At 49.6% G+C, this 52,283-nt stretch overlaps 1 protein-coding gene across 3 annotated transcripts; it reads left to right on the top strand.

Moving 5' to 3' along the window:
* Window positions 1–20,693: 20,693 nt before the first annotated feature.
* LOC126956801 (uncharacterized) lies at window positions 20,694–39,529 on the top strand. Of its 3 annotated transcripts, none has more exons than XM_050794045.1 (4): window positions 20,694–20,927; window positions 35,427–35,548; window positions 38,038–38,193; window positions 39,060–39,529. In XM_050794045.1, exons 2-4 carry the CDS (start codon window positions 35,461–35,463, stop codon window positions 39,218–39,220), a joined length of 405 nt encoding a protein of 134 aa, XP_050650002.1. In that variant the 5' UTR covers window positions 20,694–20,927; window positions 35,427–35,460; the 3' UTR covers window positions 39,221–39,529. The 3 variants fall into 3 exon arrangements, with proteins under 3 accessions (XP_050650002.1, XP_050650001.1, XP_050650000.1); XM_050794044.1 differs by lacking the exons at window positions 20,694–20,927; window positions 35,427–35,548 and adding exons at window positions 35,555–35,718; window positions 37,495–37,587; XM_050794043.1 differs by lacking the exons at window positions 20,694–20,927; window positions 35,427–35,548 and adding an exon at window positions 37,284–37,587.
* Window positions 39,530–52,283: the final 12,754 nt, after the last annotated feature.

Raw genomic sequence — 52,283 nt, 5'->3', positions numbered from 1 at the left:
GAGACACATCACATCACCCTTGATGGCCATAGCCAAGGCCTCTATCCTCATCCTCCTGACCCCTAGAAAACTCACAGGCTTAAATCTCCCCCTGGCCTCCCTGCAGAAGCTTATCTCTGTGGCCTGAACTCTTAGGAGGCAATGTTGAGAAGCTGCTTCCGGTGGAGGTTTAAATATCTGGCCTAGGATGTTCTGTAAGTTTCTGTGAGCTGTGACCTTCAAGGAATTAGCCTATGGACAATGAAGAGCCTTTGAGAGTTATTGAGGAAGGTTCATTCCATTCATTGCACAAATATATATTGAATATCTACTATGTGCCAGGCACTGGGGACATAGTGGTGAACAACTAAAACAGTTCTTGTGTCACCAGGCTGGAGTGCATGGCGGTACAATCTTGGCTCACTGCAACCTCCGCCTCCCGGGTTCAAGTGACTCTCATGCCTCAGCCTTCCGAGTAGCTGAGGTTACAGGCGTGCACCACCATGCCTGGCTAATTTTTGAATTTTTAGTACAGATAGCATTTCACCATGTTGACCAGGCTGGTCTTGAACTCCTGACATCAAGTGATCTACCCGCCTCAGCATCCCAAAGTGCTGGAATTAGACATGAGCCACTGTGCCTGGCCTATTCCCGAACTTATGTTCTAATGCAGGATGGGGCTCTAACAATATCAATATTTTAGGACAAGCCTACAGCTGAGGGGTTCTTGCTGGGCCCCTCTCCTCTCAGTCCTGTGCACCTCCTGCATGCATGGGGAACTGCTGGATCTTCTGGGAAGCCCATGACCTCAGCCCTCAGGGCATGTGGAGGAAGGTACAACGTCTCCAGAATGTGAAATCTTGCCAAATTTCCACTGGAAGGTCAGTTCTCATAAATATTGTGAGGAAAGAGGAAGAAATGGCTAGTGTGGAATCTGACCATTTCCAAAGTCTGGTTCCCAGGAAATAAGCCTCGGTAATTGCTCTAATGTGAGAAGGCAGCTTCAGGGTTTATGGCTGTGGGAGATGGAAGGCATCCAGCCAAGGACCCATGCAGATGCTGATGACAATTGCATGATGGTAACAGGGTTACCCCTGAAGCACTCTACAATTTGAAAAACACTTTTAGCCCAGGCGCCATGGCTTATGCCTGTCATTTCAACAGTTTGAGAGGCCGAGGCAGTAGAATTGCTTGAGGTCAGGAGTTCAAGACCAGTTCTGGCAACATAGCGAGATCCTTGTCTCTACAAAAAATAATTTAAAAATTAGCCAGACATGGTGGCATGCATCTGTAGTCCCAGCTACCCAGGAGGCTGAGAGGCAAGAGGATCACTTGATCCCCGTAGGTCAAGGCTGCAGTGAGCCGAGATCACACCACAGCACTCCAGCCTGGGTGACAAAGCATGATCCTGTCTCAAAAAAAAAAAAAAAAAAAAAAAACACTTGTATATCCATGACTTTATTTACTTCCTGGATCAACACATGAATGTAAATATTTCACAGAAGAAGCTGAGGCACAGGGAAAAGAAGTAACCTGTCTATAGCCATACAGTGAGGAGAAAAGGGACAGAGCTTGGGATGAAAGTTGAGCCCCTGAGGTCCCTTTAACCTCAGCTACCCTAACCTTTGCCCCAGCTTAGGGAAAGTGAATGAGCACTGGAACCAGCAGTGGTTAGAGGTGGGTGCCTGTCATTAGGCAGCAGACGCAGAGCACCAAAGGCTATCCAAGTTATTTCTACCATGATCAGCTATGCTTTATGGAGAAATCTACATTGGAGAAAAATGTGTCTGGTGAGAGGGCTCCATGCCAGAGGGATAAGTTTTCTGAGTCAGCTCTGGAGAGAATTCAGGGGTCAGGCTGACCCTGATCTTTCTCTCCCCAGCAGTGTGCTCTTAGAAAAACCTAGGATTGTTCAGCCCTTCAGTCTGGCCAACACATGGCTATGTTCATAAATTCTTGTCTTCCATATTGGGATTCCCTTGTATTTTATCCCATTATCTCAACCACAGAGCTAGCTCTGACCCTGGCATTCCAGAATTACCTACAAATCTTCTCATTTTTTAGTCAGTTTCTTAGACTCTCAAGTTCAACAGGACCATCAGGCTTCTCAATGATACTATCGTATGTGCTCCCCAGCCTTTTATTAGTTGTTTTAAATGTCTGTCTCCCTGCTTCTGCCATCTGCTGACTGCAAACTGGCTTTTTGCAAATATACAGAGCAAAACTGTTCCCTCTGCCCTAAGGCAAGCAGTATCAGTCAGTATAGGCCAAGTTGCACTGCAGTAACAAGCAACCCCCAAATCTAAGAGGCTCAGCCCAGCAGAAGTGTCCTTATCACCTATGCTACATAGCCTGTGCAGGCTCGCAGGGCATGCTGTGCTTATCAGAATCATGCAGGGACATGGCGATGGATGCTTCATCACAACATGCTTCCACAAGTGCCAAAACAGAGTCAGAGGTCTGTAGACAACAGATCTGCAGAGGTCAAAAATCAGGCTCTGGAGTCTCTGTTCCAGCCACATATTTCCTTTGAGCAAATTCATCTCCTTAACTGTCAGTTTCTCATCTATTAAATGAGGACAATGAAAAAGTACTGACTTCACAGGTTTGCTATGAGGCTGAGAGGATGGGTGTAAGCCCATAACATAAAGTCTGGTTCACAGGAAGAACTCAATAAATGTCAGCTGATAGGAAGTTGGCAGAATATTCTGTTCACTTAATTGTGGCTACCATCTCTAGAGAGAACAACCCTGGTTCTTTCCACTGTTCCTTGCTTTAACCAGTTTAATTTCTTTGAAGAGTTAAGGAATTGTCTATTCCTAATTGTCATTTTCGTATTATTTTTGACGCATTTTTATCCCATCAGAGAGATTCAAAGCTGAGGCAGAAAAAGGTAACCCCAAACTAGATTTATCCCGTTCAACTTTCATTACCAAGTCTTTCTGAGAAGTCCAAAGAAGGAAGATCAAATATGGAAAAGAATCTTTGCTTGATATAAAACTCAATGGCAGATAGACAGAGAAATCAAACTGGAACGTCAGAATTGGAGGGGACTTTTAGAACGAGACCCATCCTCTCCTCTCTTTTACAGATGGGAAAACAGAAGTCCAGAGAGGAAAATAGACCGATACAGTGTCACGCCGCAATTCAGTGTCAGAGTTGGGACCAGAATCTACTTCCTTTAATCCCAGCCATGGGGCTTTCCATGTACTACATAAGAGGACAACATTCTTCAGCACTGGGATGGGGGAGGAGGGGATCTCCTGGAATTATGGCTTGTCCTCATTTCACAGAGTTGTACTCCAGCAGAGCTGTAAAGTTAAGAGTCCTATAAACATTACCTTATTAAGGCTTCTTGGAAACCCAAGGTCACAACTCCTCTGGATCATGGGACATGAGCTGAGCATCCAGTGAACAAACAGATGGTAATGTTACATTTTTCACTTCGTTAATGCAACCTGGCTTCTAATTATAGGATTTGTTTAACGGTCCTGGGTGGTTTATGAAGGCTTGGAGTCAGCCCGCAGTCCTGAGGGTGGCTGAGGAGTATCAGACCAGGAGACGCACGCAGGGGTTGGGGCCTCAAGGCAGGGAGGGGAGACGAGGACAAACAGAGTCAACTTCAGCCAAGGCCTGGAAGAGGATATTTAAGTAATTTTCCCTAATCTAACCGAGCTGCTCCCAGTTGGAAATCATTTCTAATAACGTCTGTGGTGCCATAACCCTTTCATACATGGGTGGTGAATATGCATTTGTTCTATGGGAATTAGGTGAAATAATTATCATATTACTCTAGTCATCCATGTCAAATTGAATTCCCCTGCAATGGTGGTGACCAATGCAGTGACCCCCTCCCTGTCCCTGGGGAAAGATGGCTCAGGGGCCTGGCTCCATCTCTTTGTCTGTCACTATAGTTAAGCTCATGATCTAAGGAGGCAACAGGTGGAGACTGGTCGGGGGCAGAATGGGATCATTATGGAGATGAAAGGCTCCCAGCCTCATGCAGCCAATCTGGGATACAAGGGTCTTGTGAAGACTCTCCCACGCCCAGATGCTTAAGGTCCAGCCCAGCTACCACATAGTCACATCCCTCTCCTCTTTCAGGGCTCTGTTGCAAGCTCAGCCTGGGCCCCCACTGCTTAAGGAAACCCCCCCAAAACCCTCGTCATGTCCCAAGTTTTCCAAATCTCACAGAACCTCCATTCCTGAGTTAGTACACACACACACACACACACACACACACACACACACACACACACAGAAATCCACAAGGCCCTCTAAGTCCCTTCACCAACCCAGCTCCGTAAACGCTTAAAGCTAGGTAAGTGATTTCCAATGTAGGGTGTCATTTGAGGCTTAGGAAGACTATCAGGTCTTCTATTTTTACCTCTGTCTTTTCTCATTTCTAATTTTTATTTGTGTTAAAGAAACATATTAGTATAATAGCACCTTATAGAATTTATAAATAAAGATTCATTTTTAAAAATAACGTTAAATTAAAAAAATTTTAATAAACTGTTATTTATTGTTAGGCGTTTATGATAAAAAAGGATTGGGACCCCTGGACCAGGATTTTGTTTTTTTATGGGGAGTTTTTTCTTTGTGTTTTTTTGTTTTGTTCTTTCTTTGAGAGAGTCTGATTCTGTTGCCCAGGTTGGAACACAATGACGCTATCTCAGCTCACTGCAACCTCCACCTCCCGGGTTCAAGTGATTCTCCCACCTCAGCCTCCTGAGTAGCTGGGATTACAGGCACCTGCTATCATCCCCGGCTAATTTTTGTATTTTTATAGAGATGGGATTTCACCATGTTGGCCAGACTGGTCTTGAACTCCTGACCTCAGGTAATCTGCCCATCTTGGCCTCCCAGACTGCTGGGATTACAGTACAGGAGTGAGCCACTGCTCCCAGCGTTGGACCAGGATTTTGAACTCAAAGCCTCTTAACCCTGGGTGGGATGGTCCCAGCCTGTCGGGACTGGGAAGAGCAGGGAGAAAGACACCCAGGCTTAGAGGCACAGAGAACCTCGGCCACGGGGGTGTCACCAAGTGACTGTCTGCCCCAGGCAAAGTTTCTATCCTTTAACACCAAGATAAAATGGCTTCACCTCCCAACCCACACCATCAGAGAGTGCAGGGAATTCTTCCCAATTTTAGAGTTTTAGGGGGCTTAAGTTTCTGCTAAAGTAGTCCTTGGCACAGCCTGCTGTTTCACGGTGCTGGCTCCCGATTGGGGCTCCTGTCTCCGAGGCTACTACCCATTCCGCCACCCACTGGGCCCCCTAAGCACCTCTCCTTCATCTCCCAAGTGTCATTCCTGGGAATGCAATGCTGAAAGCATGTCAGGCCCATCACTGAGCTGTCAGTGGAGGAGGGCGACCGACCGGCGTGCAGTGGAGGAGGGCGACCGGCCGGCGTGCAGTGGAGGAGGGCGACCGGCCGGCGTGCAGTGGAGGAGGGCGACCGGCCGGCGTGCAGTGGAGGAGGGCGACCGGCCGGCGTGCAGTGGAGGAGGGCGACTGGCCGGTGTGCAGTGTGCAGTGGAGGAGGGCGACTGGCCGGTGTGCAGTGTGCAGTGGAGGAGGGCGACTGGCCGGTGTGCAGTGTGCAGTGGAGGAGGGCGACTGGCCGGTGTGCAGTGTGCAGTGGAGGAGGGCGACTGGCCGGTGTGCAGTGTGCAGTGGAGGAGGGCGACTGGCTGGTGTGCAGTGAAGGAGAGTGACTGACCGGTGTGCACGACTTCACCATTGACTATAAGCTCTGCAAGCCTAAAGGTCACTGTCATGACCCCAGGAACTTCTCATCGGCCTTGTCTCACATTAGTCCCCAGCCTCCTACAGTTCCCAGGCCTCCTCCTTCAAAGGATGTCCTCCTTTCTCCCCATACCCTGCCCTCTTTCCCAGCTTCTCATCCCCTTGCTGTCTCTCCAAGGCTGCCTGGAGAAACTCAAAATTTCTGTGACACAGGCCTCTTGTACATTGCAGGTGGGAGTACACAATGGTTACAACCTACATGAGGGAGGTGGGTAACGGGATAGAGCAATATCTATGAGAATCACAAATGCGCAAGGAATTTGACCCAACAGTCAGTCTTCTATGCCTTTGTCCAACAGAGGCAGCCCCATGTGGAAATGACACGAAGACCAGTACAGGCTTTGCGCGTTGTTTGTAATCGCAAAGGACTTTTACGTCTATCTTTTCTAATTTCTATCTTTTATTTGTGTTAAAGGAATCTATTAGCACAATAGCATCCTCAAAGTGCTCATCCTTATAGGAAGCGTTGCATGACTTATGGCACATCCATGCCGTGGAACCCTATCCAACCACTCAGAGAATGAGGCAGCCCTCAGTAGAATGATACACTCCAATAGCCAATAGCTGTTAGTAAGCAAATGAATAAGGTGCATAAGAATGTGAATAGTACACCCCAATCTGTACCCCAAAAATGCAGGGACTGTACATACGTATACTTGTAAGTGTATGTGCTTGTATTTGCATAGACTCTCTGGAAGTCTATATAAAAAGTTCAGAGTGATTTTCTCTGGGGAGGGGAATTAGGTTGATAAGGGGGTGGGGTTAGGAGGGAAGTTACTCTTCACAGAACACCCTGTGTACCTCTGTGATGGTGACAATGTATAGATATTGTCTATTCAAACAATAAATACTATTTGTAAATGAAAACATAAATTGCTGCTACCATATGCTGTGGATCACTTCATTTTCTCTCTTTCTCTCCCTCTGGAGGCTGGGCCCAAGAGGCCTTACCTTTGAGTCAATAAGGTCACCTAGAAGTGAGTCATGTCTTACCCCTCTAAGGCTCAAACAGCCACAGTCTCTGCATCTGCGTACGTGTGTGTGTGCGTGTGTGTCTGTGTGTATGAGGGAGGGATTGTTTTCCCCTTTCCTTCCTCAGCAGCAAGTTACCTAACCCCTTTATTGTACAAATAGAAAAACTGAGGTCCAATCGTCCACCCAATGTCACCCAGTAAGTCATCCTCTGAGTGGCTCTGAATCAGCCTCTGGGCTTTGACTTAGGCTGTTCCCTTTGCTTCAGTGTCCTTCTCTGCCATTTTTACTCTTCAGGTCTCAGTGCATGGCTTCCAAGAAGCTTCCCAGATCCCCCAGTAGAAAATGAGATTTCAGCGTGCCCTATGCATCCCTGTGGCTCCGTACAAGTTAGCAATTGGCTCTTTACCAACCTGCCTTGCCCAACAGAGGGTGGACGTTCCCTGAAAGCAAGGACTTGGTCTTTGTCTCTGGAGCCCCAGGCCTAGTTCAGTGTGAAGCCTAGAACTTCAGTGTTTAAGACCTGAATAAATAAATGAATAAATGCATGAGTGCATTAATTCCTCCATCTTCCGAAACCCTCTTGTTTCACTGAACCCTCTCATATCACTTAACATTGTCTTCCTTATAATGTAATTATTTCTGGGCATACTGCAGTGGACACCTTCTTCCTACCTCCCTCCCTTTCTTCCTCTCTTCCTCCCTTCCTTCCTTCTTTCCTTCCTTCCTCCAGAATGTATTCTCAGACAGACAGAGATTCTGAGAACATTATTTGAGCCCCTGGGTCCAGCCATACCTAAAGCTGAACTACCCATGGACTTTTCAGTCACATGAGCCAAAGAGCTCCACTTTGTTTTGAAGCCACTAAGAGTTGAGTTTCCATTCTTCTCTGAAAAAGAGTGTTGAGGAATGTAGTGAATTGGGAACTGATCATAATCCTACAAGACACAATGCCAAACACAATAACTCTGAATGTTGAAATCCTGAAAAATCAAAATCCTGAAAATAGAATTCTGAAAAAATCATTTAAAAATGCGTTAAAAGATATTTATTTATAGATTTAAAGGGAATTTAATTGAGAAACATATCAAAACATGTCAGGACACTTTACAGACCACTTTACACAGTAAGATAGGCAATAAAGACATACACATTTTTGCAAGATAAACACTCAGGTACACTAAAAACAGTCGCGCGAGTCTCACAGTTTTGCGCAGATGAACTGTGTTCATGAAGAAATAGGTCAAAAAGAGAAATGTACAAATGCATATCACTATGGTTGTTAATTGTGTGTGCCCAACTTTCTAACTGTGGCCATCTGAAATACCATGACAAACAATCTAAGTTTTTTGACAAGATCAATAAAAAAACTGCAATGGGTCACCACTGCAAATACAGTCACCCAAAGAACCGAGATCTTGAGAAATTTTATCTTTCACAAATGCACATGTACAAAAAGGACTTCTCTTCATTTATTGAGGAAGTTTCAATGCCTCTACATACACGCATTACGCTTACAAAGTCCACGTTGTGATAATGCACTTTTGTGGAGTCAGATTTGCAAAAACACATGAAACTAATTAGGATTCTCTAAAAGTCTTTGCAGAATTCCAGTATTGGAAATGATGTGAAGATGATATGAAAACTGTATTACAGGGATAGATTGTGGACAATTACACAGAGATAGTCCATAAGAGCTGGCCAACTTTCACAATCATTCACTATATTTTGAAGTCTTGCATGAAGATGAAAAGCTGTTTTGTTCTTTTAGCGTATGGCTCTGCTTGGAGAATACGTCACACTCATTTTCTACGTGGCGCTGCTCTTTCTGAAACTCCTCTGTGATTCTATATGCATAGCCATGAGCCTTCCCTATTAAATGTTCCCATCTTTTTTTTAACTTTTGTTTTAGGTTCAGGGGTACAGGTGCAAGTTTGTTATATAGGTAAATTTAGCATCACAGGGACTTTGTGTACAGATTATTTCATCACCCAAGTAACAAGCATAATATCTGATAGATACATTTTTTTATCCTCTCCCTCCTCCTACCCTTCACCCTCAGGCAAGCCCCAGTGTTTGTTGTTCCCTTCTTTGTTTCCATGTGTTCTCAGTGTTTAGCTTCCACTTATAAGTGAGAACATGTGGTATTTGATTTTCTGTTCCTGCATTAGTTCTCTTAAGATAATGACCTCCAGCTCCATCCATGTCGCTGCAAAGGACATGATCTCTTTTTTTTAATGGCTGCATAGTATTCCATGGTGTATATGGGCTACATTTCCTTTATCCAGTCTGCCATTGATGGGCATTTAGGTTGACACCATGTCTTTGCTACTGTGAGTAATGCTGCAGTGACACTGCAATGATGCATGTGTCTTTATAGAACTATTTATATTCCAAATTTTCCCATCTTCTGCACCATGTTTTTATGGTGTTTTTGGCTCACAGAAATTCATTCCACATCCACTCATATACAGACCACAGATGTGGTGGAAATAATGCTGGTGATTGAACAACAACACCATTATGTAAGTGTCTTCTTATCCTACTGTGCACATAATTACTTCTGAACCAGTCAGTGATTTCACTGGCTTCTTCAGGCAAATGCGACTTTAATTCATTAAACGCTCCTTAAATGTTATCAACTGGAAGGAATGCCAATGCAGTCAAATGACGCATTTTTATTTTTTAATTACTTTTTATTTTTATTCTTTTGAGAAGGAGTCTCGCTCTGTTGCCCAGGCTGGAGTGCAATGGTGCAATCTCAGCTCACTGCAACCTCTACCTCCCAGGTTGAAGCAATTCTCATACCTCAGCCTCCTGCATAGCTGGGACTACAGGTATGTGCTACCATGCCCAGCTAATTTTTGTATTTTTATTACAGATGGGGTTTCACCATGTTGGCCAGGCTGGTCTTGAACTCCTGGCCTCAAGTGATCCATCTGCCTCGGCTTCCCAAAGCGCTGGCATTACAAGTACTGGGATTACTGGGCCACCACACCCGGCCCGCAGTTTTAAACTGAAGTTGTTGTTGTTGCCGTATCTTGTGGCCAATCCACTCATCTGAATTTTCTGCCAAATGCAGTGGGCTGAATGAAAAAACTAAACTGTATTGCTAAGACCTTGAAATTCACTTTTAGAAGCTTGATCACACCTAATTCCAAATCTGTCAGTATGGTTTGAGGATTCAGTTGAAACCCATTTTCTTTTGCAAAGTTCACAAAATCTTCAAATCAGTGTTGATAAAGTGCTTCACTTTTTCCAGTCATTAATATACACAGAAGCAGATACATTCCAGAAATTTCAGATCTAACAGGGACATGAATTGTATATAGTTGATCTTTTAAGAAAAAAAAAAAAAAAAAAAAAAAAAAAACAGGACATTTTGAAAGTGCCATTCATTGGCCAAAGTGAAGCATGTGCTAGTTTTTCTGTTAGATTTATAGTTAATATAAAAAGTCTATCTTCGTTAACAGTCAAACCCCTTATCGAGAATAGTTTGGCTGGGTGCAGTGGCTCTGTTATTTCAGCACTTCAGGAGGCTGAGGCAGGTAGAACGCTTGAGTCCAGGAGTTTGAGACCAGCCTGGGCAACATGGAGAAATCCCATCTCTACAAAAAATACAAAAAATGTAGCCAGGCTCAGTGGTGTATGCTTGTAGTTCCAGAAGGCAGAGGTGGGAGGATCACCTGAGCCTGGGAAGTTGAGGCTGCAGTGAGCCATGATCGCACCATTACACTCCAGCCTGGGTGACAGAGCGAAACCCTGACTCAAAAAAAATAAAAAGAAAAGAAAGAATAGTTCACCATGTAATGTGCTTTGTAACACTGGAGGAAAAACACCTCGATATCAGCAAATGCCTTTGGTTCAGAAGGTCGCTGAACTGGTCGAACTCTTCTCATTCTCTGACGAAGGGCGTTTTTTTAAGGCAAGCATGGCGCTATATGGGAAGGGGAGAAGTTGTACCCAATTGAATAATTTGGCAGGAGAGCGTTCTTGTATTTTTCACCTGTGTCTTCACTTCTTTGATATTTGAAATACTCGCCGCACTTGTACTTGGAGAGTGGTTGTGGTCTACACATTCTGCAAGTGTATGTTGTCCATTTGAGTGGTTATTGCTCAGCCATTGCAATTAAGTGATATTCTGGCTTTTGCAGCACCAATAATAACTCATTTTTAATCTTTTTTTTTTTTTTTGAGATGGAGTTTTGCTTTCACCCAGGCTGGAGTACAGTGGTGTGATCTCTGCTCACTGCAACCTCCACTCCTTGGGTTCAAGCAATTCTCCCACCTCAGCCACCTGAGTAGCTGGGATTATAGGTGCCCGCCACCAGGCCTGGCTAATTTTTGTATTTTTAGTAGAGACAGGGTTTCGCCATGTTGGTCAGGCTGGTGTCAAACTTCTGACCTCAGGTGGTCCACCCGCCTTGGCCTCCCAAAGTGCTAGGATTACAGGCATGAGCCACCGCAGCTGGCCCATTTTTAAACTTTTATTTTTTACCTTAAGTAGCCTTGTACACTTCACTATCACAGCCTTTTTGTGAGGGAACAATTTCACAGATCTCTTTCATTGTGTTGTAAGAAATATGAATGAACATAATGAAAAGAAATGCTATTCTGTTTCCCTAGTACCAAATCTGTATTAGTCAGGGTTCTCTAGAGAGATAGAACCCATTGGATGTGCATGTAGATGTATGAGAGATTTATTAGGGGGATCGACTCACATGATTACAGTGGCTGAGAAGTCTCGCAACAGGCCGTCTACAAGCTGGAGATCCTGGGAGGCTGGTAGCATGACTCAGGCGGAAAGCCCCAGGACCCAGGGGCCACTGGTGTAAGTCCTAGAGTCCAAAGGCTGGCAAAGCTGGAGTTCTGATGCTCAAGGCAGCAGAAATGTCTGTCCCAGCTCTCAGAGAGAGACCAATTGCCTTCTGTATTTGTTTTCTCCTGGCCCCCTGCCTATTAGATGATGCCCACCAACACTGAGGGCAGATCTTCCCCACCTATTTCACTCAGACCCACACACAGATCTCCTCTAGAAACATCCTCACACACACCCAAAATAATGCCGTATTAGGTTTCTAGATAGCCCTTCATCCAGTCAAGTCGATACCTAAAATTAAGTCCATAAGTCCACCCCTTGTCAAGTCGGCCCCAAGACACACCTCCAGAAACCATACCCAGTTTCCAAATAAAGACAACAACAAGGTAATAGCTCTGCCTAACATGATGAAACCATCCCGTGATTGTGATTTTAGGGATTTTAGATATTAGGGATTTAGACTTTAGGGATTTTAATCTTTTGGGACTTTAACATTCAGGATTATCATGTTTGAGATTATATCTTTCAAGATGATGATCCAAACTCCAGTGAACTAACACTTCCCCTTAACTGTATCGGAAAGGGTCTGATTTCCCTTCCTAGCTACCTGGGTGCTGAGCACAGCACTCTGTACATAATAAACACTCATATGTTTTTGAGAAAAGAGAGCAGCAGACTCAGGCACAGCCCTTACAGAGCTAGTGATAGAGGAGGGCAGACCCAGGCAGAACAATTCTTTACTGTATTAGTCCGTTTTCTCGCTGCTGATAAAGACATACGCCAGACTGGGCAATTTACAAAACAAAGAGGTTATTGGGGCTGGGCCCAGTGGCTCACGCCTGTAATCCCAGTACTTTGGGAGGTTGAGGTGGGCAGATCATCTGAGGTCAGGAGTTCGAGACCAGCCTGGCCAACATGGAGAAACCCCATCTCTACTAAAAATACAAAAATTAGCCGGGCATGGTGGCAGGCACCTGTAATCCCAGCTACTCAGGAGGCTGAGGCAGGAGAATCACTTGAACCTGGGAGGCAGACTTTGCAGCCAAGATGTCGCCACTGTATTCCAGCCTGGGTGACAGAGCGAGACTCAATCTCAAAAAAAAAAAAAAAGAAGAAGTTATTGGACTCACAGTTCCACGTGGCTGGGGAGGCCTCACAATCATGGCAGAAGGTGGAAGGCACTTCTTACGTGGCAGCAAGAGAGAAGAGAGCTTGTGCAGGGAAACTCCCCTTTTTAAAACTATCAGATCTCGTGAGACTCATTCGCTATCATGAGAACAGCATGGGAAAGACCTGGCCCCATGATTCAATTATCTCCCACCGGGTCCTTCCCACAACACATGGGAACTATGGGAGCTACAAGACAAGATTTGAGTGGGGACAGAGCCAAGTCATATCACTCCCTTAACATTCTCCAGGGCCCTGCCCGGGTGCTGTCAGGTGGGCAGAGAGTAGCAACCCTGTTCACAGCTGGGGCATCAGGGATCTCAGCCACACAGCAAGTTAGTGGCACAACTGGGCCAAAGGCTTGGCCTCCTGATTCAGTTCCCTTCTAAATCCTTTACCTATCATCCAAGAATAATGCTGGGTTTGGACTGCACATGCACACAATTGCACACAATACTCTGGACATAAACAAGAAAAATGGTAGTGGTGGGAAGTTGGTCATGGTTGGGAGAAGACAATTACCTTTTTTTTTTTTTTTTTTAATCTCAGTAAGAAATAACAAAGAAACAAATTTGAGTGGGTGGGACAGCCTTGTGGAACAAATTTGCGAAGTTAGTTCCCAGCATGTGGCACAAGGTTCCTAACTGTGTTGACTGTGAGCACTACCATGTTTGTTGAGTGAATTGTGGACGGTGGGGTTTTGTGTTAGGTGGATTTGATTAGCTGTGGCTGTCACCCTATAGTTAATAATAGGGTCGGGGCTCCTCCAGTCCTCACCTCCTGGTTTCTGAGGACAGTGCTGTTTCTAATACCCCAGAGGCATGTGCTCAGTGGCAGGAATTTTTGCCAGCTGCAAAATGACCAGGGCAGGGTGGCAGACAGAGGATGTTGGATTTAGGTCAGGGATTTGGTGGATTGATGCTGCATCCATTCCAACCTTCGTTACTGCAGAGCCTTGTAAGCTAAAAGCTACATTTCCCAGATTTCCTAGGGTTCTGGAGGGAGGTTACCTTCCTGTTTCTTCACAGTGGCTACTGGCAAGCACCCCATATGAGTTTGTCCACATCAGTGGTCCCTTACCCATGTTAAGCATTGAACTACGTCCCCCATCCCCAAATTTCTATGTTTAAGTCCTAATCCCCAACACCTCAGAATTTGACATTATTTGGAAACGGGGTTGCCGCAGATGTAATTAGTTAATATGAGCTCAGACTGGAGTAGGGTGGGCCCCTAATCCAATATGACTTATAAAAAGAGGACCTTTGGAAACAGCACATGCAGGGAAAACACCACGTGAAGATGAAGGCAGAGATCAGGGTGATACATCTACAAGCCAAGAAATACCAAAGATTGCCAGCAAGCCACTAGAATCCAGGAGGCTTGGAACAGATTCTCTCTCACAGCCTTAGAAGGAGCCAGTTCTGCTGACACTTATCTCGGACTTCTAGCCTCCAGAACTGTGAGATAAATTCCCATCGTTTAAGCCACCCTGTCTGGAGTACTTCGTTATAGCAGCCCTGCCTGACTGACACAATCGGTCGCTGACTTTGTGGGTGTGGCAGAGGCAGAAGTGGCCTCCTAACCCTGGACACAGCTGCAGCGGTGTGTTCTTCACATGACAGTGGAGCTCCCCCTCCAGAGTCCACTGTAGTCAGAGTTATCCAGATAAACAGAGCCAACAGAATATACAGACACATAGAAGAGGAGAGTTATCTCGGAAACTGGCTCACATGATTACAAAGGCCGGCAAGTCCCATATTTTGCCATTTGCAAGCTGGAGGACCAGGAAAGCTGCTGGTATGACTCAGTCCAGGTTCAAAGGCCTGGAGCCAGGGGTGCCACTGGTATAAGTCCCAGCGTCCCACGGAGCAAGAACCAGGAGCTCTGATGTCTGGAGATAGGAGAAGATGAATGTCCCAGCTCAAGAAGAGAGAATTCACCCTTCCTCCACCCTTTTGTTCTAGTCAGGCTCTCGATGGACTAGATGTTGCCCCTCTGCATTGGCAAAAAGCGATCTGCATTGAAAAGCCAATCTCTTCCAGAAACACCCCAACAGACACATCCAGGAGCAATGCCTTACCAGCTATCTGGGCATCCCATAGCCCAATCAAACTGATACATAAAATTGACCATCACATCACTTCTGATGGCAGCAGAGGTAGCAACGGCCCCGACAGAATAATTATGCGTTTTTCAAAGTCATTTCCAAGGGTCCTTTCTAGGGCCTGCTTCTCTAATTTTCCTAATTGCGTAAGCTTTCAATTCCCTGTAGTAAATCCCTTTCTGCTCAAATGAGCAGGAATAGTCACTTTCCTACACATGGACCCTGACTGGTAAGACTTGATTAGACAATGGATACTGAATTAAATTTTCAATTTTGCACAGTTGCCATACATAAATTCTAAAACAAAGTAAGCTATCAAGGTCTTGTTGTATGCCTTTTTTAAATTGATAATTGGACTGGGTGTGGTGGCTCACGCCTGTAATCCCAGCACTTTGGGAGGCTGAGGCGGGTGGATCACCTGAGGTCAGGAGTTCCAGACCAGCCTGGCCAACAGGGTGAAACCCCATCGCTACTAACAATACAAAATGAGCCGGGTATGGTGGCATGTCTCTACTAACAATATAAAATTAGCCAGGTGTGGTAGCATGTGCCTGTAATTCCAGCAACTTAGGGGGCTGAGGGAGGCTGAGGGAGGAGAATCGCTTGAACCCAGGAGGCAGAAGTTTCAGTGAGCCGAGATTGCACCACTGCACTCCAGCCTGGGTGACAGAAGAAGAAACCTTCTCAAATAAATAAATAAATGTGATAATTGTCTTTTCTTCTAATCGCTAAAAACAAGAAATGCTCAATGAAAATCAAGACAAAAATCAAATACAGAAAACTATACTGAAGTAAGCCCAAATCACCCCAGATTCCCACCACCCGGAGATAACTTCTGTTCTTATTTCACTGAACATTCTTTCACACATCGCACAGTGCATTCTACATGCACAGTCACATGTGTTCCCCTGCACGGTTCAGGGTGCAATTAGTGTGGCCTGGTTTTCCTCGAAACTTCAAGTGTTCAAGCCCCATGTGCTGGTGATAGCAGGAAGTCCAACATGCAGCCCAGCTGCTCTCTACAGGGTTCTCACTGCCTCCCGCTTACACACAGAGGGTTCCCATACAGGCGTCTTGGAAGGAGGTGTCCAGTCCCACGTGGTCCTGTATCAATGCACTGACCATGGTGGAAGGACATGAATAACCGAGCAGAAGCTAATCCTGGTGAGTAATATTGGAGCTGTCAGTGAGGTTCACTACTCCCAAAGCAGATACAGTGGTGGAAGCCAGTGCTCCCCCTAGACCAGAGAAGGGCTCCAAGCCAACCACCCAGGGCCCTTCAATGCAAGCCTTTCCCACAAAGATTTGGGAGGACTGGGCTACACCATTGTGCCCCTTGCCATAACCATTCTTCCCTGGCGATCAACACAAAAGGTGTATTACATCCTTCTCCCAGGACAATGAGTCAATTCACCCTCCCCTGCCATTCCCAGAGATACTACCTTTGGGCACTCCACAGTGACTTCCTGTCCTGGCCTGGCTATGCAGTAGATAAGGGAAGAGACAACACACAAATTCAACCTCCAGCAGGGCGCCTTGCTACTCTCACACTTACCCTCTCCTGACACACACACATACGTACACATCATTTGACTTAAAAGGGATTATACAATTTATCTTCTTCAATACCATGCTTTTAAAAATAAAAAATAAAAAAAACTTGGGCCGGGCACAGTGGCTCACACCTGTAATCCCAACACTTTGGGAGGCCGAGGCAGGCAGATCATAAGGTCAGGAGATCAAGACCATCCTGGCTAACACGGTGAAACCCCGTCTCTACTAAAAATACAAAAAATTAGCTGGGCATGATGGCGGGCGCCTGTAGTCCCAGCTACTCGGGAGGCTGAGTCAGGAGAATCGCTTGAACCTGGGAGGCAAAGGTTGCAGTGAGCCAAGATCGCACCATTGCACTTCAGCCTGGGCTACTCAGTGAGACTCCATCTCAAAAAAACAAACAAAAAAAAAAAAAAAAAAAAGAAAGAAAACTCAATAGCAAGTTGTAGACAGTTTTTTGTTTGTTTTGTTTTGTTTTGCTATGTTTTGTTTTGTTTTGTTTTGAGACAAGGTCTCGTTCTATAGCCCAGACTGGAGTGCAGTCATGCAATCTCGGCTTACTGTAGCCTCTGCCTCACAGGCTCAAGTGATCCTCCCCCTTCAGCCTCCCAGGGAGCTGGGATTACAGGCACACTCCACCAGGCCCAGCTAATTGTTTGTATTTTTTGTAGAGACGGGGTTTCACCATGTTGCCCAGGATGGTCTCAAACTCCTGGGCTCAAGAGATCCTCTTGCCTCAGCCTCCCGAAGTGCTGGGATTCCAGGTGCGAGCCACCGCGCCTAGCCATGTGGACAGCTTTCCATGGTATGATGTTCTGAGAAAATGGTTGGATTGCAAGGCAAATAATTATAGGCATTTCATCACTAATTGTCCATGTTCCCATCTCGCATATAACAACTCTACCAACAACAACAACAAAAAAGTTTTATGTTCATCGAAGAGAATATATGGAGCTTGATTTTTAACCCAGGGGTTATGGGCCTTTTCAATGTAAAATTATTTCCCAACCGGCCACCTCCGAACTGAGCCTTCTGGGTAGAATTAGTGTGAATTCAGGGTTGCAGATTAGGGACAGGTTGGGCAGTGAGAACAGAAAGGGTGAAGTAAAGTCCATAGGATCTCAGGGCTGGAAGGGACTTGCCAAGTTGTCCAGCCTCTGCTTGCATTCCCTTAGTAACAGGGAGCTCACCACGTTACCAAGACAGCTTGTTAGCCCACTTCATCCTTGGTTAGTTCCACTGGCTTAAAAAGTATTTCCCACGTGGATCTAGATTCCATCTTCCTAAAGGTTCCAACTAAAGGTACCAATTCAAGGTTTCCCTTGGTCACTCTGTAGAGAAGTAGAGCCGGCTCTCCCAGGGCCCATGAGTCCTCTGTTCTCCTGGACAGCATCCCCCTCCCCCTGACTAAACACACCCTCTGAAAACACAGGACTCACCGATGCAAACTCACTCTCATAGTCAGCTCCTAACAGGAACCTCCCTTCACCTCCCAAGAAGCCTTACTCACACATACCAAGCCACAGTCTGTCGACCGGTTTTCTCAAGGAATGGAGGGATTTCAAGGCTGCCACTCCCCGTCTGGAAAGAAAAGCCACTTCACACAGTGAGTGGTTCATAATGTAAAGTGTTCATAACTCCCAAGAGATAGTATGGGCAGGAAATAGAAACAGCTTCCAAATATTTGAGACAGATTTATGGACACTGAGTCACAAATGGCTGCCATATACTTCTCCTTTTGAGCTAGTTTGGTGCCAGACTACCTCTCTTCTGATGTTCAAGGACCTGTCTCCAGGTCGCTTCAGTTCCTTGTCTTGACCTCCCGCAATGGGCTTTCTGCTGACCAAGCCCGTTGACTCACAGACGTAGCCGACCAAAGCACTCAGCCAGGTGCAGATTTTGGGCATTGAAATGGTGGAGCTCTCTCCACAGCTTGCACTGCTAGTTTTTCTCTTTGTTCTGGATGACGAATTCTCTACTGTTTATACAGTAGCAGAACTCACAGAAGCATAACTTACATTTCACAGCCTCCAGAGTGGACTTTACATAAACACGATGTTTCTGTTAGGCCGGCTTTATCTTCCCCCTAGAATCTGTCGGTGGTGCTTTGGAGTATTCAACTGGGCCACGGTGCAGGGGTAGGGAGTGGTGTCACAAGCCTTCCCTAACCCACCATCTCTGACCTGCACCCCAGGGCATGCACATGAAAGGAATACATCTTCTTGGTTTGGAAAAGAAGGGGATGACATTAGTGGCGAAACCTCTGTGTCGGGGTCTTGCACCGCAACTCTGAGTCATAGCTTACATCCATCAAGCCCTCACTCTGAAGAGGCTCGGGGCTAAACCTTCACAACCATTGTCTCAGTCATGTTACTCACCCTGTGCTACAGAGGAGACAGTGATCTTCACAGAAGTTAGTTCGTGGAGGGCTTTTCCCAGCCCCACCGTTGGGAGAAGAGGGGCAGGGCTGAGCCAAGTCTGACTGGAGTCCTGCTCACCTTCCCCCAGGACTGCACGGGCCACCTCGCCCAGCCCTCATGGCAATGCTGAAGGCAGGTGTGATTCTCACCATTTTATTACCCAGGGGGAAAGGGAGGCACCAGTGGGAAAGGGAGGCTGGGAGCAGCAGTTTAATAACCTGTCCAGACCTCACAGCTAGGAAGTGGCCAAGGCAGGAAGAAGCCCACCAGCCTCTCAACACCAACAGAATTCTTTCCTCAGAAGGAATGAGGGAGGGTAGAGGGGTAAGCACATGGCATTTTTAATCCTCCTGTTGGACTGGGAGCCTCTTAAGGTCAGGGACAGTGTCTGATTCAGCACCCCACCCCTCAACTGGCCCCACTCAGGATGTCACAAGGCCCTGTGTGCTACTGGAGGGGGTCCTGGGGTCGGTGACAGGCAGACCACAGCCTCTGGCCTAGAACGAGCAGAGAGGGGTTGGCAGGCCCATCCAGGCTGGGGGTCTGAGGAACTGTGAACGAGGCTGTGAACAGAGACTGCTGGGGTCCAGCAGGCCTGGCCACAGAAGGGAAGCTCTGCACAGTGGAAGGCAGGACCGGGTGGCAGCCCCGGGAGCAGGCCCTGCTGGCCCCTGGGAGGAGCCCTCCATGGGCCTCAGCACGACACTCCTAGGCTGGTAGCTGAGGCCTGGTTCCCGTGATCCCTTGATTTGTCTTTTCTGACCTTTCTTCACAGAGACCCTAGGAAGCCTGGGGACCCAGAGCCTGCCAGGGGAAGTCATACTCTCATGAAAGAGCTAGCCAGCAAGAAACTAGAACTGTGGACATGTAAGATAGGCACACAAGTGGCGAGTCCTAAGACGGAAGCAAGCAGAGGGTGTGACAGAATACTGAGGGGACCAGGGAATGGCTCTTCCAGAGGGGACTTCTCAGTCGGAGACAGGAGCAGGGGAAGGAGCGGCCATGGGAAGCTCTGGCAAGAAGGCATTTTTGGTGGCGAGCAATGCAAGCGCAAAAGCCCTGAGGTGTGAAAAACATTAAAGAATCTGTAGGAGGCCAAGGCGGCCAAGCAAAAGGAGAAAGAGGGACTCCGGCAAGAGATGGGCATTTCTCAGGACTGCAATGGCAGGAGAAAGAGATCCCCCTGAAGGACGTTCTAGATTCAAGCCCCTGCCCTGTGGCGACCCTGCCAAGTGGCTGGGTCAGGATCTTCCCTGTCAGGCCCAGGCCTCGTTTGCATGATGATGGGGGTAGCTTCTCAGGGTCCGGGCTCTCCTTCCCCATGTTCTCCTGTTCCCCCCATTCCCATCACCCAGATTCCGGGAGCCAGGACTGGTGTCTCCCCCACTGGAGGTTCCCAGGAGGTCTCAGGACTCCCACTGCAGTCCCAGGACGCAGGGGCTGGGCGAGAGGAAGGAAATTCTCACACAGCTTTCTCCCAGGGAGTTTGCTCTTGTTCCCAGGCTGACAACTGGCAACCCTCAGAACTCTGTTCCCCACCCCCTTCCTCCTCCTCCTCCTCCTCCTCCACCTCCTCCTCCTCCTCCTCTTTTCCCTGCCTCCCTCTCTCCCCTGCCCCCCTTCTCAGGCTTAATGACTTCCACATGGGCCTCTGGCGGCTGGAGCCAAGCCTCCCAGCATTGTCTGAAATCTCCAAATTTAGAAGAAATATGAAAATTGTCAACCACTCCTTCCTTAGGGGGTAAAAGCAACATTCTGCACCGGGGGCAGGTCAAGGCGAGGTAGTCACGTGGGGGGCGCCTGGGCCAATGGGGGGCCCTGGGAGGGCTCAGCACCCGCCTCGCCCCAACGCGGGGCTCGCCTCTTCAGCTCATATAAGGTAAAAGGCAGAGTGGCCTCTGTGGCCAGGGAGCCTCAGGCAAGGGACTAAGGGGGGGGGGGCTCAGTGCCAGCTGCTTAAAAATGCCCCTGTGGCAGCAAGGGGCACCAGAGGCTGGGTCTAATTAGTTGAGAAGCAGTGACAACCCCAACCACTCACCAAACAGGCTGGTTCCCATCTCCAGGCCCCAAGGAGCCACACCTGGACCAGATCCCAGGAAAGGTAAGCACCAGCAGGAGACCTGGGATCCGTGGATGGGGGCCTCTGGGACATTTCCCCAGCGGGATGCTGCATCTGGGGGTCTTGCTCTCTTGCTAACTGGCTCTGTCCTTTTCTGGACACAGATTCTCTGGGTCTCAATTTCCCCATCTGCACAGGTGCTGGAGTCAATGATCTCTAAGCATCCATCCAGCTCATCGGCTCTAATTCTGTGGTCCTGTTGGCTTCTAGGATTCCTTGTTGTTGTAGTCAACTGGGGGAAGAAGGGGCAGAGGGAGCGAACAGAGTTAACATCCTATCAGCCCGAGCTTCACCACGGCGCCCGAGTCTGGGGCAGTCTCCCCGGCTTCTACATAGGCAGTGCTTCTTCCTCATTCTATGGGGCTTTGATTTTGCAATTCCGAGAGCCTGGGGGTCCCAGCAAGGAAAACGGTTTTCAAATAATGGTTTCGAGAAACAAAGCTGGGGAAAAGGCAATGTAAGCTCAGGGTCTGGCAGGCAGGCAGAGATCCTGGGAAGGCTGGGTGCTGACTGCACATGGAGCAGTGGGAAGGGATGCTGGCGAGAGAAGACGGGGGCACTTAGGCTCCGGCCCCAGCTCTGCTCTCAGTGCCTGGCTGTGTGGTATTGGGCTGGCCCCTTCCCCTCTCTGGGCCATAGTTTCCCCATCTGTATAGTAAGGCCATTGGACAAAATGATTCCTCTGCAGATGTGGCTTCTGAGTTGTTTGTGCCTGAGGGACAGCCAGTGTTGGGAAGTTCCCCCAGGAGATCCCTGAGCCGAGTCTGCCCTTTGACCACAAGCTTGGAGTCCAAGCAGATGAAGCCCTGTGGGAGCTTTTGGAATTTGAGCCTGAGTGAGGGAGAGTAGCTGAAGGTTCTGTGACTGAAGGCTTGGCCAGAGGGGTGCCCCGAGCCCTCCAGATGAACTTGACTGCAACCAGCCTCTGGTGGGGAAAGGACTGATCTCTGGATTCGACCACACAGGAGTGCAGGACGTGGAAGTAGGAAAGGATGGAGAAGACAGCAGAGGGCTTCAGAGGATGAAGTGGTGGGACCAGGAGATTCAGAGAAACGCAGGAGGCTTGTGATGGGAGGCAGAGCTGGATAGAGGCAGAGGCTTAGGTTTGGAACTTGAAGATGTACAGACGACGTGGAGTCGGGCTCCTCTGAACACACTCTGCCCACGTCCGGAGCCTAGAACAGAACACAGTCCTCTAGCACCGTCCTCTGTCAGGTACCCTCACCTTCCTGCTGCTTGTCACACAAGGCCCAAGGCCAACATGGTTCAGAAGGAGGCTCTGAATTCAACTGCCTGGGTCCAATTATGACTTGTTTACTTAGTGGACAGGTGACTCTGGGCAAGTTGCTTGCTGTGTGAGCCTCAGCTTCCTCCTCTGTAAAATGGGTACAGTTCTGAGATTGCATGGTCATCATGAGGAGTGAAGGATGAAGGCACATAGAGCAGGATGAATGGGGCTGATGTGACATCGCAGTCTGAGCCCACGCCGCCTGCGGGCAAGATACCCTGAGCTATGTTGAGGGACAAGTGGGAATGGAACCCAGCCAGGGAATGCCCAGAGTTGCTGAAGGGCTCTGGAACAGGCTCTGGAAAGAGGCAGGAGGAATTGAAAGTCAGAGGCTGTGGGACACAGGAAGCTGATCAGCTTGAGATGCCTGAAGGACTGGGGGGGTCTCCTCTCCTGCCTTTCTAGGGTATTGTGTGAGCAATGTATCTGAACCACTGTGCACTCACCTGCTGACAGGGGACCCCGGGCAGGGCCTAGGAATCTGCATTACGAGCTCCCTATGAATTCCCATGCACATGGAAGTTTGGGAAATGCCAGGCTATAGGGCAGCCTAGGACTCTCACAAACAGCCGAGGCCACGGAAGCCACAGAGAGAAAGCATTGCTTTAGGTTCTTTAGCGAGCTGATGGCAGAGCTGGAACAGAACCTGCCTCTCTGCCCAGCCAGGGATTCCATAAGGTGGTGCAAATCAGGAGAAATCGATTACACTATTTGTGGAGTTCTTGTGAGCTCCAGGCATTACCTAAGATCTTCACATGAACTAATTCATTTACTCCTCACAAGAACCACTGAGGAAGGAGCAATTATTATCCCCACTCCACAGATGAGGTACCTGAGGTAAAGAGAGGTTAGGTGGCTTACCTGAGGTCACACAGCTCATGAGTTGTTAAGTCGTGTGTGCCAGCCGCCCCTGGGGGTGCTAACTCCCCCAGAAGTCTCCTACCTCCTGCCCTGCCTCTTAGCTACCTCAAAACTTCCTGGGGACCCTCCAGCAGACCTCATGGAAGGGGGCAGAATATGTATGGGAGACTTCTGGGAGTCAGACACTGTGCTAAACAGCTTGCATTACCATTTAATCCGCCCAGGATTCCTGTGAGGCAGAAATCAGCATCGTTCCCTTGCCCTCACTTTCTAGAGAAGGAAGCCACTGCAGCTCACCCAATGTCACGCAACTAAAAAGCAGCCAACGGGATTTGAACCCAGTCTATGCATCTGTAGAGCACACACTCTTGGGCTGCCCACCCCAACACCTCTGAGGGCAGTAACGAGGAATCCCACCTCGCAGAGGAGATGGAGGCCAGGAGGGAGGAGGCTCTGCCGGACCTGAGCCCAAGCCTTCTAGCTCTGAGGCCACTGTTCTTCCCTTCAACCCTGCTGCTTCCCACAACAGAAAGTTTATCACTGGTCCCTCCCAGCCCTTTGGGCAAAATCAGCCCCTTCCCAGCCTGGCCATTTCTAGGGGAAAATGACACCCAACACCTATCCTTTTTTTTTTTCCTTTTCTGAAATGAGGTCTCGCTCTGTAAACCAGGCTGGAGCGCAGTGACACTTCTCAGCTGACTGCAACCTCTGCCTTCCAGGCTCGAGCGATCCTTCCACCTCAGCCTCCCAAGTAGCTGGGATTACAGACGTGTGCCACCACACCTAGCTAATTTTTTGTATTTTTTATAGAGACAAGGTTTCGTCATTTATCCAGGCTGGCCTCAAACTCCTGGGCTCAAGCGATTTCCCCAACCTCAGCCTCCCAAAGTGCTAGGATTACAGGCGTGGGCCACCGCACCCAGCCAACACCTATCCTTGAGGAATAGAAAGATCCAGGCTCCACACCACACACCATCACTGACTCAAGTGACTGTGTCTGATTCCTGGGTGAGCCTGAGGGTTTCGGGGAGGTGATCTCTGAGGTCCTCACTGCTGGGCTTTTCCTGCAATTTTCCAACTAAACTCTCCCAGGGGCTCAGCACCATGGGGTGGTTCAAAGAACCATGATGAAGGCTGGTTTGAATTGTCGTGATGACCATTTTTGTCCACATCTCTTGGTACCCATAAGCCAGACTTTCTCTGGAGCCTATACCTAGAAGGGGTTCTGGGTCCTGGGGTGCAGGCCTGTCAGCTTTACAGGAGAGCACAGGATTGCTTTCCAAAGTGGCTGAACCAGGTAATGCTCCCATCAGCAGTGTATGAGCGTCCCCATCTCCTTGACCACACTTGAAGTCATCTGATTCCTTGAAGCATATAGGTTGCACACTTCATTTTGCATGTATCAAATTTGTGTAATAAAAAATGTAAGGAAGCCATGGAAATAAAAACATAGGTATGCCTTCTGCAGGCTGCTATGCTCCTGTGCACAAAGGTGTCTAGAACTTTGCCCTCCACGCACAAGTTGCAGAGCACCCTCATCAGGACATTTACGAAGGCCCTGGGGTGGGATGGGAACTGCCTTTGTGGTCCTTCCCCAGCCCAGCAGTATGCAGTGGCCGGGGTCCAATCAAAGGTCACCTGGGAGGGTGAGTTGCAGGAATTTGGGGGAAAGAGCCCAAGGTGGCTGCCGCCTGCTAACAGCTTGTCTAGACAGGTCCCATGGGGCTTCACCGCACATTGCGAGAGCCCTGGCCAGCCCCCTGCCCACTTGCAAAAGAGGCTGTTGGCAACAACACTTCACCACCAGAAACCTTTACTCCAGTTCGAAACACGCCTTAATGCACAGCGTGAATGACCCACTCTCATGGCCCGCAGAGGTCCGCTCATTCAGGCCCCCGTTTGTTCAGATGAGGAAACTGAGGTGGACTCCGAAGCCTGGGGGCTTTCCGAAGTGGAGTGAGTCTCTGTGCCCAGGTGATAAGGGGACCAGGCAGGTCTGGAGCAGGGCTGGGTGGGGCTCAGATATAACAGGCTGGCAGTTAGAGGTGCCAGATGTGAGCCAGGCTGCTGGGTTTGAATCCTGCATCTGCCTCACAGCAGCAGTAGGACCTCAGGCGACTTACATAGGTACGCTGTGCCTCAGGCACCTCATCTGTAGTATAGAGATGATTTAAGAGTACCTGTCTCATCGGTCTATTGAGTTGTCTGGATTAACTCACTAAATGAGCTAAAACTCATGAAGCCCTTGGAACAGTGACTGACACATAGTAAGTACTCAATAAAAAATAACTGCTAAGACCAGGCATGGTGGCTCACACCTGTAATTTGAGCATTCTGGGAGGCCAAGGTGGAAGGATCCCTTGAGCCCAGTATTTCGAGACCAGCCTGAAGGTCAACATAGGGAGACTCTGTCTCTACTATAAATGTTTAAATTAAATTTTTATAATAATAACTGCTAAAATATTATTACTAAAGACAGCTTCTTCACAGTACAAAGAGATGCTCTTCTGGGCACCAACTCTTTGGACTTTGGGGGATAAACTGCCCTTATTCCCTCAAAAATATCACCTGCCATCTATCAAGTCCTTTCAAGTACCTGGACCTTTACCCAGCACTCTGAGATAAATACCATTATCCCTCTGGGCACACAAAGGCTCAGAAAGGTTTAATCATTTGCCCAAAGTCACACAGCCTGTACGAGGCCAAGTTGGGACTCAAACTCAGTTCTGACTGATTCTAAAATCATGTGTTTAGCTGCTGCACTCTAGGACCACCCGCAATGGGTCTGTGAACCAGAACTAGCTCTGGTTCTGACCTGCCTAGTAGGGCCTTTGGCATTTGGGGGAGGAGGCCATTGGAAGTCCAAAGCCTCCTTCCAGATTAGGCATGATTGCAGTAAGAGAAGAGACAGACCCTTCGACCCCCCACCGCTGCTCAGGCTCAAAAATGTAGACCCTGGCAAAACAGTCCTTTCCACCCAGAAGCACCCCATAGGGTGGGCTGAGTAACCTTGGGGGCCTCGTCAGTCTTGGGCTGCCCCATGCCCTGCACAGCCCACTTGAGTTCTGAGGAAGGGGCAGTTGGCTAGGTCCAGACTGGAGAAAGCCATCCCACCATGGCTCCTCTGCAAGAACCCCCGGCCAGCCACAAGCCTAAGCCCCCTCCTTAAAGTCTCCTCCTCTGACCTTAGCTGTGCTTCAAGGGAGATAAGAAAGCTGCAGGCCAGGCGCGGTGGCTCACATCTGCAATCCCAGCACTTTGGGAGGCCAAGGCTGGCAGATCATGCGGTCAGGAGTTCAAGACCAGCCTGGCCAGCAAGGCGAAATTCCATCTCTACTAAAATTACAAAAATTAGCTGGGCATGGTGCCGCGTGCCTGTAGTCTCAGCTACTCTGGAGGCTGAGGCAGGAGAATTGTTTGAACCCAGGAGGCAGAGGTTGCAGTGAGCCGAGATCACGCCACTGCACTCCAGCCTGGGTGACAGAGCAAGACTGTCTCAAAAAGAAAAAAAAAAAAAAAAGCTCCAAACTGCTCTGCTGCCATATACTCTACTCCTCCACTCCCTCCAGGGAGGCAGGATGGGGGTGGAGTGTCTGGAGGGAGGCTGCCTGCTAGCCTGGGGATGGCATCCACAGAGGCTATGACACCACCCCTGGCTGGGCTGCTGGGCTCAGAGGCCCCCGTTCAGCCTGCCCAGAGCCTGCCAGCCACCAGGCATGTGACTCAACAACCCCAATGAGTCTGACAGCATCTACCCGGATGAACTGAGCAAGGCGGGGTGAAGGAGAAAGAGGCTGGCTAGGACCAGGCCTTCGCTCTGCAGCCAGCACACCTGGGTAAGTGCCCTACTCCTCTGGGGCCTCAGGCCGTGATGTTCCCTGGTTTGGGACAGAGGGGACAATTGAGGTCATTCCATGTGTGACAGTAGACACCTGGATTCTCAGAGAGGGAACATCTGAGGAGCTGGGGACACGCCCTGGATAGACAGAGAAGAAGACGGCATTCCAGGTGGAGAGCTCTGTGTACAAAGGTATGGAGGCAGGGCTGCAGAGGCATTTTCGGAGAACAGTAGAGAAGCCCGGTTGGCTGGAACCGAGAGTTGGTCTGAAGCTCAGAGAGGTTGGAGACACAGGAAAGGCCTAGAGTGTGCGGTAGCTTTGGCAACAGAAACCAAAGCCTCAGAGCTTGGGGAAAGTTCTCCTTGGTATCTGTCTGTCCCTGGGAGGGAGTGCCTTTCTTTAGCCTATTTGTCCCTCTCCCCAAAATACCATCAGCCAAGAACCCCAGTGCAGGGCAGAGACCTAGGAATTTGGATAACAGGCAACTCTGAGATGTCAGGCAATGGGGAAAGGAGAGCTCAGGTGGGACTAGGAGGGGTAGGAAGCCCAAGGGCTGCAGTCACCATCTTCAAACCACTCCAGAGCTTCCTGGGGAGCAGGGACTTGTTCTGTGCAGCCCCAGAGGACATGGCAGATGGCAGCAGAATACTAGGAAGACACCTCCAATAGTCTGTCCAAAGAGGGTGAGGGGATTAGGAAGTACAGATATATCCTGAGTTACAATTTTATCTTTTAAAATGCTATGAAAGCTATATGCATTTGGTACCCTCCTCAACTTACAATGCAGTTGTGATGGGGTTATAAGGTTACTTCAGATAAACCAATTTTATATTGAAAATATCGCAAGTCAAAAATACACATTCGGGCCAAGTGCGGTGGCTCACACCTGTCCTCCTAGCACTTTGGGAGGCCAAGGCGAGCAGATCAGGAGTTGAGGAGTTCAGGAGTTCGAGACCAGCCTGGCCAACGTGGCAAAAACCCATCTCTACAAAAGCAAAAAAAACAAAAAAAATCAAAAATTGGCCGGGTGTGGTGACACGTGCCTGTAATCCCAGCTACTTGGGAGACTGAGACATGAAAATTGCTTGAACCTGGGAAGTGGAGGTTGCAGTAAACCGAGATTGCACCACTGCACCCCAGCCTGGGCAACAGGGCAAAACTCTGTCTCAAAAAATAAACAGAAAAAACACGTTCAACTTACAATACTTTCCATTGACGATGGATTTATCAGGAAGTAGTCCCATCATAAGTTAAGGAACATCTGTAGTGAGCTCCTCATCACCAGAGGTATGCAAGCTTAGTAGGGACACCATAGAGAGAAGTCAAACATCAGAAGAGGTTGGGCATCATAGCCTTTCCTACCACCAGCCTCGGATCTCACATGCCAGCTCTAGCTGCTTTGGGAAAATCATGAGCTGAGCCTTCCTGCAGCCTGGATGTCAGATTCCCAGCCAGACATGACATCAGTTCTGCCCTAACTTTGCACAAGGGCCTCTTGGACCTCCTACGTCCTACCTCCCACTTCCTTTCCACTGCTGCCTCCTGCCTTCCCAGGGGACACCAGGCCTGACCAAAGAGACTTGGAGCCTGGTTGTGAGATGGAGGTCCCCGAGGAACATTCAGCTGATGGCCTTCCGCCCGGCAGGAATGAGACAAAGGGGGCCAGGGTCCCTGGGATCCCTGTTCACACGCTCCAGAGAGTCTGCGTGGAAATTCCAGGAGGGTCACAGGAAAGCTTCAAATTTAGAACCACGATGCTTTCTTTTTTTCCCCCTTTCTCTTCTGTTCCATCCTTTCCCTCAGTGGTCGGAGGGGGTGTCATAGGAGGCTGGGAAAGGAAAGCAAGAATCCTCTTGGGCTGAGTCACAGAAAAAGCATGGAGAGACGGAGGGTGTGGAGTAGATTGGGAGGCCCACCAGACAGGGCTTGGGGAAGTGGACAGCAGCATGGGAGAGGATGGAGAGGACCTAGAAGTCAAGGGCATGGCCAAGCACCTGTGAGGGTCCTGGAGCAGTGGGCAACTACATCGCCCGGGCCAGCAGCCCTCCCTAGATACTCAAGACCAGAGCTGCCAGAACCTGGGATCAAGTTGGGTTCAAGTTGGGTTCAGAGAGTCAGCCCAGGGGTTTCTAGAATAGAGACAGAAGGATCTTGGGAATGCGGCTTCCAGGAATCTCAGGCAATGTGCCCCCACCTCACACTGACTGCAGAGCTCAGAGTCATACAACGTCCATCACGCTCGGAGTCATACAACATCCATCACATTCACTCTGGCGCCCCTGGTAGATGCTTAAATATTCCTGGTGTTCAATCCCATACTCATTGCATCATAGTTCTTTTAGAGCTGAGGGACCTTAAAGAGGATCAGGGCCTATCTCCTTGTGTTATAGATGCAGAAACTGAGGCCCAGTGACAAGAAAAGACATGCCCAAAATCATGCTGCCAGACTGACCACATCCTTTGCTTCTTCTCTGCCTTCTAGCCAAAGATGGAGACTATGGTACACTCTTCACAGTCAAGGGCAGGGGACAGAGGAGAGGCGGTGCCCAGGCAGGATGCAACTATCTCCAAGAGATAGTTAGAGGATGGCAGCCTATCTTGAGTTCTGGCTGCTCTGCCCAGGAGGTCCCTTTGAATGGCCAGAGATGGTCCCCAATGCTGTTGGCCTCCTGCAGAGGAAAGAGCCCAAGGCTAGGAATGGAAATTCTTGGTTCTATTCCTGGCTGTGCCCTAACTCTTCATATGACCTTCAATGTGACCTTGAGCATGCAGCTTCCTCTGGCCTCAGTGTGTCCAGTGAGAGGCTAGACCCAGCCAGGCATGGTGACTCACTCCTATAATCTGAGCACTTTAGGAGGCTGAGGCAGGCAGATCATGAGGTCAGGAGTTTGAGATCAGCCTGACCAACATGGTGAAACCTGTCTCTACTAAAAATACAACAAATTAGCCAGGTGTGGTGGTGGGTGCCTGTAATCCCAGCTACTCAGGAGGCTATCGCAGGAGAATCACTTGAACCCGGGAGGTGGAGGTTGCAGTGAGCCAATATCACGCCACTGTACTCCAGCCTGGGCGACAGAGCAAGACTGTCTCAAAAAAAAAAAAAAAAAAGAGGCTAGACCCAACTAGCTGGGCAGTGGGGTATTCCAGCCATGATCTGCCTCCTGTCTCCTGCAAGGACTCCTCTCCATCGGTCTCAGTCCATCCCAGATTTTACCTGCCCGGCTCAGCACAGGAAGTGAGTGAGGCACAGAAAGAAAATAGCAGCTCGTGGATTCCCTTTCACCTCATAACAGCATCTTCTACGCCCAGGCTCTGCTTTTTAGCTGTGAAATTCCCAGAGAGACAAAAAGCTAAGAAAACCCTTAAGATCACCCCAGTGAGGAAAGCTGAGACCAGAGAGAGTTCACAGATGGCTCAAGGTCACACAGCAAACTGGGAATGGGCTTTGGGTTTCCTGACTCCTAACGGTGCTCTTGCCACTGACCACACTGCTCTCCAGAATAACAGGCACATAAGCTGTCCTTGTTTGGACCCCAGCAGCAATTTAGCTTGGTGGCTTAAACCCCCACACAGGGAGCTACGATCTCTTCCCCTGGCTGGGACTCAGTTTCTGCTTCTATAAAACAGAGACGGCCAGGTGCGGTGGCTCATGCTTGTAATCCCAGCACTTTGGGAGGCCAAGGCTGGCAGATCACCTGAGGTTAGGAGTTCAAGACCAGCCTGACCAACGTGGTGAAACCCTGCCTGTACTAAAAATACAAAAATTAGCCAGGCGTGATGGCAGGCGCCTGTAATCCCAATTACTCGGGAGGCTGAGGCAAGAGAATTGCTTGAACCTGGGAAGCTGAGGTTGCAGTGAGCTGAGATGGCGCCACTGCACTCTAGCCTGGGGGACAGAGTGAGACTCCGTCTCAAAAAAAAACAAAAAACAAACAAACAAAAAAAAAAACAGAGACACAGGGTGGACCAGATGTCTCTAGAAGACTTTCTGCCATAACACTAAGGATCTACCAGGACCCCAGTGCTTTCCTGGGAGGCCCCTGCCAACACCTACCTCAGCCCTATCTTCCCCAAGGATAGGGCCATCCAGGCCAGGAAATCCCACCAAGTCTTCCCCCCAATTCAGCCCTGTCCCACCCCAGACCCTGGGGCTGGACTTCATCCAGAATTACAGGCCCCAGCCCAGCTCCCGCTCTGAGGATCTGGACTTTTTCTTACCATAAAAGGGCAAGCGTGCCTCTCTTGGTCCCTGCTGCCAACCCTGCTGGGGGAAAGACTGAGCTATTTTTAGAAAACTCAAGGGCTTGCTCCTGAACTCGAGATGGGGCGTCTCTACGCCTGCACCCTGAGAGCACCCTCCCCATCTTTCTTCCTCCTCCTTCTCCCATCGCTCTCTCCCTTCCCTTTCTCTTCCTCTCTGTCTTGCTCTCAGTCTCACTCCATCCATCTCTCTTCCCTTTTTGCTCCCTCTCCTCCCATCCCGCATCACTGTTCGGTCTTCCTTCCCCCTCACTTCTTCCTTCTCCCAAAATCTTTTCATAGTCAGCTTCCCTCCCCCACTTCTCTCCCTCAGATCTCCTTTCTGGTGGTGGAAGAAAGTAACACATCTGCACTCCCACCCCTTCTTAAACACTATTTACAACATAAATTCCAAACATCCGCCATCTGGTTCTAGGAAGGGCCAAAAGATATTTGGAGAAGGAAGTCATGATTATTCCATCTTCAAAGCAAAAGGAACTTAAAGGCTCTCTTCTCTCCACCTTCCTCCCGAGGCCCCTTTGTTTAATATCTGGCCGATCAGGATCCCCCAGTGAGCAGAAGAGGTCAGGACATTTGCTGGAGTCCCAGTTGAACCTGTGACTGGCTGAATCACTTTGAGTTCCTTGCTTCTCCTCTCCATGCCTCAGTTGCCTCATCTGAACAATGGGTGCAAGACTAGGGTGCTTCCAGCACTGATGTTCCAAGACTTCAAGTCCTGGTGCAGAAAATCCACCTGGTCCAGATCACTGGGGCCTACTTTGGGGCTGAGCAGTAAAGGGTAGGATGGGGGCAAGGGAGTGGGAGGCATTAAGGGAGTGCCATCCTCATCCCCAGATGCACCAGTTTCTCTCTCGCTCCATGGAGATCTATGCCGGCCGTTCACCTGCATTCACACCCACACTCACACCAGGGAATGGGGTGGGGTCAGACCATCCCTCTGTATCTGATCTAGGACTTGGGACACTCTAGAGTCCAGTCCTATCCCCACCACATCATGTAGATGCGGGCCCTTGAGGCTCAGAGAGGGGAATACCCTTGTCCACAATCACATAGCATAGCTACAGAAAACCTGTTACCTAGCCTGCAACTCCTCCCACCCAACACATTCCAGAAGAAACCAACATCTGTATTATCTAGAAAGCATTACCCAGTCCCAGCGAAGCCCCTGGAACCCTGGAGGTCCGTGCTGTTTGCAAAGCTTATAGGACAGAGGGAGAACCAGTGCCTCTTTTTTTTTTTTTTTTTGAGACAGAGTCTAATTCTATCACCCAGGCTGTAGTGCAGTGGTGTGATCTCGGCTTACTGCAACTTTTGCCTCCTGGGGAGTTCAAGCAATTCTCCTGCCTCAGCCTCCCGAGTAGCTGGGATTACAGGTATGTGCTACTGTGCCCAGCTAATTTTTGTATGTTTAGTAGAGATAGGGTTTCACCATGTTGCCCAGGCTGGTCTCGAACTTCTGACCTCAGGTGATCCACCCGCCTTGACCTCCCAAAGTGCTGGGATTACAGGCGAGAGCCACTGCGCCCCGCCGAGAACCAATGCCTTCAACATGATGTGAATTTCTTTTAACAAACAGCACAGAGGGGAGAAACGCCATGGGAAAGAGGCAGAACACCACCACCAAAAGGAGAAGCCCCCTTGCTTCTGGAGACGGATGGTTTTCAGGGCTCAGATGGTCTTACTTATACTGACAATGCTTTCTCTGTTCACAAAAGCCTCTCCAGAAAGACCAACGTACAATACACCGAAGTATTGCCAAGAGATATTGACTCTGGTTATCACTCTGTAAAAATGGTATGATGAGTAGTTGGTCTTACAAAGGAGCTGTGAGAATGTATGTAGGGCTGCCTGGAGCCAATCTTTACTAACTGTGTAACCAGGAGGGAGTGCTGTGACCTCTGGAGCCTCAGTAAAGCGGAGATAAGAATGGTACCTAATTCTTTAAAGCAAGGATCTCTGAGTAAAGAAACAAAAAATTAAAAGAATGGTACCTAATTCAGCCAGGCACAGTGGCTCATGCCTCTAATCCCAGTGCTTCAGGAGGGCAAGGCAGGAGGATCACTTGAAGCCAGGAGTTCGAGACCAGCCTGGGCAACATAGCAAGACCCCATCTCTACAAAAAATTAAAAAATAAAAACTTAGCCGGGCATGGTGGCATGTGACTGTGGTCCCAGCTACTCAGGAGGCTGAGGCAGGAGGATCGCTTGAGCCAGGAGTTCAAGGTTACAGTGAACTGGCTGTGCCACTGCACTCCAGCCTGGGCAGCAGGTGTTGCCCTGGAAAGCAAGATCCTGGAGAGCAAGACCCTGTCGCTTTAAAAAAAAAAAAAAGAAAAGAAAAGAAAAGAAAGAAAAGAAAATTATTGGTACTTAACTCATAAGTCACTTTGAGGATCAGATGAGAAAAGCTGTGTAAAAAAAAGCACTTAGCAAGTGTGGGGTGCATCAGAAGCACCCAATGACATGTTAGCTGTCATTATGATTACAGCATGTCCCAACGTGCCTAGTACACAGTCAGCCGGACAGGTGATGGCTCTTACCTTTGTCACTCTTTTCTCAGTTTCTGCCCTCACCGAAGGGCCAAGTGACAGGAACTCACAGGGATCCTGGTGTCTATGCCCCACCCGTCCCCAGGGCCTGAGCTGCTCGAGGCAAGGCTTGGGATTCTAGGCTGGGCAGGTCTTTTTTTTCCCCCTCTCTTCCCTTTTCCCTGCAATGCTCTTGTTTCAGCCTCAAACTGCGTTCCCAGGGCTTGCTCAAAACTCCCCGAAGCAACGCTCCCTGGGGAGGAAGTGCGGAGCGTGTGAGGCTGGTGAACTCGGCTGGGGTGTCAAGGGGGTGGGAGGGCACTCTGGGAACAGAGGCCCAGGGAAGCTGTGCGACAAAGGGGACATGGAAAGGGACACGCAGGGGCTCCCACAGCTTCCCCAGATGCCTCTTCAGACCTTTGCTCTCTTCCTGCTTCTGCTCTTCCTCCCATGACTGGGCTTTGCTACGGCTCCAGCCCCATGCTAATAATAGAAATGGCAGCCATTTATCCTGGGCTTATGATGTGCCTGGAAATATGCTCGCACTTGACATCTGCCTCATTTGACTTTCACAAACAAGACCGTGAGGTCGGAAACAGGCTCAGAGAGGTGAAGACACCAGCTTTAGATCACACAGCTAGGAAGTGCTAGAGGCGAGATTCAAACGCGGGTCTGCATGACTCAAAGCCTGTGTCTTTTCTTTCCAGACATGTGGTGGAAACCTAGGGCCCTGGAGCCCAAGGAGAGCAAGGGCTGTACCAAGTGCACAGGCGTGAGTGAGCTGAGGAAGGGGAACTGTGAGCAAAGAGATCCCTCCAGAAAGAGCTGGGTGTAAGCATGAGTTCATGAGCTTGCCCGGAGCCCTGGCCTCAGCCCTCTCCTCACTGAGGTGCCATCTGGCTCACAGATGCGGCCCATTCCCAGCCCCTCATGTTTCTTGGAAATGAGCAAGGCAGGAAAGGGCACAGGGGCTTCTGCGATGACCATGGCGATGATAACTTTGACTTGTGGTCATCCAGCCAGCTACTGCCCACGTCCAAGAGAAAGCTGGATTGAGCATCAGGAACCTGGGTTCAAGTCTGCCGCTCATGCTGTCCCACAGGTGACCCTGGGCAAATCGCACAGGCTCCTGGAACTTCAGAAAGGGGAAGAATTATTCCTACCTCTGGCGACATCCGTGAATGTGCCTTGAGTTATGGGAGTGTTTTGCAGGCTGAAAGCTTTGTGTACATGGGAAGCATCAAAGACAGCCACAAGCCTGTCCTTTTGGTCTTGGTCATCATGTTAACCCCAGGTTTTGATTAAACCCTACATGCTCCTTTCTTATGTGTGAGGCTGAGGTGGGGGCATTGGTCAGAGGAGCCTCTGGGAAATTTCCTTTCAGGACAGTTCTTTTGTTAAGGGGCCTGGGTGTGCTGAGAAGGGAAGGTGGCTCCTCCTGCTCTTGGAGCTTGGAGTTTCTCAGAAACTCTCCCTTAAAAGCCAGGCAGGCCAAGAAGGGATAATGGTTGCTCAGGGCCCAAGGGGCAGGATCTCTGAGGCCCGGAAGATCTCAGTAGGTTCAGCCCGAGAGTACCCAGAAGTGGCCCAGGCCCATCCTCCATCCCTCAGAGCCTGGCAACCTGGTCAGGACCCTCAAAGGCCACGACCGTACCCAAAGGGCACCCTGGTGTCCTTCTGACAGGTGAGATCTTTGTTTCTTTCAGGCAACGGCGCTGACTGGTGGGAGCCACCCCTGCCATGCTAATGTTGGAGAAGCAAGAACTCTGGAGAAGCAGCCTCCTGGGACCAGAAGAGGGCCAGCAGCGGGCAGCTCAGAGACAGAACTGTGAGCCCACCGCCCCTCCACCCCTCCGGCACCCACATCCACTCCCCACCCCAGCCCACCTGCAGGCGGCTCCTGGAATAACCTGGGTCCCTCAGGATAAACTCCCCACCCCAACCTCAGAATGACCAAGAAACCGGGCCTCAGGATGACGAGAAGCAGAATGGGCGTTGGTAAAGGAAGGCTCCCCACTGATTGGTGGCAGTGTGGGCAATTCAGGGCTGTCAGAGTCTGGGTTGTAGGTAAAAAGAAATAGAACCCAAGAAGGGAAATCCAACTAGGAGCCAAGAATCCAGTCTACCCCATTCTCCTTACAAAATAGCAATGCAAAGCCTGTGTGATTTGGACATAAAGCCTCTGTTATTCAACTTGATTTGGTGAATAACAGACTTGAGAGAAATGTGGGAAAATAATAGTAATCTTCCCCAGAAAGTGAGCTCCTAAAGCAGGAAGACCTGGGGCTGTGTGATCTTGGATGAGTCACTCAACCTCTCTGAGGCTAGTGATAAAGAGCCAGCTCATAGGACTTTGAGAGGGTTTGTGAGGTTGGGCTGGTGTCCCCAGCCACGGCCCTTGGCACATGGTGAAACTCAAGAACACAGAGCAGTTTTTACCATTCATCACATTATTTCCCACACTTGCCAATTTTTAAATTTCATGTTCATGGTGGAACAGGTAGGGCGAGGTGCCGGCTCCATAAGACAAGTGGAGAAACTGAGGCCTGTGGAAGTGAAAGCATTCGCTCAGAGTTGCATGTAGGGTCGGTTGCAAAGGGGAACTCTGGCACCAGTTCTCATGTGGATGGAAAAAGTGCAGGAAGATTTGGAGGTGAGCAGAGGAGAAGGGAGGAGGAGGCAGGGTTCCAGGAAAGGAGCTGACGCTCAGGGATGTGGGACAAGTCGCAGGCCTGTCTTACATAACATGGTCCACCTGTTCACCTCTGCATGCCCCACAAATGTGTGCAAACGTGCACCCCAGCACAGCGCACACCCAGGCCTCCCTCACTAGCAAATAAGCCACAGAGACTGGGTTTAAACAAATTGGATTAGGAGGGCTGCAGGCGCCTCCTCCCGCCGACTGTCCGGCTCCGACACTAAACAGGCCTGCAGAACTGCCAGCTGTGGTCTCTCGGACACACTGACAGTCGGTCCTTTGCTCCCTCACCCCACCCGTGGGCCTCAGGAAGGGGGCTGGGGTCCGAGAAGATGCCACAATGATGGATGGGGTGAGGGATGTTCCAGGGCTAGCTCAACAGCACACAGGATGTTAGTGCTTTTGCGAGGCACATTTCCGAACAGTTCCCAGACGCACCCCCTCTTCCCCCCTCACCCTCCCCTCCGGCAGCCTCTCCCATGGCCACTGCTGCTGTCTGGGACTTGGGCCCAGCCTGAGGCTTCAACCAGAGCCCTGTCCTTGAGCAGACTCACCTCATCTTTCAGTCCTGCAGCTGGGCTGAGCGGGGAGTGGTCAGCTCAGAAGACACTGGCCTGGGGATGAGATACGAGGAATGCTTTAGAGAGAAGAAAGAGCTTGTGAACAGGCAATGCTGGTCTTAAAGGTGGCATCTTGGTGCTTTCTCATGCCTTGTTTTCTTTCATCCTCATAATATGGCTGAGGGTGAGGGGACGGGTGTGACTGCCAAAACTTCCTTTCTTGGTGATTCCACAACACCCCTTTCTGATCCCTGAGCCTGTGCCATGCCCGGTGTGATGTGCCGGGGACACCAGGGTGTTCCCCCTTCCTTCACGGAACAGCCTCCTTTAGGCTGGGTCACTGGGCACTGGGGCCTCCCTGGTCTTCCAGGATTGCAACTTCACAGAATCCCTTTTCCATAAGGCACATGGAAGGGACTGTCACCCGCAACGGGAGCCTTGACAACCAGCCAAATCAGAACACAGACCTTGATGTCGGACGGCCCGGAGTTCAAATCCTGCCTTGCTCTCTTTCAGCTGGAAAGCTGTGGTCAAATTACTTAGCCTCTCCAAGCTGGTTTTCCCTTCTGCAAAATGAGGATGTACAAGCTGCCACCTCACAGAATGACTGTGAGAATTAATTCTTATTTTCCACACCCTCATTTGCGAGGGGGAGAAACAGAAGCCCAGAGAGGGAAAGGGCTTGGTTAGGATCACACCACGAGTTGGGGGTTAAGTCAGTATGGGGTAGGTCCCCTCCTTCTCTGGGTGTTCCTCTCTCCCATCCCTTATCTCAACATAAATCCTCCCCAATTGCTCAGGTTGTCCAGGCAATTCCTGGCACATGACCTGGGGCCTGCCCTCCACCTTCAGCCCTGCTCTGGCCTCTGCAACAGCAGAGTCCTGGGTGACCAGCAATGACCCCCGGCCCTCTGAGTGCTGGTAGAGGGTGGGGGAGCTCTGCGGCAAGCTCCCAGCCCAGAGCAGCCTGGCCATATAAGGGAAGGAGCCCAGGGAGGCCTCCTGGCTCAGGCCTGGCGAGAAAACCCAGACAGCCACTGTTTATTTTCTCCTCCCCAGCTCACCCACGCCTCCCCAAGCCTCCCGACAGAAGACAGAGGTCCCCCACAGCCCAGAGACATTTCCTGAAGACATGGGGAGCACAGAGGTGGAAACAGCCCATCCACCCAGGAGCGGCCCCCAATGCTGCCGGCAGCCAGCACCCAGAGCCATCAGGTAAAACTGAGGCCACCTGGCTCAACATTGCTTTTCACAGAAGGGGAAACAGCCACAGAGAGAAGGGCCTGGTAAGAAGTGCAACCTGGGACCCCCAAGTGGTGGCTCTCATCCTGACCGGGGATCCAGAGTAGGAGGGAGACTTTGGTGGGGTAAGTGGAATGGGGGAGGGGTAGCCATAGACCCCTCTTCTCAGTGAGGCCCTCAGGAGAAGGAGGCAGGGGTTGGGACGAGTGCTAAGTGTGCAAGACTCCAGGGAAGAGCTGCTGGAGCCAGGAGAAGCCCCTCCCTCCCGGCCCCTCTGCCCCTCCTCTCAGCCCAGCTGCACTGACTCCTCCTCTGGGAAGCCTTCTCAGCTTCCCCAGGGGTGGGAACCTTTTTTGTCCTCTGAGTGTGCTTGGCTGTCCTTTCTAGGGCACGCTCTCTCTCTTTCTCTCTTTCTGTCTCTCTCTCTCTCATCCCACTTGAGTCTGTCCCCTGTTCACCTTGTGAGGGGCAGTTTCCTTCTACTCAATCTGACTGAGATCCTCCAAGTCGAGGATGGTGTGTCTCTCAGTCCCACTTCCCCTTGGCCCATAGAAGAGGCAGTGTGCTGAATGGAGAGGTGAAATGATTAGACCCTGCCCCCGAACCTAAGGTCTGGCCAATTGGTCAGGGCATGAGACATTCAGTGTAGAGGTTAAAATGAGGGCCCTGGGTTAGGAACCCCAGTTCAGTTCCCAGCTCTGTACCCTTGGAAAAATCCATTCCCAGGGAGCTTTGTGGATGCACAGGGACTTGCGTAATGAAAACATTCAATATCCAGGACTATAAAATTCCACAAATGACCATGCTTATTACATTCATAATCATGATGATTATTCCAGACACAAAGGAACAGAATGAGGCACCAACAGCCAGGGGTGGGCAGATTCAAGGCCCACAGAGGAAATGGAGGCAAACACCTTCCCCTGGTCAGAGTCTGTGCCTCAGCCCTTCTCCCTGCATCAGTTTCTCCTTCAGAAGCGTGGGACTACCTCCCATCTAGTTCCTGTTTCTAAACCCAGGGGAGATGCTATCTTTGCTGCAATAATCTTAGCCTACATCTTGGAATGGAAATGGCCTTGGTGGAAATGGTCTTCAACTCCCCTGGTCCAAGCTCAGGCCCTGGGACCCTGGAACAATCCCCTTCCCTTCCTGGTCCTCCATGTAGAAGCAATAACATTCCGTTGCCAGCGGCACCAGCCGTTCTGATGATTAAATGGGATCGGACACTGTTTCCCAAACTCAGTCATTCAGATGCCCCCTATTTTATTTCTTCCATGTCTGCAAACGATTATAATATTTTTAAATGTAAGATGAGTCCTTTTTAATACAAATAGAAATAGCTACTGTAAATAGAAAACTCTGATACCGTACATAATTAGCAAATAAAGGTAACCATAAATACAGTAAAAATGAAACAATGTTATTACACTTTAACCTAATAGTTTGGCTTGCAAGGCCCTGGGCCTGAAGCCTGGGCAATTAGTGATAGCAGCAAACTGAGGCTTTCTACCCCACGGAAAATAGGACTGAAAGCAAATTGACAGGGAGCAACTGATCCATTCCACAACAGAATGGATCAGTTTCTCCCTGACAATTTGCTTTCCATTCTGTTGTGTCCTGTCTCCCAGCAGAGGCTACAAACTCCCCCACATCACTTACCCACCTGCTGCACGTGCGAAGCCAAAGGTAGTTTATCTGAAAGGGCTTTGGAAATAATCACGCACCAAGTGAAGGCGGAGGACACACCTTGTCAGCTTAGTTCTCGGCAGCAAATCATCTCTTTTTCAGGGTAACCCTGCCTGGTTCTTACTGAAATCTCCTTGCTGAACATGCTAAGCTCTTCTCTCTCAGGCGCAGTGGGAGCCGTGGAGAGTGGAGTAGACCAGCTGTCCGTGATCCCCAAAGGAGTCCAATGTTGGAATCACTCCCCAGCCAAATGCAGGATTTTTAAAAATCTATTTATTTATTTGTATAGAGACCAGGCGATGAGACTGGCTAATTTTTTGTATTTTTTGATAGAGACAGGATTTCATCGTGTTGCCCAGGCTGGTCTTGAACTCCTGGGCTCAAGCGATCCACTGGCCTCAGCTTCCCAAAGTGCTCGGGATTACAGGCGTGAGTCACAGTACCCAGCCACCAAATGCAGTTGAAAAGAGTTCCTGCAAGAGAATTCCACAGAAGGGGAAAGCAGTTCTCTGGCTGGCAGTACCTTAGACAGAGGTTGTCCTCTCCACAGGCTGTCAGAACTGACCTGCTGACCTAACCGGCATGCTAGACCAGAGGGAAACACTCTTTCCACTCTTCCCAGAGTGAGGCCTGACTTCAGATTTCTGCTAGAGGTGTAAGAGACAGACTTTTTTTTTTTTTGAGACAGAGTCTCACTCTGTCGCCCAGGCTGGAGTGCAATGGCAAGATCTTGGCTCACTGCAACCTCCACCTCCCCAGGTTCAAACAATTCTCCTGCCTCAGCCTCCCAAGTGGCTGGGATTACAGGCCCCTGCCACCACACCTGGCTAATTTTTGTATTTTTGGTAGAGGCGGGGTTTCACCATGTTGGCCAGGCTGGTCTCGATCTTCTGACCTCAGGTAATCCGCCCGCCTTGGCCTCCCAAAGTGTTGGGATTATAGGCATGAGCCACTGCACCTATCGTGTTTTTGTTTGTTTGTTTGTTTGTTGTTTTGTTTTATTTTTTTAAGAGACAAGGGCTCCCTATGTTGCCCAGGCTAGTCTTGAACTCTAGGCTCAAGCAATCCTCCTGCCTGAGCCTCCCAAAGTGCTAGGACACAGGTGTGAGCCACTGCTCCCAGCTCCGTTTTTGTTTTTTTAAGGAGATACATTTTTTTCTGTTCTCTCTCAGCTCTGAAGAAAGGCTACCCACCCCCTTGAGACATTCCTGAAAATGCAAGTCATCCAACATCAAGGCCACCACAGTGACCACTAAGCAATGCAAGAAGGTCCTCTGGGGTGCCCTGAGATCTTGGCAGGGCAGGAAGAGTGAGAAGGGGCTTTGCCTGCTCACCTGAAAGTTCCCACCCAAGCCAGGCCCAGAAAACAAAATGAATTATCTACATGGTCATCCAATCAGCCACCAAATGGCATTACCTGGGTCCATCATCATGTACCAAGCCACGGGTCAGAGCCAGGGCCCCCCAAATTAACAAGACACAGGCACTGTCCTCAGGAAGTGGAGATCTAGCCAGGTGAGACACACAGAAATAACACTGATACTAGAGATAATGAGATTGGGAATTATGATTCAGCCATTCAACCTGGGCTTAGGTGGCATCTACACCACCTGTCCCTGATTTCAGTAGTGAGCACAGTTGACAGGGTCCCTTCCCCTCACAGGTGAGTCATATGGTCCACAAGTGGAGGTGGTTGTAAGTGAAAACCACATTACCAGCATGGTAAAGGGTTAGAAAGAGGGCACAGGGTGGGTGAGAACATGGAGCAGGGGGTGCTGATGGCTAAAGAAATCAAGGAGGGGCTGGGCACTGTGGCTCACGCCTATAATCCCAGCACTTTGGGAGACTGAGGTAGGTGGATCACCTGAGGTCAAGAGTTCTAGACCAGCCTGGGCAGCATGGTGAAACCCTGTCTCTATTAAAAATACAAAAATTAGCCAGACATGGTGGTGCACGCCTATAGTCCCATTTACTTGGGAGGCTGAGGCATGAGAATCGCTTGAACCGGGGAGGCAGAGGTTGCAGTGAGCTGAGATCGCGTCACTGTACTCCAGCCTGGGCGACAGATGGAGACTGTCTCAAAAAAACAAAAAAGTCAAGGAGGATTTCCCAGAGTGGACACTTGATTAGAGACCTAGCACAGGAGGAGGAGATGGGCAGGGAAAGTGAGGGGGAGCAGCACAGTCCTGGGGAGCCCGAAGTGGATAGGCACAGGGCTCCCTGCGAGAATGTAAGGACATCCATGAACTGTAGCCCAAGAGGAAGAGGTCACTGGAGCCAGATACGGCAGGCCCTTGCAGGCTTTGGGGAGGGCTCCAGAATTCAGCCTGAGGGCAATGGGGAGCCCTTGTAGGATATTAAACTTGAGAAAGATGTGACCATATTTGCATCTTGAAAAATCATTATGGGAAGATGGCTGGGAAGAGAGGAGGAGTGGCAGAAGAAAGATAGGTTGAAGACAATTGATTGTTTGATGATATAAAATGTTAAGTACCATGAATGAGGTTGTTTGGCTGGGATGCACCAAGCATAAACATGGGGCATGGCGTCAAAAGGTAGGTCAACATATTAAATAATTCCATTTATTGAAATATCCAGAATAGACAGATCTATAGAGACAGAAACTGGTCTGTCCAGGACTAGGGGTTGTCTAAGGATAAGAAGCTTCTTTTCTGGGTGGTGAAATAAGCTAAAATTTATTGTGCCATTGTTTGCACAACTTCTTTGTGAATGTATTAAAAACCACTTAATTATACTCATTAAATGTTCTCCTTCTAAATTAAGCTGTTTGGGACAAGAAAAGAAAAGGAAAAAGAAGAAAAGAACAGAACAGAAAAGAAAAGGAAAAAAAGGTCAAGGTTTGGTCCTGGGTGCTCAAATGGCAGGCCACAGACAGGAGACACAGCTGTGGGGGATTACAACAGCCTCCTGACCAGGGCTGGAGGGGTGGGGCCCAGGTCCCCTCTAACGCCCCTTCTCCTGGCCAGGTTGGAGTCCCGCCACAGGTCGCCAGAGCGGAGCAGCGCAGCGCCGTGTCTCCCAGCCTGAGGTGCAGTGCTGCATCTCTGGTCAGTTGGGAGTCTGAGATGAAGCACTGTAGCTCAGGAAGAGAGAAGTTGTTCTGCAGCCATCAGCCTGGAAGTGTAAGTGTTGGGGGTTGTGGGGGCCATACCAGGAAGGACAGTGTTTCCAGACTCCATACTGTCAGCCACTTGCGATGCTGGGGAAGTTCCTCGACACAAGTTCCCCTGGTGCCACGATCTGTGTCACGAGTCTGGGCCTGTCCTGACTCCTCTGCGTACCCCAGTGTGTCCATCTTAGCATGAGGTGTTAGCATTTCCCCAGCACCCTGACTCCGCTTTCTCTTTCTGAGCCCATGGCAGACACAGCTAATCAGTAAAGGCATACATTCTTTCTTTTGAGACACAGTCTCACTCTATCACCCAGGCTGGAGTGCAGTGGCATGATCTCAGCTCACTGCAACCTCCTCCTCCCAGGGTCAAGCAATTCTCCTGCCTCAGCCTCCCGAGTAGCTGAGATTACAGGTGTGTGCCACCATGCCTGGATAATTTTTGTATTTTTAGTAGAGATGGGGTTTCACTATGTTGGTCAGGCTGGTCTCGAACTCCTGACTTCAGGTGATCTGCCTGCCTCGGCCTCCCAAAGTGCTGGGATTACAGGCATGAGCCTGTATGCCCCCACCAGGCATCCATTCTTGAAGTGCTCAGATGCAGCTTCAGAATCCTCAACAATGAGCCCTGGAAAGCCACTATTATTGATTCACAGCTGAAACTCATTCATCATTTGCGGATCAAACAATTCCTAAACACCTTTTCAGCCCTGAAGATAACAATTCTGGCCTTTGAGTCAGGGTCTTCACTCTTTGTTTCTAGGTGTTGCCAAAACCAGTCCAGGCACCTCACAAATGTCTGACTTCTCCCAGAGGCTTCAGACATGCAGTGAGCAGCAGAGGAGAGCCATGGAGTCAAGCACAGTTTCATTTAACCTCCCCAAAAGTTTGGAAAGTGGGTGGTGTTATAGCCCCATTTTACAGATAAGAAAAACTGAGGCTCATTTAAGCAGCTCACCTAAGGTCACATACTGATTGTGCTGAGCTGAGATTGTACCCTAATCTGCCTTCAAATTCATATTTTTACCCATTGCATATGATTATGGAACCTGGGACCGGGGAGCAGGAGGAGAACAGTCTAAATCCTGCTCCCATCTTGTCTTTACATCTCAGGTCACTTTTAGCAAAGACATACCCGGACTCTTGCCATTAATACTACAGGCTTCCTTCCTCCTCCCCGCTTCCCCCTAATCTTATTCATCTCACCTCTCCAGCAGGTCCTAGACTCATGCATTTTATAATTAAAGAAGGCCAAGGCTCAAGGGTTAAGTGACTTACTGGAGGTCATCAGAGAGGAAATTGCCAAACCCAACCTAGGAACTGAATTGTTGGTTTAAATTCACCCCTCTAGCAGGAGACTGGGGAATACACATGAGCCAGGCAGAGAGCAGAGGGCAGTCCTGGGGGCGGGGGCGCCAGAGGGTTTCTGGTACTTTCCAGGGCAATTGAAGTTCCAGTCACTACTCCCCCCAGAGCAATGAGCCACATCCGGCAACATGTGGCACCCCACACTGGCTGCTACAGATGGGGCTGGATGCAGAAGAGAACTACAGCTGGTCCTTAGGGACACGGCGGCCTTGGTGCTGAAGGTCACGCACTCCCACCTTGTCCTCACGGTCCAGTTTTCCCAGGAATCCCTTAAATGCTAAGATGGGGATTCCTGGAAATACTGTTCTTGAGGTCATGGTTTCACAGCTGGATTCGCCTCCTTCCCATCCCAGAGTTGCCCCCCTCCCGTTCCCATGGGGGCCTCGGCTGGAGCACAGGATGAGGGTTCAAGAAGAAGGCTGTCCCTGGAGGTAAGAGGGCTTATGAACCACGTTCCAAACCTTTGCATTGCTTTTCTTTCCATCGTGTCTATTTCGTAACACCCCTGTGAGGCTGGATGTGGGAACTTCAGCACTGCCGTACTCTTGGGAAATTTGTCCAAGGCCACCCAGTTGAGCAGCGGTTGAACCAGGACACCATCAGGCATGCATTTCTTGTCTCCACCACACCCTAAACCCACTTCTCAATGTGCCTTGAGACAGGGGCCGCAGTATTGCATCCACATGACTGATAAACTAGTAAACACACATGAACTCATTTTAAAAGCGTATTCCATCAGTTAGGTAAACTAAAAACCATAAGTCTTCGTTCAATTTGGAATGCAGCCAGAAGACAAATGGAAAATTTTTCAAGGTAGAGTCAAGATAAAAACTTAGAATGCCCTCTTGTGGCGCCTCTAGCCACCCCTAGGAACACTATGGCTCTTCCCCTACAAACAGTGATCTGTAACCTTGCTACAAGACGTTGGACACACACACACACACACACACACACACACACAGACACACACACACTGAGGTTCATTTTGCCCCCTCACTTTTGAGTCAGTGACTAATGAAACCCTCTCCATTGCTGCACCACCAGCAGTGCCCCCATCACTTTCGTTTGCTTCCACAGGCTGGTTCATCCTCAAAGCCTTCCTTATGGTAGATCCATGGGATCAGTGAGGCTCAGAGAGGTAAAGTGGCCAGCCCAAGGTTGCCCAGACAGCAAAAGGCAGCGCCAGCTCTGATTTCAAGTCCAATGGCCTATGGCAATTTCTTAGCCAAAAGCAAAAGCTACAAAAATAAAAAGCCGGGCACGGTGGTGAGTGCTTGCAGTCCCAGCTACCGAGGAGGCTGACGGGGAGGACCACTTGAGCTTGGGAGTTCTTAGCTGCAGAGAGCTATTATTGTGCCTGTGAATAGCCAATGCACTCCAGCCTGGGCAACATAGGGAGACCCTGTCTCTAAAAAATACATAAATTTTTTTTTTTTTTTTTTTTTTTTTTTTTTTTTTTTTGAGACGGAGTCTCGCTCTGTCACCCAGGCTGGAGTGCAGTGGCGCAATCTCGGCTCACTGCAAGCTCCGCCTCCCGGGTTCACGCCATTCTCCGGCCTCTCTGTCGCCCAGGCTGGGGTGCAGTGGCCAGATCTCAGCTCACTGCAAGCTCCGCCTCCCGGGTTCCCGCCATTCTCCTGCCTCAGCCTCCCGAGTAGCTGGGACCACAGGCGCCGCCACCTCGCCCGGCTAATTTTTTTTGTGTGTTTTTAGTAGAGACGGGGTTTCGCCGTGTTAGCCAGGATGGTCTCGATCTCCTGACCTTGTGATCCGCCCGTCTCGGCCTCCCAAAGTGCTGGGATTACAGGCTTGAGCCACCGCGCCCGGCCAAAAATACATAAATAATTTTAAAACTCAGCCTCTCTGACTGCCTGTAGAGAATGCTAACTGACTGAATGACAAAAGACCTAATGTAATCCAGGTACAAAATCAGAACTTTCCGGCCAGGCACAGTGGCTCACACCTGTAATCCCAACACTTTGGGAGGCCGAGGTGGGTGGATCATGAGGTCAGGAGTTCAAGACGAGCCTGCCCAACATGGCAAAACCCAGTCTCTACTAAAAATACAAAAAATTAGCCAGGCATGGTGGGGGGTGCCTGTAATCTCAGCTACTTAGGAGGCTAAGACGGGAGAATTGCTTGGACCCAGGAGGCAGAGGTTGAGGTGAGCTGAGATCACACCACTCAGACGTTGCAGTGAGCTGAGATCACACCACTGCACTCCAGCCTGGGTGACAAGAGCCAAACTCCATCTCAAAAAAAAAAAAAAATTAGAACTTTCCCTGAACTCTTGCTAGGGCTTTTCATGGGGTTGTAGAAATGGTAGTAAATGCCAAAGCCCCAGAACCCTCATGTTTGGGTCTGACTCCCACATTGCCAGGGACCAGGCAGCTCCCACAGGTGTCCCAAGGCATCTTTCTCACAGGCCGCATGGAAGACATTTATGAAATGAGACCCCCTCTTCCTCATCCACAGCGACGGGGCTGGCCTGCCCATGGAGAAATCAGATTTGGTCATGATAGCTTCCACTCAGTGACTGGTCACGATCTGCCAGGCGCTGTGCTAAACACTTTCATAGGCTTTGTCCCCCTCCATCCTGATAACACCTCAGTGAAGCAGGCCCTGCTATTCACTCCACTCCACAAAGCCAAGACTGAAAGAGGTTAACAGACTTACCTAAGGCCACACGGCTAAGAAGTTGTGAAGCTGGGATCGAATCAAGGCTGTGTTGATGGGTTTAACTGTCATGTTGTGGCCCCAACCCCGTTTGACCTAGCCTGGCTGGTGGCCCTTCTCACAGTAGCTTCCCCTGAAGAAGAAGAAAAGCAAACCTTCACTGAGACCCAAGTGGTCTCTCCTGTGCTCTGTGACAATAATAAAGTCCTGGCCCTTGGCTCCTGTCCTGTTTCTTTCTGGGAATTTGGGGAAGAGGGGAGGAGGAGAAGGCAGGGAAAGAACCTGACGGGCCCAGCTGAAGCATCCCCAAGTGCCTCCACACTGCCAGACACTTTCAGAGGCCGCACAGATAGCAGTCAGGACCCACATCCTGGCAGCTGGAGGCCCCAGGAAGCAGCCATGTCTGGGGATGCTTCCCTGGTGTGGAGGGTTAGGGGATGGAGAGTATCCCTTGAAGCTCGGTGAGGGTTAAGGGGCACTTGAGGTCTAGCCATGTGGCAACCCCTCTCTGTCAGTCACAATGGTGTGATTGACCAGGTCAAAAAGGAAAGACAGAGTGTGAAATGTGAGGCCAGTTCACACCTCACACAGGTGTTTGGATTCACAGTGGCCTCTGGACGTTAGCCAGGCCCTGCAGTAACACTGGACATTAGCTGTGCCATAGGCAGCGGGGCCAGCACATGAGGACACTTTTCACATGGTTATCCGCCTTGGCGTGATCCTCCAAACTCTGCCATATTTTGAGGGGTAAAAAAAAAAAGCACCACCTGAAAAACCACTGTGTTAGTCCATTTTCACACTGCTATAACGAATACCACCTGAGACTGGCTAATTTATAAAGAAAGGAGCTTTAATTGACTCACAGTTCTGCATGGCTGGGGAGGCCTCAGGAAACTTACAGTCATGGCAGTAGGGGAAGGGAAAGCAAGGCACGTCTTACATGGCAGCAGAAGGGAGAGAGAGCAAGGAAGTGCCACACTTTAAAACCATCAGCTCTCATGAGAACTCACTCACAACCATGAGAACAGCATGGAGGGAACTGCCGCCATGATCCAATCACCTACCACCAGGCCCCTCCCTTGACACCTGGGGATCACAATTCAAGATGAGATTTGGGTGGGGACACAGAGGCAAACCATATCAACTGCCTCTCACCTGATGCAAAGGGCGTCCCCACGTCTCTCTTGTGCATCCCAGAAGTTGCTGAGAGGAGGCCTGGGTAGCAACACTTCCCTACTGAGGGGCCTGAGATTCCACAAGGCCACAGGCCACGAAGGAGCCCAGGCAGGGAGTACAGGGACAGACCAGCGCGCTCCAGGCCCCATCCACCAGCGGCTGCACCTCTTCCTTTTTCAGTTTTCAAACAGGACCCAACCAGACACTGGGGCTTTCTCAAAGCTCACAGTCCTTGTCCTTGCCATGGTTCCTTCTAGAACTCCCTTTCCACACGCCTGCAGAATGGATCATCAGGTCAGATGGGGCTTCTCGACTCCCACAGACAGGTAGCACACTGTGGTTTGAGATTCCTGGGGGTCTCGGGGTTGGGAGTGGATGGGAATAATGGCAAAGATCCAGGTAAAGGAGCAGCCTCTTTACTTACCTAGTGCCACTCAAGCACTTACTGTGTGCCTACCTGTGCTTGAGGCTGGAGAGACAGCTGTGAAAAAGACAGCCAGAGAACTCCTGTGTTGGAGAAGAAACTCCGTCATCACATGTACATATAAGATCCTGCACCCCACTTGGAGAAATGCAGGGTTGAGACCATTTCTGAGCACAGCTCTATAAGTAGTAACACTTTCAACCACATCCCTCAATGCCACCCCAGGGGCCTCCATTCTACAGAGAAGGAATGGGCACCCCATGTGACGAGTCCGGCGAAAAGTCCCCAGGACAGAGCCTCAGGCCCAGGCTCTTCCCAGATGGAGGGGCTGTACCTCCTTTTACTTACAGGGAGGTGTGGACCAGGCCCTCCTGGAGGAGTGGGTGAGGAGGCATGGCACTGGCAGGGGGAGGGGTGCCCTCTTGTGGCCTCCCCTGAAAGGACACATTTCCTTGCTTACAAGGACTTTCCATGATTAATGTTATCAGGGACTATTATCTAACACATTTCTGTAGGATTTTGCATTTCGAAATGAACTTTCCATTCATTTTTTGTCTAAGTCAGGGTCTCACTCTGTCACCCAGGCTGGAGTGCAGTGACACAATCACGGCTCCCTGCGGCCTCCACACCCTGGGCTTAAGCAATCCTTCCACCTCAGCCTCCCAAGTAGCTGGGACTACATGCACCACTGCACCCAGCTACTTTTTTAAGTATTTTGTAGAGATGGGGTTTCACTATGTTGCACAGGCGGGTCTCAAACTCCTGCGCAATCAACAAATCCTCCCACCTCGACCTCCCAAAGTGCTGGGATTGCAAGTGTGAGCCACCAAACCCAGCACAAAATGCATTTTCCATCCCGTGACCTCATTTGATCCTTGCTATGAGATGCATATTGTCATTATACCTTTACAAGAACCAAAGAGGTTAGACAATACTTGTTAATAAGATGATAATGGCTGGGCACAGTGGCTCGTGCCTGCAATCCCAGCACTTTGGGAGGCTGAGGCGGGCGGATCACAAGGTCAGGAGATCGAGACCATCCTGGCTAACACGGTGAAACCTCATCTCTACTAAAAATACAAAAAATTAGCCGGGCATGGTGGCGGGTGTCTGTAGTCCCAGCTACTCAGGAGGCTGAGGCAGGAGAATGGTGTGGACCGGGGAGGCGGAGCTTGCAGTGAGTTGAGATCGCGCCACTGCACTCCAGCCTGGGCGACAGAGCGAGACTCCGTCTCAAAAAAAATAAAAAATTTTTTAAAAAAAGATAATAATGGCCAGGTGAGGCAGCTCACACCTGTAATTCCAACACTTTGAGAGGCCAAGACGGTGGATCACTTGAGCCCAGGAGTTCATGACTAGCTTGGGCAACATGGCAAAACCCTGTCTGTACAAAAAAAATGCAAAAATTAGCAGAGTGTGGTGGTGTGCGCCTGCGGTCCCAGCTACTCTAGAGGCTGAGGCAGGAAGACTGCTTGAGCCTGGAAGATGGAGGCTGCAGCGAGCTGTGATCACACCACTGCACTCCAGCCTGGCCAACAGGATGAGACCCTGTCTCAAAAAATAATAATAATAATAACAAAAGTACCTATAATTTGTTGGGCTCTTTACTCTGTGCCCAGCTCTGTTAATTTATTTTACACATATTATCTCATTTGTGATATCAACCTGGGAGGTATCTATTCCGGTCCTTATAGAACAACAAACAGGTATATATTCTGGTCCTTATAGATGGAGGACAAGTTCAGAGTGTCAGAAACATGCCCAGGGCCCCCTAACTGATAAGTAGCTACATCAGGAAGCAAACCCAGGGTACCACCTTCCATACCAGCTTGGTAAGAGCGGTATTCAATCTGGTCCTATGGGACCTCCAGCCTATGGGAGATCCCCCAGCTGCCTCTGGCCAGGAAGAAGGCCCTGGGAGATTTCACCCACCAGAATTGACTCAGGGTTCCCAACAAGTGTCCCAAGATGCCATTGGCCTTGGAACCAGCAGCCCCTCTGGAGGCACCACCTTCCACCTCCTTCTGTGCCCTGAAGAACTTGGCGCAGGAGAGAGAGTTTTTTCTGCTTCAGGAAGAAAGGTTCCCAAGGCTCCCTGAGAGCTGCCTCTCTGAGAAGGGGACAGCAGGACGGGCACCCTGAAATGACTGCAGGGTATGGCTCAATGACCCACACAAAGGAGGTGAAATAGGATGCTGTGGTCCTGAATAATGCATGGACACGCAAAATGCTGCCTGCTATTTTAGAGCTATTTTAGAGAAACCCTAAGAACTCTTTCTTTAGTGTATGTCACGGTTTCTAGAAAGTACTTGGCCTTCAGTATTCGTTTATGTATTTGACAAATGTTTATGGAGGGCCTGCTATGTTCCAGGCACTGTTTCCAGCACCCAGGATGGACAGGTGAACAAAACAGATTCCAGTTCAAGGAATTTACAGTCTAGAGCAGGGTAGGGGGAACAGGAACAAACAAAGAGACAGGTATATTTATAGTATTAGGTAGAAGGAAAAAAAAAAGATAATATGTCATCAAGACAATTTTATATTGGCATACATTCAGTGAAATGCAGGAATTCCCACTTTGTAAACAGGGTGGTATGATAAGAAGAGCCAAAAAGAAAGGAGCTATTTTAAATTGGGAGTTCAGGGAGGGCTTCTCGGGGGAGATGAAATTTCAGGAGAAATTACAGGAAGACAGTGGGGACTGAAGGGTCTGGGGGGTCCAGGCAGGAGCAAGGATGGCACCAAGACCTGGCAGAAGGAGGGTGGGATTGGCCCGGTGCAGTGGCTCACACCTGTAATTCCAGCACTTTGGGAGGCTGAGGCAAGTAGATCACCTGAGGTCAGGAGTTTGAGACCAGCCTGACCAACATGGTGAAACCCCATCTCTACTAAAAATACAAAAATTAGCAGGGCGTGGTGGCGGGCACCTGTAATCCCGAGACCAGCCTGACCAACATGGTGAAATCCCATCTCTACTAAAAATACAAAAATTAGCAGGGCATGGTGGCGGGCGCCTGTAATCCCAGCTACTTGGGAGGCTAAGGCAGGAGAATTGCTTGAACCCGGGAGGTGGAGGTTGCAGTGAGCAGAGATTATGCCACTGCACTCCAGCCTGGGTGACAAAGTGAGCCTCTATCTCAAAAAAAAAAAAAAGAAAGAAAAAGAAAAGAAGGGTGGGATCTTCATGCAGGAGAACAGTGGGGCTGGAGCCTAGAGGACAAGAGGAGACCGTGGGATGGGGTCAGAGGGGCGCAGAGGCCAGGTTGAGTGGAGCCCTGTAGCCCACTTGAGGAGTGTGGATCTCATCTAAGTGTGTGACTGACAGCGTCAGATATACATTTTAAAAGATCACTCCTGGCCAGGCACGTGGCTCACACCCATAATCCCAACATTCTGGGAGGCTGAAGCAGGTGGATCACTTGAGGTCAGGAGTTTAAGACCAACATAGCAAAACCCCATCTCTACTAAAAATGCAAAAAATTAGCCAGGCAGGGTGGCACACGCCTGTAATCTCAGCTACTCGGGAGGTTGCAGTGAGCCAAGATTGTTCCATTGCACTCCAGCCTGGGCAACAAAGCAAGACTCTGTCTCAAAAAAAAAGAA

This window comes from Macaca thibetana, chromosome 6, assembly GCF_024542745.1.
Source record: "Macaca thibetana thibetana isolate TM-01 chromosome 6, ASM2454274v1, whole genome shotgun sequence".
In the NCBI taxonomy this organism is placed as follows: Eukaryota; Metazoa; Chordata; class Mammalia; order Primates; family Cercopithecidae; genus Macaca; species Macaca thibetana.
Note: the sequence above shows the minus strand (reverse complement) of the source record. Positions and strands in the feature narration are given on the sequence as shown.

What these genes read in the sequence shown, in the direction of transcription:
- LOC126956801 (XM_050794043.1), top strand. Translation starts at nt 37,386, where the DNA reads ATGGAAGGGACTGTCACCCGCAACGGGAGCCTTGACAACCAGCCAAAT. An exon ending in TGCCACCTCACAGAATGACT is followed by an intron (nt 37,588 to 38,037) that starts GTGAGAATTAAT and finishes TCTCCTCCCCAG; the next exon opens with CTCACCCACGCCTCCCCAAG. An exon ending in CCAGCACCCAGAGCCATCAG is followed by an intron (nt 38,194 to 39,059) that starts GTAAAACTGAGG and finishes TGATTATTCCAG; the next exon opens with ACACAAAGGAACAGAATGAG.